Source organism: Haematobia irritans, chromosome 2 (assembly GCF_050003625.1).
Source record: "Haematobia irritans isolate KBUSLIRL chromosome 2, ASM5000362v1, whole genome shotgun sequence".
NCBI lineage: Eukaryota > Metazoa > Arthropoda > Insecta > Diptera > Muscidae > Haematobia > Haematobia irritans.
Genome location: NC_134398.1, coordinates 108,064,179 through 108,136,267, shown reverse-complemented (window position 1 = coordinate 108,136,267; position 72,089 = coordinate 108,064,179).

The following is a 72,089-nucleotide window of genomic DNA, read 5'->3' as shown; positions in this document are numbered from 1 at the left end:
TAATTTGCGCCTATTCATACGTTTCTCGGCTTAGTTATTCTTCTTAGGTCATAGGCCAACACAAACAGTGTTGGCCTATTCAATCAGAAATTGGTGATAATGGCATCTTATGGCGGTTTTTGATAATAACTAAAATGTGCGTGGATATAATAGAATAGCATTGTTTGAGAATCAGATGACCACAAAGCCCTCGATCCCAAATCGTCAATATGGATCGATTCAGAATCACCCTTTGAATCGATCTAGCCTTGACTGTCCGTCCGATCTTCATGAATTTAGCTGGATAGGGTGTTCTTTTAGAATAGAAGAACGTAGAGAAGTTACTCATATCGTAACTTCGGATTTGTTATACTTCGTTGGCCATATTCTTTGTGTTTTAACAAACAGTGTTGATGCCTCCAATCAGAAATTGGTGAAAATGACATTTTATGACGGTTATTGATAATAAGTTATATATGTGTTATGTAATAATAGAACATCGTTGTTTGAGAATGTGATGACCATAACTAAGACCTCGATCCCAAATTGTTAATATGCATCGATTCAGAATCATCCTTTGAATCGATCTAGCCCTTGTTGTCCGTCCGTCGCTCTTTTATACTCAAAGTCCATATTCAAATGACATAAGTCGCAACTTTTAACGGATCTTCTTGACTTGGACTGGATAGGATGTTCTTTTAGCATAGATTTTCTTATCAGATAATTTTATAATTGGTGGCCCCGAACCTTTTCAATTGTCACGAAGAACAACAAGATCATCATCTGGACCAGCGGTACCAAACGAATCAATACCCAACGTTGAATTCCTCACAACAACCCCAACAGTTAGCGCTGTAAAACTACCAACATTTTGGAAACTTAATGTTCCTCTTTGGTTTGTTCTCGACGAGACCCAATTTACACAACATGGCATCACAACAGAATCAGCCAAAATGTTCAACGCTATCGCTGATATGGACCAATAGATCTTAACAATAATTAGTGACATTGCTTTAAATCAACCGGAAAATGGATACCGACAGATTAAAAAGTTCTGATTGATTATTTTCCCAGAATAACAAAGAATCCAAGAACTTTTAACGAGTATAGAATTTGGCGACAAAAACCCACACAAATTCTACGCGAAATGCGTAACCTTGCTAAAAATGTACATCACATCGGCAGTTTAATTCATATGCTATTAACAGTTTAAAATTGATATTTTGTGAATTCCCTCTGTTGGAAATCAATTCTAACACGCGGTCCAGTACGTTCCTAATTTCAAATTGCCCGCATGTTAATAAATGTTAATGTTGTTTTATGTCACCAAAAGGAACGAAATAGAATTATTAATGCAAAAGTCTAATAATGTTTCAGATATTTAAGTTTTGTTGTTTGTTTTTTGTTCTTATTTGTTGATATGTTTAATAAGATTATTATTTATCAATTGGTATTGTAGTATATTATGTATGTAGGGTATTATTATATATTTGATTTTTATGAAAATGAATAAATTATAAGAAATTCATAGAATTTTCAATTTGATGTGGATATATCATTCATACAAATTTAGGTTGAAAAGTATTGTTTGACAAATTATTAAGTGGCGATGCATTTCAATTTGAGGATAACACTTGAGATATTATTGCTAATGTGTTGAATTTCACTGTTGAGGGTAATGTCTGTTTTTTTTGTTGAGAACGCGATTTTTTCTACAATTTCTCAAATTGAATATTACACTAATCCTTTGAAAAAATGTTTGAAAAATTGTTGAAAAATAGCATTTTCAAACGTTTGTGTTTATTGGATGGATCGTTTTAGAATCACCAGATAAATCGATCTAGCCCGGGTTGTCCGTCCGACATTGTTATCTTCTCATATTTGATGTTCATACGGCATAGGTCGCAATTTTTATTCGATCTTCATTAATTTGGTTGGATATGATGTTCTTTCATACTACCATACTATCGAGTAGGTTTTGAAATAAGAATTGTGACAACTAAAAAATAAATTTTCATTCTGTACATTTTTCAACTTCAGAAGTTTAATAAAATAAAAAATAAAATTTTCTTATCAGATAATTTTATAATTGCGACCCCGAACATTCTCAATTGTCACGAAGAACAACAAGATCATCATCTGGACCTGCGGTACCAAACGGATCAATACCCAACGTTCAATTCCTCACAACAACCCCAACGATGAGCGCTGTAAAACTACCAACATTTTGGAAACTTAATGGTCCTCTTTGGTTTGTTCTCGCCGAGGCCCACTTTACGCAACATGACATCACAACTGAATCAAACAAAATATTCAACGCTATCGCTGAAATGGACCAAGAGATCTTAGCATTAATTAGTGACATTGCTTTAAATCAACCGGAAAATGGATACCGACAGATTAAAAACGTCTGATTGGTTAGTTATTTCGCCAGAATAACAAAGAATCCAAGAACTTTTAACTAGTATATAATTTGGCGGCAAAAACCCACACAAATTCTACGCGAAATACGTAACCTTGCTAAAAATGACGTATCGGACAAATTTTAAAAAACGCTTTGGTTAAATCGGCTCCCATCACACTTACAGACTCACTCATCGCATCACCGGCTTCACTCGAAGAAGCCGACAGAATCGCCGAAACCCCTTTTCCGAGTCAATCGTTTCTAGACAAACATCTAGTCGTATAGAAACTCTGAAAAGACAAATATCGGAATTAACTACTATGGTAAGAGAACTGAAATCCATTCAAATTTCAACGAGTAAAAACACATCACGAGTAGAGGGTAGAGAATCATCACGATACTGCTATTATCACCAAAGATTCGGTATTAATGCTCGTAAATACAAACAGCCTTGCAGTTTTCAAAATAATACGGGAAACGCAGAAGCCGGTCAGTAATCGGCGACCTTCAACAAGCCGCCTTTTCGTTTTTGATAAAACACTGAAACAAAGTTTATAATTGATACTGGAGCCAACATTTTAGTAGTACCAACGTAATTTTTAAAAATACCAAATCATCAAAATTCAAACTTTTCGCAGCAAATGGAACAACAATTACAACGTATGGAGATATTGTTTTGTTCGGTCTGAAAAAGAATTTTACGTGGAAATTCATTGTTGCTGACGTTAGTCATCCCATTATCGGCCCAGATTTTTAAAATATTTTGGTCTGACCATTGATCTAAAAAGAAAAAAAAAAAATGCTAATAAGGAACAACAATTTGAAATTATTGGAAGTTGCTAAATTTATCCTCGTATTCCGAAGGTAGGGCGCTTATAAACTCATCGTCATATCACGAAATCATGCCAAAATTCCCTGAACTAACAAAACCAACTTCTACAAACATGTTATTGTAACTAAAGGTTGTCCAGTTGCAAGTAAACCACATCGCATACCACCATATAAACTTGGCATCGCAATAAAGAGTTCAAGTTTACGATGGAACAAGGTCTTTGTCGTCCTTCAAAAAGTTGTTGATCTAGTCCACTACGAATGGTTCCCAAGAAAAATGGAGACTGGAGACCATTACCGCACATACAAGACTTTGGTCATGGTCTAACCGGAAAAACAATATTTTCCAAAATAAACCTAATTCGGGCGTATAATCAAATACCAATGGTACCAGAGGATATTCCAAAAACAGCAATAATAACACCCCAATAAACACAGGATGAGCGTTTTTCAAACACAGGATGAGCGTTTTTCAATTTTCAACATGAATTCAACTTGACTTGAAACAGCTCATCTTCAATATATCTTCAAATTGATTGCGAATTATTCCAATTTGCCAAAATGTTGGAAAATTTTAGACAAATAACTGAATTTACTCCAAATAGTTTATAATAACAGGCAAGTGAAAATAAAAAACATTAAGGAACTAACTAAATGTATATCTCTTTGCAGAAAACTAAAATTATGGATTCTACCTTCTTGAAAACATTAAAAAGCTGACCGATGAAAAAATGTCGGACACTTGGCTGTGACTGCTTCAAATAGTTTATAATAATTGGTAAGTCAAGATGAAACATTAAATCAAAATTTTAGAGAAGTCACTAAATTTAAATCTTTTTGCAGAAAACTAAAATCTTTGGATGCTACATTCTTGCAAACATTAAGAAAGCTGACCAATGAAAAATGAGTGGCTTATCGACAAGAAAAAGTTTCCAGAAACCTTTCAAAGTGCAACCAATTAAATTTGTTAAAAACAACCAATTGTTAATATCAACAACGTCTGGATGAAAATGTGCATCACATCGTCACATTAATTTACATCCTATTATCAGTTTAAAATGTATATTTTGGAAATTCCTTCTGCACGGAATCTATTCTAACACGCGGTCCAACACGTTCTAACTTAAAATTTTAATGCTATTTGACATGACACCAACAGGAAGGAAATCGAATTATCAATGCAAAAGTGTTTACTAATAATGTTTAAGATATTTAAAGTCTTGTTGATATTATTTATCAATTGGTATTGTAGTGTAGTGTATTATTATATATTTTATTTTGATGAAAATGAATGAATTATACAAAATTCATAGAATTTTGGCTTTGAATTTCAATTTGAAGTGGGGATATCATTCCTACAAATTTAGGTTGAAAAGTATTTGCAACGATGTTAGTTTCGAATTTGACTCGCATCGAAAATTGGTTGACAAATTATTGAGTAGCGATGTATTTCAATTTGAGGATAACACTTGAGATATTATTGCTAATGTGTTGAATTTCACTGTTGAGGGTAATGTCTATTTTTTGTTGAGAACGCGATTTTCTCAAGAACTTCTCAACTTGAATATTACCCTAATCCTTTGAAAAAATGTTTGAAAAATTGTTGAAATTTAGCATTTTTCAAACGTTTGTGTTTATTGGGTTAAAATTAAATTTAGTTTGAAAGTTGTCGCTACTATGTTGAGAAATTGTTGCTTGTAAAATCGTTGTGTTGAATTCTACTGTTGAGGGTAATGTCTGTTTTTAGTTGAGAACGCGATTTTCTCAACAATTTCTCTAATTCTTTGAACAAATGTTTGAAAGCGTATTGAATATAAGCATTTTTCCAATGCTTATGTTTATTGGGGGTTTTTGATAATAATATGTATATTATGAAATAATAGAAAAGCCTTGGAGTTGGATCAATTCAGAATCCTCCTTTGAATCGAACTAGCCCGGGTTAGCTAGCATACAATAACGCTATGCAGATTTCCGGTAAATCGGATAAAATTGATTAGCATGAACGATTATGTTATCGGAATTTATTAATCGATTTTATTGTATTCTGCGCATATTCATATCGTTTCTCGACATTGTTATTCTTCTTAGGTCATATTATTTGTGTTTTTAACAAACAGTGTTGACCTATTCAATCAGAAATTGGTGATAGTTGCATTTTATGGCTGTTTTTGGTAATAACTAAAATGTGTGTGGGTATAATAGAATAGCATTGTTTGAGAATCAGATGGCCACAACTAGCCCTCGATCCCAAATCGTCAATATGGATCGAATCAGAATCACCCTTTGAATCGATCTAGCCTTGGCTGTCCGTCCGATCTTCATGAATTTAGCTGGATAGGGTGTTCTTTTAGAATAGAAGAACGTAGAGAAGTTACTCATATCGTAACTTCGGATTTGTTATACTTCGTTGGCCATATTCTTTGTGTTTTTAACAAAAAGTGTATAGTCTCCAATCAGAAATTGGTAAAAATGACATTTTATGACGGTTATTGATAATAAGTAATATATGTGTTATGTAATAATGCGCTTTACAGACTATCAGTTATTCCGGACGGAATGTCGGTGTTTGTAAAGAATCTTACAGTGTGTCGGATCGATACGACTTGTCGGCGATGACTAAATAATCGGTAAATGTGTTATCGATCCCATAAACATGCAGCAGTATCGATTATGCCTTCGGACTTAACTTATAATGTGCACAATATATGGGATATGTTCGACACGAGCACTGTCGTCCGGAATAACTGATAGTCTGAAAAGCGCATAATAGAACATCGTTGTTTGAGAATGTGATGACCATAACTAAGAACTCGATCCCAAATTGTTAATATGCATCGATTCAGAATCATCCTTTGAATCGATCTAGCCCTTGTTGTCCGTCCGTCGCTCTTTTATACTCAAAGTCCATATTAAAATGACATAAGTCGCAACTTTTAACGGATCTTCTTGACTTGGGCTGGATAGGATGTTCTTTTAGCATAGATTTTCTTATCACATAATTTTACGGTACTAAACGAATCAATACCCAACGTTGAATTCCTCACAACAACCCCAACAATGAGCGCTGTAAAACTACCAACATTTTAGAAACTTAATGTTCTCGACGAGACCCAATTTACACAACATGGCATCACAACAGAATCAGCCAAAATGTTCAACGCTATCGCTGATATGGACCAATAGATCTTAACAATAATTAGTGACATTGCCTTAAATAAACCTGAAAATGGATACCGACAGATTAAAAATGTTCTGATTGATTATTTTACCAGAATAACAAAGAATCCAAGAACTTTTAACGACTATAGAATTTGGCGACAAAAATCCACACAAATTCTACGCGAAATGCGTAACCTTGCTAAAAATGTACATCACATCGGCAGTTTAATTCATATGCTATTAACAGTTTAAAATTGATATTTTGTGAATTCCCTCTGTTGGAAATCAATTCTAACACGCGATCCAGTACGTTCCTAATTTCAAATTGCCCGCATGTTAATAAATGTTAATGCTGTTTTATGTCACCAAAAGGAACGAAATAGAATTATTAATGCAAAAGTGTTTACTAATAATGTTTAAGATATTTAAGTTTTGTTGTTTGTTTTTTGTTCTTATTTGTTGATATGTTTAATAAGATTATTATTTATCAATTGGTATTGTAGTATATGATGTAGTGTATTATTATACATTTGATTTTTATGAAAATGAATAAATTATACGAAATTCATAGAATTTTCGATTTGGCTTTCAATTTGATGTGGATATATCATTCATACAAATTTAGGTTGAAAATTATTGTTTGACAAATTATTAAGTAGCGATGCATTTCAATTTGAGGATAACACTGGGATATTATTGCTAATGTGTTGAATTTCACTGTTGATTTTTTTCTACAATTTCTCAAATTGAATATTACACTAATCCTTTGAAAAAATGTTTGAAAAATTGTTGAAAATTGGCATTTTCAAACGTTTGTGTTTATTGGGATGGATCGTTTCAGAATCACCAGATAAATCGATCTAGCCCAATGGCACCAGAGGATATTCCAAAAACAGCAATAATAACACCCCAATAAATACAGGATGAGCGTTTTTCAAACACAGGATGAGCGTTTTTCAATTTTCAACATAAATTCAACTTGACTTGAAACAGCTCATCTTCAATATATCTTCAAATTGATTGCGAATTATTCTAATTTGCCAAAATGTTGGAAAATTTTAGACAAATAACTGAATTTACTCCAAATAGTTTATAATAACAGGCAAGTGAAAATAAAAAACATTAAGGAACTAACTAAATGTATATCTCTTTGCAGAAAACTAAAATTATGGATTCTACCTTCTTGAAAACATTAAAAAGCTGACCGATGAAAAAATGTCGGACACTTGGCTGTGACTGCTTCAAATAGTTTATAATAATTGGTAAGTCAAGATGAAACATTAAATCAAAATTTTAGAGAAGTCGCTAAATTTAAATCTTTTTGCAGAAAACTAAAATCTTTGGATGCTACATTCTTGCAAACATTAAGAAAGCTGACCAATGAAAAATGAGTGGCTTATCGACAAGAAAAAGTTTCCAGAAACCTTTCAAAGTGCAACCAATTAAATTTGTTAAAAGCAACCAATTGTTAAAATCAACAACTTCTGGATGAAAATGTGCATCACATCGTCACATTAATTTACATCCTATTATCAGTTTAAAATGTATATTTTGGAAATTCCTTCTGCACGGAATCTATTCTAACACGCGGTCCAACACGTTCTAACTTAAAATTTTAATGCTGTTTGACATGACACCAACAGGAAGGAAATCGAATTATCAATGAAAAGTGTTTACTAATAATGTTTAAGATATTTAAAGTCTTGTTGATATTATTTATCAATTGGTATTGTAGTGTAGTGTATTATTATATATTTTATTTTGATGAAAATGAATGAATTATACAAAATTCATAGAATTTTGGCTTTGAATTTCAATTTGAAGTGGGGATATCATTCCTACAAATTTAGGTTGAAAAGTATTTGCAACGATGTTAGTTTCGAATTTGACTCGCATCGAAAATTGGTTGACAAATTATTGAGTAGCGATGCATTTCAATTTGAGGATAACACTTGAGATATTATTGCTAATGTGTTGAATTTCACTGTTGAGGGTAATGTCTATTTTTTGTTGAGAACACGATTTTCTCAAGAACTTCTCAACTTGAATATTACCCTAATCCTTTGAAAAATTGTTGAAATTTAGCATTTTTCAAACGTTTGTGTTTATTGGGTTAAAATTAAATTTAGTTTGAAAGTTGTCGCTACTATGTTGAGAAATTGTTGCTTGTAAAATCGTTGTGTTGAATTCTACTGTTGAGGGTAATGTCTGTTTTTAGTTGAGAACGCGATTTTCTCAACAATTTCTCTAATTCTTTGAACAAATGTTTGAAAGCGTATTGAATATAAGCATTTTTCCAATGCTTATGTTTATTGGGGGTTTTTGATAATAATATGTATATTATGAAATAATAGAAAAGCCTTGGAGTTGGATCAATTCAGAATCCTCCTTTGAATCGAACTAGCCCGGGTTAGCTAGCATACAATAACGCTATGCAGATTTCCGGTAAATCGGATAACATTGATTAGCATGAACGATTATGTTATCGGAATTTATTAATCGATTTTATTGTATTCTGCGCATATTCATATCGTTTCTCGACATTGTTATTCTTCTTAGGTCATATTATTTGTGTTTTTAACAAACAGTGTTGACCTATTCAATCAGAAATTGGTGATAGTGGCATTTTATGGCTGTTTTTGATAATAACTAAAATGTGTGTGGGTATAATAGAATAGCATTGTTTGAGAATCAGATGACCACAACTAGCCCTCGATCCCAAATCGTCAATATGGATCGAATCAGAATCACCCTTTGAATCGATCTAGCCTTGACTGTCCGTCCGATCTTCATGAATTTAGCTGGATAGGGTGTTCTTTTAGAATAGAAGAACGTAGAGAAGTTACTCATATCGTAACTTCGGATTTGTTATACTTCGTTGGCCATATTCTTTGTGTTTTAACAAACAGTGTTGATGCCTCCAATCAGAAATTGGTGAAAATGACATTTTATGACGGTTATTGATAATAAGTTATATATGTGTTATGTAATAATAGAACATCGTTGTTTGAGAATGTGATGACCATAACTAAGACCTCGATCCCAAATTGTTAATATGCATCGATTCAGAATCATCCTTTGAATCGATCTAGCCCTTGTTGTCCGTCCGTCGCTCTTTTATACTCAAAGTCCATATTCAAATGACATAAGTCGCAACTTTTAACGGATCTTCTTGACTTGGACTGGATAGGATGTTCTTTTAGCATAGATTTTCTTATCAGATAATTTTACGGTACTAAACGAATCAATACCCAACGTTGAATTCCTCACAACAACCCCAACAATGAGCGCTGTAAAACTACCAACATTTTGGAAACTTAATGTTCTCGACGAGACCCAATTTACACAACATGGCATCACAACAGAATCAGCCAAAATGTTCAACGCTATCGCTGATATGGACCAATAGATCTTAACAATAATTAGTGACATTGCTTTAAATCAACCGGAAAATGGATACCGACAGATTAAAAAGTTCTGATTGATTATTTTCCCAGAATAACAAAGAATCCAAGAACTTTTAACGAGTATAGAATTTGGCGACAAAAACCCACACAAATTCTACGCGAAATGCGTAACCTTGCTAAAAATGTACATCACATCGGCAGTTTAATTCATATGCTATTAACAGTTTAAAATTGATATTTTGTGAATTCCCTCTGTTGGAAATCAATTCTAACACGCGATCCAGTACGTTCCTAATTTCAAATTGCCCGCATGTTAATAAATGTTAATGCTGTTTTATGTCACCAAAAGGAACGAAATAGAATTATTAATGCAAAAGTGTTTACTAATAACGTTTAAGATATTTAAGTTTTGTTGTTTGTTTTTTGTTCTTATTTGTTGATATGTTTAATAAGATTATTATTTATCAATTGGTATTGTAGTATATGATGTAGTGTATTATTATATATTTGATTTTTATGAAAATGAATAAATTATACGAAATTCATAGAATTTTCGATTTGACTTTCAATTTGATGTGGATATATCATTCATACAAATTTAGGTTGAAAATTATTGTTTGACAAATTATTAAGTAGCGATGCATTTCAATTTGAGTATAACACTTGAGATATTATTGCTAATGTGTTGAATTTCACTGTTGAGGGCAATGTCTGTTTTTTGTTGAGAACGCGATTTTTTTCTACAATTTCTCAAATTGAATATTACACTAATCCTTTGAAAAAATGTTTGAAAAATTGTTGAAAATTGGCATTTTCAAACGTTTGTGTTTATTGGGATGGATCGTTTCAGAATCACCAGATAAATCGATCTAGCCCAGGTTGCCCGTCCGTCATTGTTATCTTCTCATCTTTGATGTTCAAACGGCATAGGTCGCAATTTTTATTCGATCTTCATTAATTTGGTTGGATAGGATGTTCTTTCATACTACTTGGTTAAAAATCGAGTAGGTTTTGAAATAAGAATTGTGACAACTAAAAAAATAAATTTTCATTCTGTACATTTTTCAACTTCAGACGTTTAATAAAATAAAAAATAAAATTTTCTTATCAGATAATTTTATAATTGTGACCCCGAACGTTCTCAATTGTCACGAAGAACAACAAGATCATCATCTGGACCAGCGGTACCAAACGGATCAATACCCAACGTTCAATTCCTCACAACAACCCCAACGAAGAATCCAAGAACTTTTAACTAGTATATAATTTGGCGGCAAAAACCCACACAAATTCTACGCGAAATGTGTAACCTTGCTAAAAATGACGTATCGGACAAATTTAAAAAAAACGCTTTGGTTAAATCGGCTCACATCACACTTACAGACTACACTCATCGCATCACCGGCTTCACTCGAAGAAGCCGACAGAATCGCCGAAACCCCTTTTCCGAGTCAATCGTTTCTAGACAAACATCTAGTCGTATAGAAACTCTGAAAAGACAAATATCGGAATTAACTACGATTGTAAGAGAGCTGAAATCCATTCAAATTTCAACGAGTAAAAACACATCACGAGTAGAGAATAGAGAATCATCACGATACTGCTATTATCACCAAAGATTCGGTATTAATGCTCGTAAATACAAACAGCCTTGCAGTTTTCAAAATAATACGGGAAACGCAGAAGCCGGTCAGTAATCGGCGACCTTCAACAAGCCGACTTTTCGTTTTTGATAAAACACTGAAACAAAGTTTATAATTGATACTGGAGCCAACATTTTAGTAGTACCAACGTAATTTTTAAAAATACCAAATCATCAATATTCAAACTTTTCGCAGCAAATGGAACAACAATTACAACGTATGGAGATATTGTTTTGAGCCCTACCTTCGGTCTGAAAAAGAATTTTACGTGGAAATTCATTGTTGCTGACGTTAGTCATCCCATTATCGGCCCAGATTTTTAAAATATTTTGGTCTGACCATTGATCTAAAAAGAAAAAAAATACTAATAAGGAACAACAATTTGAAATTATTGGAAGTTGCTAAATTTATCCTCGTATTCCGAAGTTAGGGCGCTTATAAACTCATCGTCATATCACGAAATCATGCCAAAATTCCCTGAACTAAAAAAACCAACTTCTACAAACATGTTATTGTAAGTAAAGTTTGTCCAGTTGCAAGTAAACCACATCGCATACCACCATTTAAACTTGGCATCGCAATAAAGAGTTCAAGTTTACGATGGAACAAGGACATTGTCGTCCTTCAAAAAGTTGTTGATCTAGTCCACTACGAATGGTTCCCAAGAAAAATGGAGACTGGAGACCATTACCGCACATACAAGACTTTGGTCATGGTCTAACCGGAAAAAAAATATTTTCCAAAATAAACCTAATTCGGGCGTATAATCAAATACCAATGGCACCAGAGGATATTCCAAAAACAGCAATAATAACACCCCAATAAACACAGGATGAGCGATTTTCAAATTCAACAACTTTCCAGTTTGAGGGTTCTACGCGAAATGTGTAACCTTGCTAAAAATGACGTATCGGACAAATTTAAAAAAAACGCTTTGGTTAAATCGGCTCACATCACACTTACAGACTACACTCATCGCATCACCGGCTTCACTCGAAGAAGCCGACAGAATCGCCGAAACCCCTTTTCCGAGTCAATCGTTTCTAGACAAACATCTAGTCGTATAGAAACTCTGAAAAGACAAATATCGGAATTAACTACGATTGTAAGAGAGCTGAAATCCATTCAAATTTCAACGAGTAAAAACACATCACGAGTAGAGAATAGAGAATCATCACGATACTGCTATTATCACCAAAGATTCGGTATTAATGCTCGTAAATACAAACAGCCTTGCAGTTTTCAAAATAATACGGGAAACGCAGAAGCCGGTCAGTAATCGGCGACCTTCAACAAGCCGACTTTTCGTTTTTGATAAAACACTGAAACAAAGTTTATAATTGATACTGGAGCCAACATTTTAGTAGTACCAACGTAATTTTTAAAAATACCAAATCATCAATATTCAAACTTTTCGCAGCAAATGGAACAACAATTACAACGTATGGAGATATTGTTTTGAGCCCTACCTTCGGTCTGAAAAAGAATTTTACGTGGAAATTCATTGTTGCTGACGTTAGTCATCCCATTATCGGCCCAGATTTTTAAAATATTTTGGTCTGACCATTGATCTAAAAAGAAAAAAAATACTAATAAGGAACAACAATTTGAAATTATTGGAAGTTGCTAAATTTATCCTCGTATTCCGAAGTTAGGGCGCTTATAAACTCATCGTCATATCACGAAATCATGCCAAAATTCCCTGAACTAAAAAAACCAACTTCTACAAACATGTTATTGTAAGTAAAGTTTGTCCAGTTGCAAGTAAACCACATCGCATACCACCATTTAAACTTGGCATCGCAATAAAGAGTTCAAGTTTACGATGGAACAAGGACATTGTCGTCCTTCAAAAAGTTGTTGATCTAGTCCACTACGAATGGTTCCCAAGAAAAATGGAGACTGGAGACCATTACCGCACATACAAGACTTTGGTCATGGTCTAACCGGAAAAAAAATATTTTCCAAAATAAACCTAATTCGGGCGTATAATCAAATACCAATGGCACCAGAGGATATTCCAAAAACAGCAATAATAACACCCCAATAAACACAGGATGAGCGATTTTCAAATTCAACAACTTTCCAGTTTGAGGGTATATATAATTTTCAAAATAAATTCAACTTGACTTGAAACAGCTCATCTTCAATATATCTTCAAATTGATTGCGAATTATTCCAATTTGCCAAAATGTTGGAAAATTTTAGACAAATAACTGTATTTACTCCAAATAGTTTATAATAATAGGCAAGTGAAAATAAAAACATTAAGGAACTAACTAAATGTATATCTCTTTGCAGAAACTAAAATTATGGATTCTACGTTCTTGAAAACATTAAAAAGCTGACCGATGAAAAAATGTCGGACACTTGGCTGTGACTGCTTCAAATAGTTTATAATAATTGGTAAGTCAAGATGAAACATTAAATCAAAATTTTAGAGAAGTCACTAAATTTAAATCTTTTTGCAGAAAACTAAAATCTTTGGATGCTACATTCTTGCAAGCATTAAGAAAGCTGACCAATGAAAAATGAGTGGCTTATCGACAAGAAAAAGTTTCCAGAAACCTTTCAAAGTGCAACCAATTAAATTTGTTAAAAACAACCAATTGTTAAAATCAACAACTTCTGGATGAAAATGTGCATCACATCGTCACTTTAATTTACATCCTATTATCAGTTTAAAATGTATATTTTGGAAATTCCTTCTGCACGGAATCTATTCTAACACGCGGTCCAACACGTTCTAACTTAAAATTTTAATGCTGTTTGACATGACACCAACAGGAAGGAAATCGAATTATCAATGCAAAAGTGTTTGCTAATAATGTTTAAGATATTTAAAGTCTTGTTGATATTATTTATCAATTGGTATTGTAGTGTAGTGTATTATATATTTTATTTTGATGAAAATGAATGAATTATACAAAATTCATAGAATTTTGGCTTTGAATTTCAATTTGAAGTGGGGATATCATTCCTACAAATTTAGGTTGAAAAGTATTTGCAACGATGTTAGTTTCGAATTTGACTCGCATCGAAAATTGGTTGACAAATTATTGAGTAGCGATACATTTCAATTTGAGGATAACACTTGAGATATTATTGCTAATGTGTTGAATTCCACTGTTGAGGGTAATGTCTATTTTTTGTTGAGAACGCGATTTTCTCAAGAACTTCTCAACTTTAATATTACCCTAATCCTTTGAAAAATTGTTTGAAAAATTGTTGAAATTTAGCATTTTTCAAACGTTTGTGTTTATTGGGTTAAAATTAAATTTAGTTTGAAAGTTGTCGCTACTATGTTGAGAAATTGTTGCTTGTAAAAATCGTTGAGTTGAATTCTACTGTTGAGGGTAATGTCTGTTTTTTGTTGAGAACGCGATTTTCTCAACAATTTCGCTAATTGAATTCTAAGCTAATTCTTTGAACAAATGTTTGAAAAATTGTTGAAAATTGGCATTGTTTTTTGTTCTTATTTGTTGATATGTTTAATAAGATATTTATCAATTGGTATTGTAGTGTAGTGTATTATATATTTTATTTTGATGAAAATTAATGAATTATACAATATTCATAGAATTTTGGCTTTGAATTTCAATTTGAAGTGGGGATATCATTCCTACAAATTTAGGTTGAAAAGTATTTGCAACGATGTTAGTTTCGAATTTGACTCGCATTTCAATTTGAGGATAACACTTGAGATATTATTGCTAATGTGTTGAATTCTACTGTTGAGGGTAATGTCTGTTTTTGTTGAGAACGCGATTTTCTCAACAATTTCGCTAATTGAATTCTAAGCTAATTCTTTGAACAAATGTTTGAAAGCGTATTGAATATAAGCATTTTTCCAATGCTTGTGTTTATTGGGGGTTTTTGATAATAATATGTATATTATGAAATAATAGAAAATCCTTGGAGTTGGATAAATTCAGAATCCTCCTTTGAATCGAACTAGCCCGGGTTAGCTAGCATACAATAACGCTATGCAGATTTCCGGTAAATCGGATAACATTGATTAGCATGAACGATTATGTTATAGGAATTTATTAATCGATTTTATTGTAATCTGCGCCTATTCATATCGTTTCTCGACATTGTTATTCTTCTTAGGTCATATTATTTGTGTTTTTAACAAACAGTGTTGACCTATTCAATCAGAAATTGGTGATAATGGCATTTTATGGCGGTTTTTGATAATAACTAAAATGTATGTGGGTATAATAGAATAGCATTGTTTGAGAATCAGATGGCCACAACTAGCCCTCGATCCCAAATCGTCAATATGGATCGAATCAGAATCACCCTTTGAATCGATCTAGCCTTGGCTGTCCGTCCGATCTTCATGAATTTAGCTGGATAGGGTGCTCTTTTAGAATAGAAGAACGTAGAGAAGTTACTCATATCGTAACATCGGATTTGTTATACTTCGTTGGCCATATTCTTTGTGTTTTTAACAAACAGTGTATAGTCTCCAATCAGAAATTGGTAAAAATGACATTTTATGACGGTTATTGATAATAAGTAATATATGTGTTATGTAATAATAGAACATCGTTGTTTGAGAATGTGATGACCATAACTAAGAACTCGATCCCAAATTGTTAATATGCATCGATTCAGAATCATCCTTTGAATCGATCTAGCCCTTGTTGTCCGTCCGTCGCTCTTTTATACTCAAAGTCCATATTAAAATGACATAAGTCGCAACTTTTAACGGATCTTCTTGACTTGGGCTGGATAGGATGTTCTTTTAGCATAGATTTTCTTATCAGATAATTTTACGGTACTAAACGAATCAATACCCAACGTTGAATTCCTCACAACAACCCCAACAATGAGCGCTGTGAAACTACCAACATTTTGGAAACTTAATGTTCCTCTTTGGTTTGTTCTCGACGAGACCCAATTTACACAGCATGGCATCACAACAGAATCAGCCAAAATGTTCAACGCTATCGCTGATATGGACCAATAGATCTTAACAATAATTAGTGACATTGCCTTAAATCAACCTGAAAATGGATACCGACAGATTAAAAATGTTCTGATTGATTATTTTGCCAGAATAACAAAGAATCCAAGAACTTTTAACGACTATAGAATTTGGCGACAAAAACCCACACAAACTCTACGCGAAATGCGTAACCTTGCTAAAAATGTACAGCACATCGGCAGTTTAATTCATATGCTATTAACAGTTTAAAATTGATATTTTGTGAATTCCCTCTGTTGGAAATCAATTCTATCACGCGATCCAGTACGTTCCTAATTTCAAATTGCCCGCATGTTAATAAATGTTAATGCTGTTTTATGTCACCAAAAGGAACGAAATAGAATTATTAATACAAAAGTGTTTACTAATAATGTTTAAGATATTTAAGTTTTGTTGTTTGTTTTTTGTTCTTATTTGTTGATATGTTTAATAAGATTATTATTTATCAATTGGTATTGTAGTATATTATGTAGTGTATTATTATATATTTGATTTTTATGAAAATGAATAAATTATACGAAATTCATAGAATTTTCGATTTGACATTCAATTTGATGTGTATATATCATTCATACAAATTTAGGTTGAAAATTATTGTTTGACAAATTATTAAGTAGCGATGCATTTCAATTTGAGGATAACACTTGAGATATTATTGCTAATGTGTTGAATTTCACTGTTGAGGGTAATGTCTGTTTTTTGTTGAGAACGCGATTTTTTTCTACAATTTCTCAAATTGAATATTACACTAATCCTTTGAAAAAATGTTTGAAAAATTGTTGAAAATTGGCATTTCCAAACGTTTGTGTTTATTGGGATGGATCGTTTCAGAATCACCAGATAAATCGATCTAGCCCGGGTTGTCCGTCCGTCATTGTTATCTTCTCATATTTGATGTTCAAACGGCATAGGTCGCAATTTTTATTCGATCTTCATTAATTTGGTTGGATAGGATGTTAATACTTGGTTAAAAATCGAGTAGGTTTTGAAATAAGAATTGTGACAACTAAAAAATAAATTTTCATTCTGTACATTTTTCAACTTCAGAAGTTTAATAAAATAAAAAATAAAATTTTCTTATCAGATAATTTTATAATTGTGACCCCGAACATTCTCAATTGTCACGAAGAACAACAAGATCATAATCTGGACCAGCGGTACCAAACGGATCAATACCCAACGTTCAATTCCTCACAACAACCCCAACGATGAGCGCTGTAAAACTACCAACATTTTGGAAACTTAATGGTCCTCTTTGGTTTGTTCTCGCCGAGGCCCAATTTACGCAACATGACATCACAAATGAATCAAACAAAATATTCAACGCTATCGCTGAAATGGACCAAGAGATCATAGAATTAATTAGTGACATTGCTTTAAATCAACCGGAAAATGGATACCGACAGATTAAAAACGTCTGATTGGTTATTTCGCCAGAATAACGCCGAGATTACGATATGAATAGGCGCAAATAACAATAAAATCTATAAAAAATAGCCGATAATAACGGATTCTGTATGCTAATTATGCGATAAAAATGTATCCGATTTTTTCAAAATCCCTATAGCGTATAGAACATGCTATCCAGCCAAATTAATGAAGATCGGATAAAAATGCGACTTATGTCATATAATATATAACAGCAACGGACAGACAGCCAGGGCTAGATCGATTCAAACGCTTATTTTGAATCTATCCATATTAACAATTTGGGATATAGGGCTAGTTGTGAACATCAGACAACGACACAATTTAATATCCCCTGACACATATATTATTTATTATCGAACACAGCAATAAAAATTACACTTACACCAATTTTGTTAAAAACAATAAAAAATTTGAGCTAAGAAGAAGAACAAAGCAGACATTACGATATGAATCTCTATAGCGTTTTATGTGCTAATATACCATCCTACCCAGCCAAATTCATGAAGATCCGGTAAAATTTGCGTTTATGTCTCTTGAATATGATCTTTGAGAAGATAGCAATGACGGACGGACATCAAGGGCTACATCGATTCATCGGGTGATTCTGAATCGATCATGTTAACAATTTGGACTCTATGGCAAATAGTTGTCGTTATGATATTATCAAACAACGCTATTTTATTATACCCTAACATGCATATAATTTATTATCAAAAACCGCCATAAAATGTCAATTTCTGATTGGTGGCGTCAAACTGCTTGTTTAAAACACAAAGACTATGTCAAAAGAATTAAAAAAACAGAATTACGACATGAATAGGAGCAAATTATTACAAATTCGGTTAACAAATGCGCCGATAATAACGTGTTATATATGCTAAACAAGCGATACGTATGGACAACAAGGGCTAGATCGATTCAAAGGATTATTCTGAATCGATCCATATTAACAATTTGGAATCGATGGTTCATTATGGTCACCAGATTCTCAAACAACGCTGTTCTATTTTCCCATAACGCACATATTATTTATTATCAAAAAACCTCCATAAAATGCCATTTTCACCAATTTCACATTATTTATTATTGAAAACCTCCATAAAATATCTTTTCCCCATTTCTGAGAAGTCAATACCGTTTGTTAAAAACACAAAGAGTATGACCAAAGAAGTATAACAAAGCAGAAATTACGATATGAATATGTGCCAATTACAAAAATGTCTGATTTTCCCAAAATCCATATAACGTTCTTCTATGCTAAATGAACATCCTATACATCCAAATTCATGAAGATCGGACGGTCAGGACTAGATCGATTTAAAGGGTGATTCTGAATAGATTATTCATTTAACTAGTTGTGGTCATCAGATTCTCAAACAACAGAATTTTATTAGACCCTAACACACATATGGCTTTATTATGTGTGTAGCGCACATTTTCACACATTTCTGATAAAAGGCGTCAACACTGTTTGTTATAACGAATATGGCCAAAGAAGAATAACAAAGTAGATATTACGATAAGAATATCATGAATTTGGACGTTAATTTTATTTTTCAATATCATACTAACATGAAAAATAATAAGAACGGATGAACACAGTTACTCTACCTTGTACACTACCTTAGAGTGACATGATTTCACAATTTTTAGTTCAATTTAATATCTTAGCAATACTTCTGCTACGCTATGTAGAAATGCGAACATATTCATTACAAAATGTCCAGATTTTGCCAACCATGTTATTATACCCACACACATATTATTTATTATCAAAAACCACAATAAAATGTCATTTTCACCAATTTCTGATTGGATACGTCAACGCTGTTTGTTGCCGAGATTACGGTATGAATAGGCGCAAATTACAATAAAATCTATAAAAATAGCCGATAATGAAGTATTTCCATGCCAGTCATGCCATAAAAACGTTATCCGATTTTTTTCAAAATCCCTATAGTGTATAGAACATTCTATCCGGCCAAATTAATGAAGATCGGATAAAAATAGCGACATGTCGTTTGAACATCAACTATGTCGCTTGAACATCAACTCTGAGAAGATAACAATGACGTACGGACAACAAGTGCTAGATCGATACCAAAGACCAAAGAATTATGCAAAACCGAAATTACTATGAATAGTCGCAAACTATAATAAAATTTTTAATATAAATGGCGATAATAACGTAATATGTATGCTAATCATGCGATACAAAAATGTTGTCCGATTTTCCCAAAATCCAAACGTTCTTCTGTGCTAAATGAACATCCTAAAATCGGACGGTCAGGGTTAGATCGATTTAAAGGGTGATTCTGAATCGATTCTTTTAACTAGTTGTGGTCATCAGATTCTCAAACAACAGAATTTGATTAGACCCCAAGACACATATGACTTTATTATGTGTGTAACGCACATTTTCACATATTTCTGATAAAAGGCGTCAGCACAGTTACTCTACCATGATCACTGCCTCAACGTGATATGATTTCACAATTTTTAGTTCAATTTAATCTCTTAGCAATACTTCTGTTATGCGCTTTACAGACTATCAGTTATTCCGGACGACAGTGCTCGTGTCGAACATATCCATATATTGTGCACATTATAAGTTATGTCCGAAGACATAATCGGTACTGCTGCATGTTTATGGAATCGATAACACATTTACCGATTATTTAGTCATCGCCGACAAGTCGTATCGATCCGACACACGGTAAGATTCTTTACAAAAACCGACATTCCCAGCCAACCTGTTCTATTATACCCACATACAAAGTATTTATTATCAAAAACAACCATAAAATGTGATTTTCACCAATTTCTGATTGGATACGCCACAGAGATAAATACCAAAGCAACGCCGAGATTGCTATATGAATAGGAGCAGATTACAATAAAATCGATAAAAAATAGCCGATAACAACGTATTTGGCATGCTAATCATGCGATAAAAACGTTATCCGATTTTTTTCCCTATAGCGTATAGGGATTTTCCTGCCAAATTAATGAAGATCGGATAAAAATAGCTACTTATGTCGTTTGAAAATCAACATTGAGTAGATAACAAAGATGGGCGCACATCCAGGGATAGATCGATTTAAAGGGTGTTTCTGAATCGATCCATATTAACAAATAGTTGTGAAAACCTCCATAAAAATATTATTTCCCCCATTTCTGAGGCGTCAATCCTGTTTGTTAAAAATGCAAAGAGTATGGCCAAAGAAGTATAACAAAGCCGAAATTACAATATGAATAGTTGCAAATTACTATAAAATAGATTAATAATACCGATAACATAATTTTTCATGTTAATTAATCAATACAAAAATGTTACCTCATTTACCTAAAATCTACATGACGTTTTTCTATGGTAAAATAAATCTCATTTAACCAATTTCATTAAGATCGGATAAAAATGGTACTTATGTTATTTGAAGATCGACTTTGAATATATAACAGCAACGGACGGACAGCCAGGGCTAGATCGATTCAAAGGATTATTTTGAATATATCCATATTAACAATTTCTAGGGCTAGGTGTGAACATCAGATTCTCAAACAACACAATCATATCCCCTGACACATATATTAATTATTATCGAAAACAGCAATAAAAATTACATTTAAACCAATTTCGGATTGGGGACGTCAACACTGTGTGTTAAAAACAATAAAAAATATGAGCAAAGAAGAATAATAAATCAGAAATTACCATATGTATCTCTAGCGTTACCTGTGCTAAAATAACATCCTATCCAGCCAAATTCATGAAGATCGGATAAAATTTGCGTCTTATGTCGCTTGAACATGAATTTTGAGAAGATAACAATGACGGGGGGACAGCAAGAGCCAGATCGATTCATCGGGTGATTCTGAATCGATACATGCTAACAATTTGGACTATATGGCAAATAGTTGTTGTTATTATATTATCAAACAACACTATTTTATTATATCTTAACACACATATAATTTATTATCAAAAAACCGCCACTGTTTGTTATAAAGAATATGTTCAAAGAAGAATAACAAAGCAGATATTACGATAAGAATATCATGAATTTGAACGTTAATAGTCTTTTTCAGTTCATACTAACATGAAAAACAATAAGAACGGATGATCACAGTTACTCTACCTTGATCACTACCTTAGAGTGATATGATTTCACAATTTTTGTTCAATTTAATCTCTTAGCAATACTTCTGCTACGCTATGTAGAAATGCGAACATATTCATTACAAAATGTCCACATTTTGTCAACACTGTTCTATTATACCCACGCATATCAAAAACAACAATAAAATATCATTTTCAGATTACGGTATGAATAGGCGCAAATTACAATAAAATCTATAAAAAATAGCCGATAATAACGGATTCTGTATGGTAATTATGCGATAAAAACGTATCCGATTTTTTTCAAAATCCCTATAGCGTATAGAACATGCTATCCAGCCAAATTAATGAAGATCGGATAAAAATGCGACTTATGTCATATAATATATAACAGCAACGGACAGACAGCCAGGGTTAGATCGATTCAAAGGCTTAATTTGAATATATCCATATTAACAATTTGGGATATAGGGCTAGTTGTGAACATCATACAACGACATCATACACAATTTAATATCCCCTGACACATATATTATTTATTATCGAAAACAGCAATAAAAATTACACTTACACCAATTTCGGACCAATCCGTCTCCAAAGACGTCAACACTGTTTGTTAAAAAACAATAAAAAATTTGAGCAAAGAAGAAGAACAAAGCAGACCTTACGATATGAATCTCTATAGCGTTTTATGTGCTAATATACCATCCTACCCAGCCAAATTCATGAAGATCCGGTAAAATTTGCGTTTATGTCTCTTGAACATGATCTTTGAGAAGGTAACAATGACGGACGGACATCAAGGGCTACATCGATTCATCGGGTGATTCTGAATCGATCATGTTAACAATTTGGACCCTATGGCAAATAGTTGTCGTTATGATATTATCAAACAACGCTATTTTATTATACCCTAACAGGCATATAATTTATTATCAAAAACCGCCATAAAATGTCAATTTCTGATTGGTGGCGTCAAACTGCTTGTTTAAAACACAAAGACTATGTCAAAAGAATTAAAAAAAAACAGAATTACGACATGAATAGGAGCAAATTATTATAAATTCGGTTAACAAATGCGCCGATAATAACGTGCTATATATGCTAATCAAGCGATACGTATGGACAACAAGGGCTAGATCGATTCAAAGGATTATTCTGAATCGATCCATATTAACAATTTGGAATCGATGGTTCATTATGGTCACCAGATTCTCAAACAACGCTGTTCTATTTTCCCATAACGCACATATTATTTATTATCAAAAAAACCTCCATAAAATGCCATTTTCACCAATTTCACATTATTTATTATTGAAAACCTCCATAAAATATCTTTTCCCCATTTCTGAGAAGTCAATACCGTTTGTTAAAAACACAAAGAGTATGACCAAAGAAGTATAACAAAGCAGAAATTACGATATGAATATGTGCCAATTACAAAAATGTCTGATTTTCCCAAAATCCATATAACGTTCTTCTATGCTAAATGAACATCCTATACATCCAAATTCATGAAGATCGGACGGTCAGGACTAGATCGATTTAAAGGGTGATTCTGAATAGATTATTTATTTAACTAGTTGTGGTCATCAGATTCTCAAACAACAGAATTTTATTAGACCCTAACACACATATGGCTTTATTATGTGTGTAGCGCACATTTTCACACATTTCTGATAAAAGGCGTCAACACTGTTTGTTATAACGAATATGGCCAAAGAAGAATAACAAAGTAGATATTACGATAAGAATATCATGAATTTGGACGTTAATTTTATTTTTCAATATCATACTAACATGAAAAATAATAAGAACGGATGAACACAGTTACTCTACCTTGATCACTACCTTAGAGTGACATGATTTCACAATTTTTAGTTCAATTTAATATCTTAGCAATACTTCTGCTACGCTATGTAGAAATGCGAACATATTCATTACAAAATGTCCAGATTTTGCCAACCATGTTATATTATACCCACACACATATTATTTATTATCAAAAACCACAATAAAATGTCATTTTCACCAATTTCTGATTGGATACGTCAACGCTGTTTGTTGCCGAGATTACGGTATGAATAGGCGCAAATTACAATAAAATCGATAAAAATAGCCGATAATGAAGTATTTCCATGCCAGTCATGTCATAAAAACGTTATCCGATTTTTTTCAAAATCCCTATAGTGTATAGAACATTCTATCCGGCCAAATTAATGAAGATCGGATAAAAATAGCGACATGTCGTTTGAACATCAACTATGTCGCTTGAACATCAACTCTGAGAAGATAACAATGACGTACGGACAGCAAGTGCTAGATCGATACCAAAGACCAAAGAATTATAGCAAAACCGAAATTACTATGAATAGTCGCAAACTATAATAAAATTTTTAATATAAATGGCGATAATAACGTAATATGTATGCTAATCATGCGATACAAAAATGTTGTCCGATTTTCCCAAAATACAAACGTTCTTCTGTGCTAAATGAACATCCTAAAATCGGACGGTCAGGGTTTTAACTAGTTGTGGTCATCAGATTCTCAAACAACAGAATTTGATTAGACCCCAAGACACATATGACTTTATTATGTGTGTAACGCACATTTTCACATATTTCCGATAAAAGGCGTCAGCACAGTTACTCTACCATGATCACTACCTCAACGTGATATGATTTCACAATTTTTAGTTCAATTTAATCTCTTAGCAATACTTCTGTTATGCGCTTTACAGACTATCAGTTATTCCGGACGACAGTGCTCGTGTCGAACATATCCATATATTGTGCACATTATAAGTTATGTCCGAAGACATAATCGGTACTGCTGCATGTTTATGTGATCGATAACACATTTACCTATTATTTAGTCATCGCCGACAAGCCGTATCGATCCGACACACGGTAAGATTCTTTACAAAAACCGACATTCCCGGCCAACCTGTTCTATTATACCCACATACATAGTATTTATTATCAAAAACAACCATAAAATGTGATTTTCACCAATTTCTGATTGGATACGCCACAGAGATAAATACCAAAGCAACGCCGAGATTGCTATATGAATAGGAGCAGATTACAATAAAATCGATAAAAAAAATAGCCGATAACAACGTATTTTGCATGCTAATCATGCGATAAAAACGTTATCCGATTTTTTTTCAAACTCCCTATAGCGTATAGGGATTTTCCTGCCAAATTAATGAAGATTGGATAAAAATAGCTACTTATGTCGTTTGAAAATCAACATTGAGTAGATAACAAAGATGGACGCACATCCAGGGATAGATCGATTTAAAGGGTGTTTCTGAATCGATCCATATTAACAAATAGTAGTGAAAACCACCATAAAAATATCATTTCCACCATTTCTGAGGCGTCAATCCTGTTTGTTAAAAACGCAAAGAGTATGGCCAAAGAAGTATAACAAAGCCGAAATTACAATATGAATAGTTGCAAATTACTATAAAATAGATTAATAATACCGATAACATAATTTTTCATGTTAATTAATCAATACAAAAATGTTATCTCATTTACCGAAAATCTACATAACGTTTTTCTATGGTAAAATAAATCTCATTTAACCAATTTCATTAAGATCGGATAAAAATGGTACTTATGTTATTTGAAGATCGACTTTGAATATATAACAGCAACGGACGGACAGCCAGGGCTAGATCGATTCAAAGGATTATTTTGAATATATCCATATTAACAATTTGTAGGGCTAGTTGTGAACATCAGATTCTCAAACAACACAATCATATCCCCTAACACATATATTATTTATTATCGAAAACAGCAATAAAAATTACATTTAAACCAATTTCGGATTGGGGACGTCAACACTGTGTGTTAAAAACAATAAAAAATATGAGCAAAGAAGAATAATAAATCAGAAATTACCATATGCATCTCTAGCGTTACCTGTGCTAAAATAACATCCTATCCAGCCAAATTCATGAAGATCGGATAAAATTTGCGTCTTATGTCGCTTGAACATGAATTTTGAGAAGATAACAATGACGGGGGGACAGCAAGAGCCAGATCGATTCATCGGGTGATTCTGAATCGATACATGTTAACAATTTGGACTATATGGCAAATAGTTGTTGTTATTATATTATCAAACAACACTATTTTATTATATCTTAACACACATATAATTTATTATCAAAAAACCGCCACTGTTTGTTATAAAGAATATGTTCAAAGAAGAATAACAAAACAGATATTACGATAAGAATATCATGAATTTGAACGTTAATAGTCTCTTTCAGTATCATACTAACATGAAAAATAATAAGAACTCTACGTTGATCACTGCCTTAGAGTGATATGATTTCACAATTTTTGTTCAATTTAATCTCTTAGCAATACTTCTGCTACGCTATGTAGAAATGCGAACATATTCATTACAAAATGTCCACATTTTGTCAACACTGTTCTATTATACCCACGCATATCAAAAACAACAATAAAATATCATTTTCAGATTACGGTATGAATAGGCGCAAATTACAATAAAATCTATAAAAAAATAGCCGATATTTTTCAAAATCCCTATAGCGTATAGAACATGCTATCCAGCCAAATTAATGAAGATCGGATAAAAATGCGACTTATGTCATATAATATATAACAGCAACGGACAGACAGCCAGGGCTAGATCGATTCAAAGGCTTAATTTGAATCTATCCATATTAACAATTTGGGATATAGGGCTAGTTGTGAACATCAGACAACAACACAATTTAATATCCCCTGACACATATATTATTTATTATCGAAAACAGCAATAAAAATTACACTTACACCAATTTCGGACCAATCCGTCTCCAAAGACGTCAACACTGTTTGTTAAAAAACAATAAAAAAATTGAGCAAAGAAGAAGAACAAAGCAGACCTTACGATATGAATCTCTATAGCGTTTTATGTGCTAATATACCATCCTACCCAGCCAAGTTCATGAAGATCCGGTAAAATTTGCGTTTATGTCTCTTGAACATGATCTTTGAGAAGGTAACAATGACGGACGGACATCAAGGGCTACATCGATTCATCGGGTGATTCTGAATCGATCATGTTAACAATTTGGACTCTATGGCAAATAGTTGTCGTTATGATATTAACAAACAACGCTTTTATTATACCCTAACAGGCATATAATTTATTATCAAAAACCGCCATAAAATGTCAATTTCTGATTGGTAGCGTCAAACTGCTTGTTTAAAACACAAAGAATATGCCAAAAGAGTTAAAAAAAAAACAGAATTACGGCATGAATAGGAGCAAATTATTATAAATTCGGTTAACAAATGCGCCGATAATAACGTGTTATATATGCTAATCAAGCGATACGTATGGACAACAAGGGCTAGATCGATTCAAAGGATTATTCTGAATCGATCCATATTAACAATTTGGAATCGATGGTTCATTATGGTCACCAGATTCTCAAACAACGCTGTTCTATTTTCCCATAACACACATATTATTTATTATCAAAAAACCTCCATAAAATGTCATTTTCACCTATTTCACATCATTTATTATTGAAAACCTCCATAAAATATCTTTTCCCCATTTCTGAGAAGTCAATACCGTTTGTTAAAAACACAAAGAGTACGACCAAAGAAGTATAACAAAGCAGAAATTACGATATGAATATGTGCCAATTACAAAAATGTCTGATTTTCCCAAAATCCATATAACGTTCTTCTATGCTAAATGAACATCCTATACAGCCAAATTCATGAAGATCGGACGGTCAGGACTAGATCGATTTAAAGGGTGATTCTGAATAGATTATTCATTTAACTAGTTGTGGTCATCAGATTCTCAAACAACAGAATTTTATTAGACCCTAACACACATATGGCTTTATTATGTAGGTTAGGTTAGGTTAGGTTAAAGTGGCAGCCCGATTAAATTTCAGGCTCACTTAGACTATTCAGTCCATTGTGGTACCACATTTAACTAAAAGTACCTATTACATATGGGCACTTCTAGTCTTAACCACTGAACCTTCTCTATTATTTACTTTTGTGGAACCAACCAGATTGATCCGTTTTCCATGTCAGCCAGTAATCTAAAGCTATATGCTCCTAAAATTCGCTTACGCCTTACACAAAAAGCAGGACACTCACACAAGAGGTGTTTAATTTAATTTATTTTTCAATATCATACTAACATGAAAAATAATAAGAACGGATGAACACAGTTACTCTACCTTGATCACTACCTTAGAGTGACATGATTTCACAATTTTTAGTTCAATTTAATATCTTAGCAATACTTCTGCTACGCTATGTAGAAATGCGAACATATTCATTACAAAATGTCCAGATTTTGCCAACCATGTTATATTATACCCACACAAATATTATTTATTATCAAAAACCACAATAAAATGTCATTTTCACCAATTTCTGATTGGATAGGTCAACGCTGTTTGTTTTCTATTTTCCCATAGCACACATATTATTTATTATCAAAAACCTCCATAAAATGCCGTTTTCAAAAATTTCTGATTGGAGACGTCAAAACACAAAGAATATGACCAAAGAAATATATCAATACCGAAATTACGATATGAGTAGTCGCAGATTATAATAAAATTATTAATATAAATGCCGATAATAATGTAATATGTATGTTAATCAAGCGATACAAAAATATTGTCTGATTTTCCCAAAATCCATATAACGTTCTTCTATGCTAAATGAACATCCTATACAGCCAAATTCGTGAAGATCGGACGGTCAGGGCTAGATCGATTTAAAGGGTGATTCTGAATCGATTCATTCAACTAGTTGTGGTCATCAGATTCTCAAACAACAGAATTTTATTAGACCCTAACGAACATATGGCTCTATTATGTGTGTAGCGCACATTTTCACACATTTCTGATAAAAGGCGTCAACACTGTTTGTTATAACGAATATGGCCAAAGAAGAATAACAAAGTAGATATTACGATAAGAATATCATGAATTTGGACGTTAATTTTATTTTTCAATATCATACTAACATGAAAAATAATAAGAACCGATGAACACAGTTACTCTACATTGATCACTACCTTAGAGTGACATGATTTCACAATTTTTAGTTCAATTTAATATCCTAGCAATACTTCTGCTACGCTATGTAGAAATGCGAACATATTCATTACAAAATGTCCAGATTTTGCCAACCCTGTTCTATTATACCCACACACATATTATTTATTATCAAAAACCAAAATGACATTGTCACCAATTTCTGATTGGGTACGTCAACGCTGTTTGTTGAAACCACAAAAATTATGACCAAAGAAATATAGCAACGCCGAGAATACGATATGAATAAGCGCAAATTACAATAAAATCGATAAAAATAGCCGATAATAAAGTATTTTCATGCTAATCATGCCATAAAACGTTATCCGATTTTTTCAAAATCCCTATATCGCATAGAACATTCTATCCGGCCAAATTAATGAAGATCGGATAAAAATAGCGACATGTCGTTTGAACATCAACTCTGAGAAGATAACAATGACGTACAGACAGCAAGTGCTAGATCGATACAACGCTATTTTATTATACCCTAACACACATATTTTTTTATCAAAAACAGCCATAAAATCTAATTTTCACCAATTTCTGATTGGAGGCGTCAAACTGTTTGTTAAAACCCCAGAGAATATGAGCAAAGAAGTACACAATACTGCAATTACGACATTAGGCGCAAATTATTATAAATTTGATAAATAAATGCAGATATTTATGTATTATATATGCTAATCAAGCGATACAAAAATGTTATTCGATTTTCCCAAAATCTCTATTGCGTCTTCTATGCTAAAAGAACATCCTATCCAGCCAAATTCATGAAGATCCTTTAAGATATATTATAACTCTGAGTCAGTATCATGACTTTCAGATAATTTTTCGAAGTCTATAAGCGATGGAAGGCTACTCTATAAAGTGTGTCCGCTACTATGTTTTCTTTTCCTTTTATATTTTATATTTTTATTATTATATTTTACAACGGTGTACGCAGCCAAAAATTATATATCATATGTTGAATACTTTTTTGAGTTTTGAACATGAACTTTGAGAAGATAACAACGACGGACGGACAGCAATTGCTACATCGATTCATCGGGTGATTCTGAATCGATCATGTTAACAATTTGGACTCTATGACAAATAGTCGTTGTTATGGTATTATCAAACACCGCTATTTTATTATGCCCTAACAGACATATAATTTATTATCAAAAACCGCCATAAAATTTCAATATCTGATTGTAGCGTCAAACTGTTTGTTTAAAACACAAAGAATATGCCAAAAGAATTAAAAAAACACAATTACGACATGGAGCAAATTATTATAAATTCGGTTAACAAATGTGTCGATAATAACGTGTTATATATGCTAATCAAGCGATACGTATGGACAACAAGGGCTATATCGATTCAAAGATTGATTCTGAATCGATCCATATTAACAATTTGGAATCGAGGGTTCATTATGGTCACCAGATTCTCAAACAACGCTGTTCTATTTTCCCATAGCACACATATTATTTATTATCAAAAACATCCATAAAATGCAGTTTTCAAAAATTTTATGATTGGAGGCGTCAAAACACAAAGAATATGACCAAAGAAATATATCAATACCGAAATTACGATATGAGTAGTCGCAGATTATAATAAAATTATTAATATAAATGCCGATAATAATGCAATATGTATGTTAATCAAGCGATACAAAAATATTGTCTGATTTTCCCAAAATCCATATAACGTTCTTCTATGCTAAATGAACATCCTATACAGCCAAATTCGTGAAGATCGGACGGTCAGGGCTAGATCGATTTAAAGGGTGATTCTGAATCGATTCATTCAACTAGTTGTGGTCATCAGATTCTCAAACAACAGAATTTTATTAGACCCTAACGAACATATGGCTGTATTATGTGTGTAGCGCACATTTTCACACATTTCTGATAAAAGGCGTCAACACTGTTTGTTATAACGAATATGGCCAAAGAAGAATAACAAAGTAGATATTACGATAAGAATATCATGAATTTGGACGTTAATTGTATTTTTCAATATCATACTAACATGAAAAATAATAAGAACGGATGATCGCAGTTACTCTACCTTGATCAATACCTTAGAGTGACATGATTCCACAATTTTTTAGTTCAATTTAATCCCTTAGCATATTCATTACAAAATGTCCAGATTTTGCCAACCCTGTTCTATTATACCCACACACATATTATTTATTATCAAAAACCAAAATGTCATTGTCACCAATTTCTGATTGGGTACGTCAACGCTGTTTGTTGAAGCCACAAAAATTATGACCAAAGAAATATAGCAACGCCGAGAATACGATATGAATAAGCACAAATTACAATAAAATCGATAAAAATAGCCGATAATAAAGTATTTTCATGCTAATCATGCCATAAAACGTTATCCGATTTTTTTTAAATCCCTATATCGCATAGAACATTCTATCCGGCCAAATTAATGAAGATCGGATAAAAATAGAGACATGTCGTTTGAACATCAACTCTGAGAAGATAACAATGACGTACAATTGACGTACGGACAGCAAGTGCTAGATCTATACAACGCTATTTTATTATACCCTAACACACACATAATTTTTTATCAAAAACAGCCATAAAATCTAATTTTCACCAATTTCTGATTGGAGGCGTCAAACTGTTTGTTAAAACCCCAGAGAATATGAGCAAAGAGTACACAATACTGCAATTACGACATAAGGCGCAAATTATTATAAATTTTATAAATAAATGCAGATATTTATGTATCATATATGCTAATCAAGCGATACAAAAATGTTATCCGATTTTCCCAAAATCTCTATTGCGTCTTCTATGCAAAAAGAACATCCTATCCAGCCAAATTCATGAAGATCGGACGGTCAGGACTGGATCGATTTAAAGGGTAATTCAGAATCAACTCATTTTAACAATTCGGGGCCGAGGGCTAGTTGTATTCATCAGATTCCCATACAACACTATTATATTATACCCACATACTTATTATTTATTATAAAAATAATAAATAATAAGTGTGTGTATATATATGTATAAAATATTTATATAATAAAGTATTTTATTATATATTAATAAAATACCACTTTCACAAATTTGTTATTGGATACGTCAACACTGTTTGTTAAAAACGCAAAGAGTATGACCAAAAAGTATAGCAATGTCGATATTACGATACGAATATGCTCAAATTACAATAAAAGCGATTAATAAATTCCTATAACATAATTTTTCGTGCTAATCAATGTTATCCGATTTACCGGATATCTACATAGCGTTCTTCTATGCTAAAAGAAAATCCTATCCAGCCAAATTTATGAAGATTGGTTAAAAGTTGCGACTATGTCATTTGAACATGGGCTTTGGGTTTATAACAGCGACGGACGGACAGCCCGTGCTAGATCGTTTCAAAGGGTGATTCTGAATCGATCCATATTAACAATTTCGGATCGAGGTTTAGTTATGGTCATCAGATTCTCAGTCAAGGCTGTTCTATTATTCCATAACATAAACCGCCATAAAATGCCATTTTCACCAATTTCTGATTGGAGATGTTAAAACACAAAGAATACCACCAAAGAAGTATAGCAAAGCCGAGATTACGATATGAATCTTCTTCTATCCTATCCAGCCAAATTCATGAAGATCGGATAAAAATTGCGACTTATGTCATTTGAACATCAGCTTTGGGTAATATAGCGACGGGCGGATATAAAGGGCTATATCGATGCAATGGGTGATTCTGAAACGGTCCATATGAACAATTTGGGATCGAGGGCTAGTGTCATCATATTTAAAAAAATTATTAGACCCTAAAGTGTCATTTGTGCGTTTATTATCTAAAAACGTTATAAAATTGTAATTTTCACATATTTCTGATTGGAGACGTTTGTTAAATACACAAAAAAATATGGCCAAAGAAGAATAACAAAGCAGTCATCACTATTTGAATATATTGCATTTGGACGTAATTGTCTGTTTCAGTATCAGACTAATGCGCTTTACAGATTATCAGTTATTCCGGACGACAGTGCTCGTGTCGAATATATCCCATATAATATGCACAATATAAGTTAAGTCTGAAGGCATAATCGATACTGTTGTATGTTTATGGGATCGATAACACATTTACCGATTATTTAGTCATCGCCGACATGTCGTATCGATCCGACACACTGTAAGATTCTCTATAAACACCGACATTCCGTCAGGAATAACTGATAATCTGTAAAGCACATAACATGGAAAATTAATAGAACGGATGCTCACGTTACTCCATCTTGATCCCAGCTTAGAGTGATATGATTCCAGAAATTTTAGTTCAATTTAATAAATACACTCTCTTTATACCAATATTTCTGCAACACTATTTAGAAATGCGAACATATTCATTACAAAATGACCATATTTTGCAAACCCTTTCATACCATTTTCACCAATTTCTGAATGGATACGTCAAACTGTTTGTTAAAAACGCAAAGAATATGACCAAAGAATTTAACAAAACCGAAATTACGGCTTGATTAGGCGCAAATTACTATCAATTCGATTAATAAATAACGTAATAGTTCATGGTAATTAAGCGATACCAAAATGTTATCCGATTTTCCCAAAATCTCTATAGCGTTCTTCTATGCTAAAAGAAACCCCTATCCAGTTAAATTCAAGAAGATGGGGCATACAGTCAAAAACCGCCATAAAATGCAATGTTCCCCAATTTCTGATTGGAGACGTCAAAACTGTTTGTTAATAACACAAAGAAAAGGACCAAATAAGTATATAATTATCTGATAAGAAAATTTTAATTATTATTTTATTAAACTGCTGAAGTTGAAAAATGTACAGAATGAACATTTATTTTTTAGTTGTCACAATTCTTATTTCAATACCTACTCGATATTTAACCATGTAGTATGTGGGTCCCCCATCCAATGAAGTTGAAAGTGGTTAACCTATTTGGACTGACGCACAACTATTTGGGATATATACATCCTATACAGCCAAATTCGTGAAGATCGGACGGTCAGGGCTAGATCGATTTAAAGGGTGATTCTGAATCGATTCATTCAACTAGTTGTGGTCATCAGATTCTCAAACAACAGAATTTTATTAGACCCTAACGAACATATGGCTGTATTATGTGTGTAGCGCACATTTTCACACATTTCTGATAAAAGGCGTCAACACTGTTTGTTATAACGAATATGGCCAAAGAAGAATAACAAAGTAGATATTACGATAAGAATATCATGAATTTGGACGTTAATTGTATTTTTCAATATCATACTAACATGAAAAATAATAAGAACGGACGATCGCAGTTACTCTACCTTGATCAATACCTTAGAGTGACATGATTTCACAATTTTTAGTTCAATTTAATCCCTTAGCATATTCATTACAAAATGTCCAGATTTTGCCAACACTGTTCTATTATACCCACACACATATTATTTATTATCAAAATGTCATTGTCACCAATTTCTGATTGGGTACGTCAACGCTGTTTGTTGAAGCCACAAAAATTATGACCAAAGAAATATAGCAACGCCGAGAATACGATATGAATAAGCGCAAATTACAATAAAATCGATAAAAATAGCCGATAATAAAGTATTTTCATGCTAATCATGCCATAAAACGTTATCCGATTTTTTTTTAAATCCCTATATCGCATAGAACATTCTATCCGGCCAAATTAATGAAGATCGGATAAAAATAGAGACATGTCGTTTGAACATCAACTCTGAGAAGATAACAATGACGTACAATTGACGTACGGACAGCAAGTGCTAGATCTATACAACGCTATTTTATTATACCCTAACACACACATAATTTTTTATCAAATACAGCCATAAAATCTAATTTTCACCAATTTCTGATTGGAGGCGTCAAACTGTTTGTTAAAACCCCAGAGAATATGAGCAAAGAGTACACAATACTGCAATTACGACATAAGGCGCAAATTATTATAAATTTGATAAATAAATGCAGATATTTATGTATCATATATGCTAATCAAGCGATACAAAAATGTTATCCGATTTTCCCAAAATCTCTATTGCGTCTTCTATGCAAAAAGAACATCCTATACAGCCAAATTCATGAAGATCGGACGGTCAGGACTGGATCGATTTAAAGGGTAATTCAGAATCAACTCATTTTAACAATTCGGGGTCGAGGGCTAGTTGTATTCATCAGATTCCCATACAACACTATTATATTATACCCACATACTTATTATTTATTATAAAAATAATAAATAATAAGTATGTGTATATATATGTATAAAATATTTATATAATAAAGTATTTTATTATATATTAATAAAATACCACTTTCACAAATTTGTTATTGGATACGTCAACACTGTTTGTTAAAAACGCAAAGAGTATGACCAAAGAAGTATAGCAATGTCGATATTACGATACGAATATGCTCAAATTACAATAAAAGCGATTAATAAATTCCTATAACATAATTTTTCGTGCTAATCAATGTTATCCGATTTACCGGATATCTACATAGCGTTCTTCTATGCTAAAAGAAAATCCTATCCAGCCAAATTTATGAAGATTGGTTAAAAGTTGCGACTTATGTCATTTGAACATGGTCTTTGGGTTTATAACAGCGACGGACGGACAGCCCGTGCTAGATCGTTTCAAAGGGTGATTCTGAATCGATCCATATTAACAATTTCGGATCGAGGTTTAGTTATGGTCATCAGATTCTCAGTCAAGGCTGTTCTATTATTCCATAACATAAACCGCCATAAAATGCCATTTTCACCAATTTCTGATTGGAGATGTTAAAACACAAAGAATACCACCAAAGAAGTATAGCAAAGCCGAGATTACGATATGAATCTTCTTCTATCCTATCCAGCCAAATTCATGAAGATCGGATAAAAATTGCGACTTATGTCATTTGAACATCAGCTTTGGGTAATATAGCGACGGGCGGATATCAAGGGCTATATCGATGCAATGGGTGATTCTGAAACGGTCCATATGAACAATTTGGGATCGAGGGCTAGTGTCATCATATTTAAAAAAATTATTAGACCCTAAAGTGTCATTTGTGCGTTTATTATCTAAAAACGTTATAAAATTGTAATTTTCACATATTTCTGATTGGAGACGTTTGTTAAATACACAAAAAAATATGACCAAAGAAGAATAACAAAGCAGTCATCACTATTTGAATATATTGCATTTGGACGTAATTGTCTGTTTCAGTATCAGACTAATGCGCTTTACAGATTATCAGTTATTCCGGACGACAGTGCTCGTGTCGAATATATCCCATATAATATGCACAATATAAGTTAAGTCTGAAGGCATAATCGATACTGTTGTATGTTTATGGGATCGATAACACATTTACCGATTATTTAGTCATCGCCGACATGTCGTATCGATCCGACACACTGTAAGATTCTCTATAAACACCGACATTCCGTCAGGAATAACTGATAATCTGTAAAGCACATAACATGAAAAATTAATAGAACGGATGCTCACGTTACTCCATCTTGATCCCAGCTTAGAGTGATATGATTCCAGAAATTTTAGTTCAATTTAATAACTACACTCTCTTTATACCAATATTTCTGCAGCACTATTTAGAAATGCGAACATATTCATTACAAAATGACCATATTTTGCAAACCCTTTCATACCATTTTCACCAATTTCTGAATGGATACGTCAAACTCTTTGTTAAAAACGCAAAGAATATGACCAAAGAATTTAACAAAACCGAAATTACGGCTTGATTAGGCGCAAATTACTATCAATTCGATTAATAAATAACGTAATAGTTCATGGTAATTAAGCGATACCAAAATGTTATCCGATTTTCCCAAAATCTCTATAGCGCTCTTCTATGCTAAAAGAAACCCCTATCCAGTTAAATTCAAGAAGATGGGGCATACAGTCAAAACCGCCATAAAATGCAATGTTCCCCAATTTCTGATTGGAGACGTCAAAACTGTTTTTTAATAACACAAAGAAAAGGACCAAATAAGTATATAATTATCTGATAAGAACATTTTAATTATTATTTTATTAAACTGCTGAAGTTGAAAAATGTACAGAATGAACATTTATTTTTTAGTTGTCACAATTCTTATTTCAATACCTACTCGATATTTAACCATGTAGTATGTGGGTCCCCCATCCAATGAAGTTGAAAGTGGTTAACCTATTTGGACTGACGCACAACTATTTGGGATATATACAGGCTTGACTCGATCGATTGAAATTGTTTTTTCTTTACCGCTTATACTGGCTGTATGGTGTTTGTGAGTTTTGCTTGCATGTCTGTTTTTAATTGTAATATGAATTCATTCGTTGGCCTCGTGCCCCAACGTTGGTACCAACAAATCTCCTGGGATTCTCACAGTTCCTCCGTAAACAAAAGATCTGATGGCGTACAGTTGTCTTAACTTCCTAAACAAGTTCGCAACCCAAGTGAAATCACACATTCTTCCAAGTGGTTGTATTATGACAAATTATTGCGGCTTTTAAAATCCTGTGGAATCGTTCTACCATTCCATTAGCGCAATGATGATATGGGGTGGTACGAATTCTTTCGCAACCTATTAGATTCATTAGTTCATTAAAGATACTAGATTCGAATTGTCGTCCTTGGTCCGTAGTAATACGTTGTGGTATTCCAAATATAGCAATCCAGGCTGTGTAAAAAGTTCTGACAACGGTTTCTGCTTGTATGTCTGGTATTGGCAAACCTTCTGGCCATCTTGAAAAACAATCTATACATGTAAGTATATATGACATTCCACATGATGAAGGAAATGGAACAACGATGTCAATATGAATATGAGTGAAACGAGAAGTGGTTACCTGGTTGACTTCATGTATGCCAATGTACTTTGGAACGTTGACATGTCAAACATTGTTGAACGAATCGTTTCTTTATCATAGCAATTGTCGATTTAGCACCTGTGTGTAACAATTTGTGAATTGAATAGAAAATTGCACGGCGTAGTTCCTTTTGGACATATGGTCTGGCGATGTCGCAAGAAAAATCACAGTAAATGTTCTTTTTATCTGAAAGATTTGGAACCGGGTTCAGGACTAAGGAGGTTGACTGGCTATCATTTAGGAGTTGTTATAACTCACAGCCAGTATCTTGACTTTCAGTTATTTTTTCTAAATCTATAAGCGATGGAAGGTTGATTGTAGCTACTCTATATAGTGTGTCCGCTACTATGTTTTCTTTTCCTTTTATGTGCCTTATATCAGAAGTGAATTGGGTTAGAAAATCCAATTGACGGACCCGTCGAGGGGGGGCATTTTCTGAAGATTTCGTGAAGGCGAAAGTGAGTGGTTTGTGGTCGGTATATATTATGAATTCACGGCTTTCTAGCATGTAGCGATAATATTTTACAACGATGTATGCGGCCAAAAATTCTATATCATATGTTGAATACTTTTTTGAGTTTTGATTAACTTACGTGAAAAAAGCTAATGGCTTCAAGCCATTTGATGTAAATTGTTGTCGCGACCTTAAGGGTGATGCGGTCAAAATTTGGTCAAGTCAAATCGTGTAAATCGGTGAAATCGTTTATTTAAAAAATCAAATTAAATTTCTTTTTCAAGTTCAATTAGTATAAAATTCAGGAAAAATATTCAGTTAGGGTTTCGCTTTTCCAAATCCGGACCTCACGCTTGACACTTGCCACCAGATTTTGTACAGCCACCTACTTCGCCGCAGAAAGTCTTGAACTGCTGCTCGTCCTTAGCAGTTTTTGGTCTTCTTTAGGTTCCGCTTGACAATAGCCCAGTATTTCTCAATTAGGCGGAGCTCTGGCATGTTGGGAGGTTTCTTGTCCTTGGGAACCAACTGCACGTTGTTGGCGGCGTACCACTCCATGGCATTTTTACAGAAATGGCAAGATGCCAAATCCCGCCAAAATAGTAGGGAACAACCGTCGTTCTTCAGGAAAGGCAGCAGACGTTTATGTAAACACTCGTTCACGTAAATTTCTTGGTTGACAGTCCCGGAAGCTATGAAAATGATGGCTTGCAAACCAGATATTTCTTTGCGAACTTTACAAGTTTTATGTGCTTGAAAATATCTGCTAATCACCCTTATTCCTGAAGTCGCCCTCGCTCTCGCCGTCGCTTTTTGTCGTCTGTCGCTTTTAAGTCACCTCGTCATTCATTTGGTATTCCTGCGAAGTGGCGACGGCGACGATTATTTTTTGTAACAATTACAATACTCGGTAATAAAAGGCTTATATCACTAGAAAACAATCAGCTGATGTGCAAAAAAAGTATTTTAATTTTTTCGGTTTAAAATATTTTTATTTCGACGCAATCTAAGTCGGAAAATCAAGAAAAAATGTTTAATTTGACGCGGAAAAAGTGTGGATATATATTCCAAAACTACAAAAATGGCGACGACACTGAGATCACTGGATCATCATAAAAGAAAACATTCAGCTGATGTGCAAAAATGACTGAAAAATGGCAAAGTTCGACACAATTGTTACCTAAGTTTGATGCTAAATAAAATATATTGGTCTTGAAGGATTTCTATTAAAAATAAATGTAATTGAAAATCAACACGTTTACTTTAATTGTACAGTGTTCTTTTCTATGACAAAAAGCGACACCAGTAATACCGATTTTCTTCGATAGCAGAATATATCGACGAACGGAATACCAATTAGTGGCGACTGACGAAAAGCGACGGCGAGGGCGACTTCAGGAATAAGGGTGAATAATTTGTCAAACAATTTTCGATGCGAGTCAAATTCAAAATTAACATCGTTGCAAATACTTTTCAACCTAAATTTGTATGAATGATATATCCACATCAAATTGAAAGTCATATCGAAAATTCTATGAATTTCGTATAATTTATTCATTTTCATAAAAATCAAATATATAATAATACACTACATAATACAATACAATACCAATTGATAAATAATAATCTTATTAAACATATCAACAAATAAGACCAAAAAACAAACAACAAAACTTAAATATCTTAAACATTATTAGTAAACCCTGTTGCATTAATAATTATATTTCGTTTCTTTTGGTGACATAAAACAGCATTAACATTTATTAACATGCGGGCAATTTGAAATTAGGAACGTACTGGACCGCGTGTTAGAATTGATTTCCAACAGAGGGAATTCACAAAATATCCATTTTAAACTATTAATAGCATATGAATTAAATTGCCGATGTGATGCACATTTTTAGCAAGGTTACGCATTTCGCGTAGAATTTGTGTGGCTTTTGTCGCCAAATTCTATACTCGTTAAAAGTTCTTGGATTCTTTGTTATTCTGCAAAATAATCAAACAGAACTTTTTTAATCTGTCGGTATCCATTTTCCGGTTGATTTAAAGCAATGTCACTAATTATTGTTAAGATCTATTGGTCCATATCAGCGATAGCGTTGAACATTTTGGCTGATTCTGTTGTGATGCCATGTTGTGTAAATTGGGTCTCGTCGAGAACACACCAAAGAGGAACATTAAGTTTTCGTAGTTTTACAGCGCTCATTGTTGGGGTTGTTGTGAGGAATTCAACGTTGGGTATTGATTCGTTTGGTACCGCTGGTCCAGATGATGATCTTGTTGTTCTTCGTGACAATTGAGGTTCGGGGCCACCAATTATAAAATTATCTGACAAGAAAATCTATGCTAAAAGAACATCCTATCCAGCCCAAGTCAAGAAGATCCGTTAAAAGTAGCGTCAAAGTCCATATTCAAATGACATGAATATGGACTTTGAGTATAAAAGAGCGACGGACGGACAACAAGTGCTAGATCGATTCAAAGGATGATTCTGAATCGATGCATATTAACAATTTGGGATCCAGGTCTTAGTTATGGTCATCACATTCTCAAACAACGATGTTCTGTTATTACATAACACATATATTACTTATTATCAATAACGTCATAAAATGTAATTTTCACCAATTTCTGATTGGAGGCATCAACACTGTTTGTTAAAACACAAAGAATATGACCAACGAAGTATAACAAATCCAAAGTTACGATATGAGTAACTTCTCTACGTTCTTCTACTGTAAAAGAACAACCTATCCAGCTAAATTCATGAAGATCGGACGTACAGTCATGGCTAGATCGATTCAAAGGGTGATTCTGATTCCATCCATATTGACGATTTGGGATCGAGGGCTAGTTGTGGTCATCTGATTCTCAAACAATGCTATTCTATTATACCCACACACATTTTAGTTATTATCAAAAACCGCCATAAAATGCCATTATCACCAATTTCTGATTGAATAGGTCAACACTGTTTGTTAAAAACACAAATAATATGACCTAAGAAGAATAACAAAGTCGAGAAACAATATGAATAGGCGCAAATTACAATAAAATCGATTAATAAATTCCGATAACATAATCGTTCATGCTAATCAATGTTATCCGATTTACCGGAAATCTGCATATCGTTATTATATGTTATCTAGACCGGGCTAGTTCGATTCAAAGGATGATTCTGACTCGATCCAAATCCAAGGCTTTTCTATTATTTCATAATATACATATTATTTATTATCAAAAAACCCCAATAAACACAAGCATTGGAAAAATGCTTATATTCAATACGCTTTCAAACATTTGTTCAAAGAATTATCTTAGAATTCAATTAGGAAAATTTTTGTGAAAATCGCGTTCTCAACAAAAAACAGACATTACCCTCAACAGTAGAATTCAACACAACAATTTTTACAAGCAACAATTTCTCAACATAGTAGCAACAACTTTCAAACTAAATTTAATTTTAACCCAATAAACACAAACGTTTGAAAAATGCTAAATTTCAACAATTGTTCAAACATTTTTTCAAAGGATTAGGGTAATATTCAAGTTGAGAAGTTCTTGAGAAAATCGCGTTCTCAACAAAAAATAGACATTACCCTCAACAGTGAAATTCAACACATTAGCAATAATATCTCAAGTGTTATCCTCAAATTGAAATGCATCGCTACTCAATAATTTGTCAAACAATTTTCGATGCGAGTCAAATTCGAAACTAACATCGTTGCAAATACTTTTCAACCTAAATTTGTAGGAATGATATCCCCACTTCAAATTGAAATTCAAAGCCAAAATTCTATGAATTTTGTATAATTCATTCATTTTCATCAAAATAAAATATATAATAATACACTACACTACAATACCAGTTGATAAATAATATCAACAAGACTTTAAATATCTTAAACATTATTAGTAAACACTTTTGCATTGATAATTCGATTTCCTTCCTGTTGGTGTCATGTCAAACAGCATTAAAATTTTAAGTTAGAACGTGTTTGACCGCGTGTTAGAATAGATTCCTTGCAGAAGGAATTTCCAAAATATACATTTTAAACTGATAATAGGATGTAAATTAAAGTGACGATGTGATGCACATTTTCATCCAGAAGTTGTTGATTTTAACAATTGGTTGTTTTTAACAAATTTAATTGGTTGCACTTTGAAAGGTTTCTGGAAACTTTTTCTTGTCGATAAGCCACTCATTTTTCATTGGTCAGCTTTCTTAATGTTTGCAAGAATGTAGCATCCAAAGATTTTAGTTTTCTGCAAAAAGATTTAAATTTAGTGACTTCTCTAAAATTTTGATTTAATGTTTCATCTTGACTTACCAATTATTATAAACTAAACAGTCACAGCCAAGTGTCCAACATTTATTCATCGGTCAGCTTTTTAATGTTTTCAAGAACGTAGAATCCATAATTTTAGTTTTCTGCAAAGAGATATATATTTAGTTAGTTCCTTAATGTTTTTATTTTCACTTGCCTATTATTATAAACTATTTGGAGTAAATTCAGTTATTTGTCTAAAATTTTACAACATTTTGGCAAATTGGAATAATTCGCAATATATTGAAGATGAACTGTTTCAAGTCAAGTTGAATTTATGTTGAAAATTATATACCCTCAAACTGGAAAGTTGTTGAATTTGAAAAACGCTCATCCTGTGTTTATTGGGGTGTTATTATTGCTGTTTTTGGAATATCCTCTGGTGCCATTGGTATTGATTATACGCCCGAATCAGGTTTATTTTGGAAAATATTGTTTTTCCGGTTAGACCATGACCAAAGTATTGTATGTGCGGTACTGGGTATCGGTCAGGAAATGTTTGTGCGTTGAGGCGTCTGTAGTCCCCACATGGTCTCCAGTCTCCATTTTTCTTGGGAACCATTGGTAGTGGACTAGATCAACAACTTTTTGAAGGACGACAAAGTCCTTGAACCGCTGCTCGTCCTTATCAGTTTTTTGGTCTTCTTTAGGTTCCGCTTAACAATAGCCCAGTATTTCTCAATTGGGCGGAGCTCTGGCGTGTTGGGAGGGTTCTTGTCCTTGGGAACCAACTGCACGTTGTTGGCGGCGTACCACTCCATGGCATTTTTACCGTAATGGCGAGATGCCAAATCCTGCCAAAACAGTAAGAACAAACGTGGTTCTTCAGGAAAGGCAGCAGACGTTTATTTAAACACTCGTTCACGTAAATTTCTTGGTTGACAGTTCCGGAAGCTATGAAAATGCTGCTTTTCAAGCCACAGGAACATATGGCTTGCAAACCAGATATTTCTTTGCGAACTTTACAAGTTTTTTGTGTTTGAAAATATCTGCTAATCACCCTTATTCCTGAAGTCGCCGTCGCTTTTTGTCATCTGTCGCTTTTAAGTCGCCTCGTCATTCATTTGGTATTCCTGCGAAGTAGCGACGGCGACGACGACGATTATTCTTTGTACCAATTACAATACTCGGTAATAAAAGGCCGATATCACTAGAAAACAATCAGCTGATGGCAAAAAATAATTTTACTTTTTTCGGTTTAAAATATTTTTATTTCTGGCGCAATTCTAAGTCGGAAAATCAAGAAAAAATATTTAATTTGACGCGGAAAAAGTGTGGATATATATTCGAGGACAGTTAAAGCTTCCAAAACTTCAAAAATGGCGACGACGCTGAGATCAATGGTACAGGATCATCATGAAAGAAAACAATCAGCTGATGTGCAAAAATGACTTTTAATTATTTGCGTTTAATGCTGTTTGTTGGTAATCCAATGTTGACTCGGGAAATGATTTAGATATGTGACCAAGGATCATTCAAAGTTCGACACAATTGTTACCTAAGTTTGATGCTAAATAAAATATATTGGTCTTGAAGGATTTCTATTAAAAATAAATGGAATTGAAAATCAACACGTTTACTTTAATTGTACATTGTTCTTTTCTATGACAAAAAGCGACACCAGGAATACCGATTTTCTTCGATAGCAGAATATATCGACGAACGGAATACCAATTAGTGGCGACTGACGAAAAGCGACAAAAAGCGACGGCGAGGGTGACTTCAGGAATAAGGGTGAATAATTTGTCAAACAATTTTCGATGCGAGTCAAATTCAAAATGAACATCGTTGCAAATACTTTTCAACCAAAATTTGTATGAATGATATATCCACATCAAATTGAAAGTCAAATCGAAAATTCTATGAATTTCGTATAATTTATTCATTTTCATAAAAATCAAATATATAATAATACACTACATAATATACTACAATACCAATTGATAAATAATAATCTTATTAAACATATCAACAAATAAGAACAAAAAACAAACAACAAAACTTAAATATCTTAAACATTATTAGTAAACACTTTTGCATTGATAATTCTATTCCGTTCCTTTTGGTGACATAAAACAGCATTAACATTTATCAACATGCGGGCAATTTGAAATTAGGAACGTACTGGAAATTTTGGTAGTTTTACAGCGCTCATTGTTGGGGTTGTTGTGAGGAATTCAACGTTGGGTATTGATTCGTTTGGTACCGCTGGTCCAGATGATGATCTTGTTGTTCTTCGTGACAATTGAAAAGGTACGGGACCACCAATTATAAAATTATCTGATAAGAAAATCTATGCTAAAAGAATATCCTATCCAGCCCAAGTCAAGAAGACCCGTTAAAAGTTGCGACTTATGTCATTTGAATATGGACTTTGAGTATAAAAGAGCGACGGACGGACAACAAGTGCTAGATCGATTCAAAGGATGATTCTGAATCGATGCATATTAACAATTTGGGATCGAGTTCTTAGTTATGGTCATCACATTCTCAAACAACGATGTTCTATTATTACATAACACATATATTACTTATTATCAATAACCGTCATAAAATGACATTTTCACCAATTTCTGATTGGAGACATCAACACTGTTTGTTAAAAACACAAAGAATATGGCCAACGAAGTATAACAAATCCAAAGTTACGATATGAGTAACTTCTCTACGTTCTTCTATTCTAAAAGAACACCCTATCCAGCTAAATTCATGAAGATCGGACGGACAGCCAAGGCTAGATCGATTCAAAGGGCGATTCTGATTCGATCCATATTGACGATTTGGGATCGAGGGCTAGTTGTGGTCATCTGATTCTCAAACAATGCTATTCTATTATACCCACACACATTTTAGTTATTATCAAAAACCGCCATAAAATGCCATTATCACCAATTTCTGATTGAATAGGTCAACACTGTTTGTTAAAAACACAAATAATATGACCTAAGAAGAATAACAATGTCGAGAAACGATATGAATAGGCGCAGATTACAATAAAATCGATTAATAAATTCCTATAACATAATCGTTCATGCTAATCAATGGTATAATAGAATAGCATTGTTTGAGAATCAGATGACCACAACTAGCCCTCGATCCCAAATCGTCAATATGGATCGAATCAGAATCGCCCTTTTAATCGATCTAGCTAACCCGGGCTAGTTCGATTCAAAGGAGGATTCTGAATTTATCCAACTCCAAGGATTTTCTATTATTTCATAATATACATATTATTATCAAAAACCCCCAATAAACACAAGCATTGGAAAAATGCTTATATTCAATACGCTTTCAAACATTTGTTCAAAGAATTAGCTTAGAATTCAATTAGCGAAATTGTTGAGAAAATCGCGTTCTCAACAAAAAACAGACATTACCCTCAACAGTAGAATTCAACACAACGATTTTTACAAGCAACAATTTCTCAACATAGTAGCGACAACTTTCAAACTAAATTTAATTTTAACCCAATAAACACAAACGTTTGAAAAATGCTAAATTTCAACAATTTTTCAAACAATTTTTCAAAGGATTAGGGTAATATTAAAGTTGAGAAGTTCTTGAGAAAATCGCGTTCTCAACAAAAAATAGACATTACCCTCAACAGTGAATTCAACACATTAGCAATAATATCTCAAGTGTTATCCTCAACGTCAAAACTGTTTTTTAATAACACAAAGAAAAGGACCAAATAAGTATATAATTATCTGATAAGAAAATTTTAATTATTATTTTATTAAACTGCTGAAGTTGAAAAATGTACAGAATGAACATTTATTTTTTAGTTGTCACAATTCTTATTTCAATACCTACTCGATATTTAACCATGTAGTATGTGGGTCCCCCATCCAATGAAGTTGAAAGTGGTTAACCTATTTGGACTGACGCACAACTATTTGGGATATATACAGGCTTGACTCGATCGATTGAAATTGTTTTTTCTTTACCGCTTATACTGGCTGTATGGTGTTTGTGAGTTTTGCTTGCATGTCTGTTTTTAATTGTAATATGAATTCATTCGTTGGCCTCGTGCCCCAACGTTGGTACCAACAAATCTCCTGGGATTCTCACAGTTCCTCCGTAAACAAAAGATCTGATGGCGTACAGTTGTCTTAACTTCCTAAACAAGTTCGCAACCCAAGTAAAATCACACATTCTTCCAAGTGGTTGTATTATGACAAATTATTGCGGCTTTTAAAATCCTGTGGAATCGTTCTACCATTCCATTAGCGCAATGATGATATGGGGTGGTACGAATTCTTTCGCAACCTATTAGATTCATTAGTTCATTAAAGATACTAGATTCGAATTGTCGTCCTTGGTCCGTAGTAATACGTTGTGGTATTCCAAATATAGCAATCCAGGCTGTGTAAAAAGTTCTGACAACGGTTTCTGCTTGTATGTCTGGTATTGGCAAACCTTCTGGCCATCTTGAAAAACAATCTATACATGTAAGTATATATGACATTCCACATGATGAAGGAAATGGAACAACGATGTCAATATGAATATGAGTGAAACGAGAAGTGGTTACCTGGTTGACTTCATGTATGCCAATGTACTTTGGAACGTTGACATGTCAAACATTGTTGAACGAATCGTTTCTTTATCATAGCAATTGTCGATTTAGCACCTGTGTGTAACAATTTGTGAATTGAATAGAAAATTGCACGGCGTAGTTCCTTTTGGACATATGGTCTGGCGATGTCGCAAGAAAAATCACAGTAAATGTTCTTTTTATCTGAAAGATTTGGAACCGGGTTCAGGACTAAGGAGGTTGACTGGCTATCATTTAGGAGTTGTTATAACTCACAGCCAGTATCTTGACTTTCAGTTATTTTTTCTAAATCTATAAGCGATGGAAGGTTGATTGTAGCTACTCTATATAGTGTGTCCGCTACTATGTTTTCTTTTCCTTTTATGTGCCTTATATCAGAAGTGAATTGGGTTAGAAAATCCAATTGACGGATCCGTCGAGGGGGGGCATTTTCTGAAGATTTCGTGAAGGCGAAAGTGAGTGGTTTGTGGTCGGTATATATTATGAATTCACGGCTTTCTAGCATGTAGCGATAATATTTTACAACGATGTATGCGGCCAAAAATTCTATATCATATGTTGAATACTTTTTTGAGTTTTGATTAACTTACGTGAAAAAAGCTAATGGCTTCAAGCCATTTGATGTAAATTGTTGTCGCGACCTTAAGGGTGATGCGGTCAAAATTTGGTCAAGTCAAATCGTGTTAATCGGTGAAATCGTTTATTTAAAAAATCAAATTAAATTTCTTTTTCAAGTTCAATTAGTATAAAATTCAGGAAAAATATTCAGTTAGGGTTTCGCTTTTCCAAATCCGGACCTCACGCTTGACACTTGCCACCAGATTTTGTACAGCCACCTACTTCGCCGCAGAAAGTCTTGAACTGCTGCTCGTCCTTAGCAGTTTTTGGTCTTCTTTAGGTTCCGCTTGACAATAGCCCAGTATTTCTCAATTAGGCGGAGCTCTGGCATGTTGGGAGGTTTCTTGTCCTTGGGAACCAACTGCACGTTGTTGGCGGCGTACCACTCCATGGCATTTTTACAGAAATGGCAAGATGCCAAATCCCGCCAAAATAGTAGGGAACAACCGTCGTTCTTCAGGAAAGGCAGCAGACGTTTATTTAAACACTCGTTCACGTAAATTTCTTGGTTGACAGTCCCGGAAGCTATGAAAATGATGGCTTGCAAACCAGATATTTCTTTGCGAACTTTACAAGTTTTATGTGCTTGAAAATATCTGCTAATCACCCTTATTCCTGAAGTCGCCCTCGCTCTCGCCGTCGCTTTTTGTCGTCTGTCGCTTTTAAGTCACCTCGTCATTCATTTGGTATTCCTGCGAAGTGGCGACGGCGACGATTATTTTTTTTAACTCGGTAATAAAAGGCTTATATCACTAGAAAACAATCAGCTGATGTGCAAAAAAAGTATTTTAATTTTTTCGGTTTAAAATATTTTTATTTCGACGCAATCTAAGTCGGAAAATCAAGAAAAAATGTTTAATTTGACGCGGAAAAAGTGTGGATATATATTCCAAAACTACAAAAATGGCGACGACACTGAGATCACTGGATCATCATAAAAGAAAACAATCAGCTGATGTGCAAAAATGACTGAAAAATGGCAAAGTTCGACACAATTGTTACCTAAGTTTGATGCTAAATAAAATATATTGGTCTTGAAGGATTTCTATTAAAAATAAATGTAATTGAAAATCAACACGTTTACTTTAATTGTACAGTGTTCTTTTCTATGACAAAAAGCGACACCAGGAATACCGATTTTCTTCGATAGCAGAATATATCGACGAACGGAATACCAATTAGTGGCGACTGACGAAAAGCGACAAAAAGCGACGGCGAGGGCGACTTCAGGAATAAGGGTGAATAATTTGTCAAACAATTTTCGATGCGAGTCAAATTCAAAATTAACATCGTTGCAAATACTTTTCAACCAAAATTTGTATGAATGATATATCCACATCAAATTGAAAGTCATATCGAAAATTCTATGAATTTCGTATAATTTATTCATTTTCATAAAAATCAAATATATAATAATACACTACATAATACAATACAATACCAATTGATAAATAATAATCTTATTAAACATATCAACAAATAAGAACAAAAAAACAAACAACAAAACTTAAATATCTTAAACATTATTAGTAAACACTTTTGCATTGATAATTCTATTCCGTTCCTTTTGGTGACATAAAACAGCATTAACATTTATCAACATGCGGGCAATTTGAAATTAGGAACGTACTGGAAATTTTGGTAGTTTTACAGCGCTCATTGTTGGGGTTGTTGTGAGGAATTCAACGTTGGGTATTGATTCGTTTGGTACCGCTGGTCCAGATGATGATCTTGTTGTTCTTCGTGACAATTGAAAAGGTACGGGGCCACCAATTATAAAATTATCTGATAAGAAAATCTATGCTAAAAGAATATCCTATCCAGCCCAAGTCAAGAAGACCCGTTAAAAGTTGCGACTTATGTCATTTGAATATGGACTTTGAGTATAAAAGAGCGACGGACGGACAACAAGTGCTAGATCGATTCAAAGGATGATCTGAATCGATGCATATTAACAATTTGGGATCGAGTTCTTAGTTATGGTCATCACATTCTCAAACAACGATGTTCTATTATTACATAACACATATATTACTTATTATCAATAACCGTCATAAAATGACATTTTCACCAATTTCTGATTGGAGACATCAACACTGTTTGTTAAAAACACAAAGAATATGGCCAACGAAGTATAACAAATCCAAAGTTACGATATGAGTAACTTCTCTACGTTCTTCTATTCTAAAAGAACACCCTATCCAGCTAAATTCATGAAGATCGGACGGACAGCCAAGGCTAGATCGATTCAAAGGGCGATTCTGATTCGATCCATATTGACGATTTGGGATCGAGGGCTAGTTGTGGTCATCTGATTCTCAAACAATGCTATTCTATTATACCCACACACATTTTAGTTATTATCAAAAACCGCCATAAAATGCCATTATCACCAATTTCTGATTGAATAGGTCAACACTGTTTGTTAAAAACACAAATAATATGACCTAAGAAGAATAACAATGTCGAGAAACGATATGAATAGGCGCAGATTACAATAAAATCGATTAATAAATTCCTATAACATAATCGTTCATGCTAATCAATGGTATAATAGAATAACATTGTTTGAGAATCAGATGACCACAACTAGCCCTCGATCCCAAATCGTCAATATGGATCGAATCAGAATCGCCCTTTGAATCGATCTAGCCTTGGCTGTCCGTCCGATCTTCATGAATTTAGCTGGATAGGGTGTTCTTTTAGAATAGAAGAACGTAGAGAAGTTACTCATACCGTAACTTTAGATTTGTTATACTTCGTTGGCCATATTCTTTGTGTTTTTAACAAACAGTGTTGATGTCTCCAATCAGAAATTGGTGAAAATGTCATTTTATGACGGTTATTGATAATAAGTAATATATGTGTTATGTAATAATAGAACATCGTTGTTTGAGAATGTGATGACCATAACTAAGAACTCGATCCCAAATTGTTAATATGCATCGATTCAGAATATGCATCGATTCAAATAATATGACCTAAGAAGAATAACAATGTCGAGAAACGATATGAATAGGCGCAGATTACAATAAAATCGATTAATAAATTCCTATAACATAATCGTTCATGCTAATCAATGTTATCCGATTTACCGGAAATCTGCATAGCGTTATTGTATGCTAGCTAACCCGGGCTAGTTCGATTCAAAGGAGGATTCTGAATTTATCCAACTCCAAGGATTTTCTATTATTTCATAATATACATATTATTATCAAAAACCCCCAATAAACACAAGCATTGGAAAAATGCTTATATTCAATACGCTTTCAAACATTTGTTCAAAGAATTAGCTTAGAATTCAATTAGCGAAATTGTTGAGAAAATCGCGTTCTCAACAAAAAACAGACATTACCCTCAACAGTAGAATTCAACACAACGATTTTTACAAGCAACAATTTCTCAACATAGTAGCGACAACTTTCAAACTAAATTTAATTTTAACCCAATAAACACAAACGTTTGAAAAATGCTAAATTTCAACAATTTTTCAAACAATTTTTCAAAGGATTAGGGTAATATTAAAGTTGAGAAGTTCTTGAGAAAATCGCGTTCTCAACAAAAAATAGACATTACCCTCAACAGTGAATTCAACACATTAGCAATAATATCTCAAGTGTTATCCTCAACGTCAAAACTGTTTTTTAATAACACAAAGAAAAGGACCAAATAAGTATATAATTATCTGATAAGAAAATTTTAATTATTATTTTATTAAACTGCTGAAGTTGAAAAATGTACAGAATGAACATTTATTTTTTAGTTGTCACAATTCTTATTTCAATACCTACTCGATATTTAACCATGTAGTATGTGGGTCCCCCATCCAATGAAGTTGAAAGTGGTTAACCTATTTGGACTGACGCACAACTATTTGGGATATATACAGGCTTGACTCGATCGATTGAAATTGTTTTTTCTTTACCGCTTATACTGGCTGTATGGTGTTTGTGAGTTTTGCTTGCATGTCTGTTTTTAATTGTAATATGAATTCATTCGTTGGCCTCGTGCCCCAACGTTGGTACCAACAAATCTCCTGGGATTCTCACAGTTCCTCCGTAAACAAAAGATCTGATGGCGTACAGTTGTCTTAACTTCCTAAACAAGTTCGCAACCCAAGTAAAATCACACATTCTTCCAAGTGGTTGTATTATGACAAATTATTGCGGCTTTTAAAATCCTGTGGAATCGTTCTACCATTCCATTAGCGCAATGATGATATGGGGTGGTACGAATTCTTTCGCAACCTATTAGATTCATTAGTTCATTAAAGATACTAGATTCGAATTGTCGTCCTTGGTCCGTAGTAATACGTTGTGGTATTCCAAATATAGCAATCCAGGCTGTGTAAAAAGTTCTGACAACGGTTTCTGCTTGTATGTCTGATATTGGCAAACCTTCTGGCCATCTTGAAAAACAATCTATACATGTAAGTATATATGACATTCCACATGATGAAGGAAATGGAACAACGATGTCAATATGAATATGAGTGAAACGAGAAGTGGTTACCTGGTTGACTTCATGTATGCCAATGTACTTTGGAACGTTGACATGTCAAACATTGTTGAACGAATCGTTTCTTTATCATAGCAATTGTCGATTTAGCACCTGTGTGTAACAATTTGTGAATTGAATAGAAAATTGCACGGCGTAGTTCCTTTTGGACATATGGTCTGGCGATGTCGCAAGAAAAATCACAGTAAATGTTCTTTTTATCTGAAAGATTTGGAACCGGGTTCAGGACTAAGGAGGTTGACTGGCTATCATTTAGGAGTTGTTATAACTCACAGCCAGTATCTTGACTTTCAGTTATTTTTTCTAAATCTATAAGCGATGGAAGGTTGATTGTAGCTACTCTATATAGTGTGTCCGCTACTATGTTTTCTTTTCCTTTTATGTGCCTTATATCAGAAGTGAATTGGGTTAGAAAATCCAATTGACGGATCCGTCGAGGGGGGGCATTTTCTGAAGATTTCGTGAAGGCGAAAGTGAGTGGTTTGTGGTCGGTATATATTATGAATTCACGGCTTTCTAGCATGTAGCGATAATATTTTACAACGATGTATGCGGCCAAAAATTCTATATCATATGTTGAATACTTTTTTGAGTTTTGATTAACTTACGTGAAAAAAGCTAATGGCTTCAAGCCATTTGATGTAAATTGTTGTCGCGACCTTAAGGGTGATGCGGTCAAAATTTGGTCAAGTCAAATCGTGTTAATCGGTGAAATCGTTTATTTAAAAAATCAAATTAAATTTCTTTTTCAAGTTCAATTAGTATAAAATTCAGGAAAAATATTCAGTTAGGGTTTCGCTTTTCCAAATCCGGACCTCACGCTTGACACTTGCCACCAGATTTTGTACAGCCACCTACTTCGCCGCAGAAAGTCTTGAACTGCTGCTCGTCCTTAGCAGTTTTTGGTCTTCTTTAGGTTCCGCTTGACAATAGCCCAGTATTTCTCAATTAGGCGGAGCTCTGGCATGTTGGGAGGTTTCTTGTCCTTGGGAACCAACTGCACGTTGTTGGCGGCGTACCACTCCATGGCATTTTTACAGAAATGGCAAGATGCCAAATCCCGCCAAAATAGTAGGGAACAACCGTCGTTCTTCAGGAAAGGCAGCAGACGTTTATTTAAACACTCGTTCACGTAAATTTCTTGGTTGACAGTCCCGGAAGCTATGAAAATGATGGCTTGCAAACCAGATATTTCTTTGCGAACTTTACAAGTTTTATGTGCTTGAAAATATCTGCTAATCACCCTTATTCCTGAAGTCGCCCTCGCTCTCGCCGTCGCTTTTTGTCGTCTGTCGCTTTTAAGTCACCTCGTCATTCATTTGGTATTCCTGCGAAGTGGCGACGGCGACGATTATTTTTTGTAACTCGGTAATAAAAGGCTTATATCACTAGAAAACAATCAGCTGATGTGCAAAAAAAGTATTTTAATTTTTTCGGTTTAAAATATTTTTATTTCGACGCAATCTAAGTCGGAAAATCAAGAAAAAATGTTTAATTTGACGCGGAAAAAGTGTGGATATATATTCCAAAACTACAAAAATGGCGACGACACTGAGATCACTGGATCATCATAAAAGAAAACAATCAGCTGATGTGCAAAAATGACTGAAAAATGGCAAAGTTCGACACAATTGTTACCTAAGTTTGATGCTAAATAAAATATATTGGTCTTGAAGGATTTCTATTAAAAATAAATGTAATTGAAAATCAACACGTTTACTTTAATTGTACAGTGTTCTTTTCTATGACAAAAAGCGACACCAGGAATACCGATTTTCTTCGATAGCAGAATATATCGACGAACGGAATACCAATTAGTGGCGACTGACGAAAAGCGACAAAAAGCGACGGCGAGGGCGACTTCAGGAATAAGGGTGAATAATTTGTCAAACAATTTTCGATGCGAGTCAAATTCAAAATTAACATCGTTGCAAATACTTTTCAACCTAAATTTGTATGAATGATATATCCACATCAAATTGAAAGTCATATCGAAAATTCTATGAATTTCGTATAATTTATTCATTTTCATAAAAATCAAATATATAATAATACACTACATAATACAATACAATACCAATTGATAAATAATAATCTTATTAAACATATCAACAAATAAGAACAAAAAACAAACAACAAAACTTAAATATCTTAAACATTATTAGTAAACCCTGTTGCATTAATAATTATATTTCGTTTCTTTTGGTGACATAAAACAGCATTAACATTTATTAACATGCGGGCAATTTGAAATTAGGAACGTACTGGACCGCGTGTTAGAATTGATTTCCAACAGAGGGAATTCACAAAATATCCATTTTAAACTATTAATAGCATATGAATTAAATTGCCGATGTGATGCACATTATTAGCAAGGTTACGCATTTCGCGTAGAATTTGTGTGGCTTTTGTCGCCAAATTCTATACTCGTTAAAAGTTCTTGGATTCTTTGTTATTCTGGCAAAATAATCAAACAGAACTTTTTTAATCTGTCGGTATCCATTTTCCGGTTGATTTAAAGTAATGTCACTAATTATTGTTAAGATCTATTGGTCCATATCAGCGATAGCGTTGAACATTTTGGCTGATTCTGTTGTGATGCCATGTTGTGTAAATTGGGTCTCGTCGAGAGCACACCAAAGAGGAACATTAAGTTTTCGTAGTTTTACAGCGCTCATTGTTGGGGTTGTTGTGAGGAATTCAACGTTGGGTATTGATTCGTTTGGTACCGCTGGTCCAGATGATGATCTTGTTGTTCTTCGTGACAATTGAGGTTCGGGGCCACCAATTATAAAATTATCTGACAAGAAAATCTATGCTAAAAGAACATACTATCCAGCCCAAGTCAAGAAGATCCGTTAAAAGTAGCGTCAAAGTCCATATTCAAATGACATGAATATGGACTTTGAGTATAAAAGAGCGACGGACGGACAACAAGTGCTAGATCGATTCAAAGGATGATTCTGAATCGATGCATATTAACAATTTGGGATCCAGGTCTTAGTTATGGTCATCACATTCTCAAACAACGATGTTCTGTTATTACATAACACATATATTACTTATTATCAATAACGTCATAAAATGTCATTTTCACCAATTTCTGATTGGAGGCATCAACACTGTTTGTTAAAACACAAAGAATATGACCAACGAAGTATAACAAATCCGAAGTTACGATATGAGTAACTTCTCTACGTTCTTCTACTGTAAAAGAACAACCTATCCAGCTAAATTCATGAAGATCGGACGTACAGTCATGGCTAGATCGATTCAAAGGGTGATTCTGATTCCATCCATATTGACGATTTGGGATCGAGGGCTAGTTGTGGTCATCTGATTCTCAAACAATGCTATTCTATTATACCCACACACATTTTAGTTATTATCAAAAACCGCCATAAAATGCCATTATCACCAATTTCTGATTGAATAGGTCAACACTGTTTGTTAAAAACACAAATAATATGACCTAAGAAGAATAACAAAGTCGAGAAACGATATGAATAGGCGCAAATTACAATAAAATCGATTAATAAATTCCGATAACATAATCGTTCATGCTAATCAATGTTATCCGATTTACCGGAAATCTGCATAGCGTTATTGTATGCTAGCTAACCCGGGCTAGTTCGATTCAAAGGATGATTCTGACTCGATCCAAATCCAAGGCTTTTCTATTATTTCATAATATACATATTATTTATTATCAAAAAACCCCAATAAACACAAGCATTGGAAAAATGCTTATATTCAATACGCTTTCAAACATTTGTTCAAAGAATTATCTTAGAATTCAATTAGGAAAATTGTTGTGAAAATCGCGTTCTCAACAAAAAACAGACATTACCCTCAACAGTAGAATTCAACACAACAATTTTTACAAGCAACAATTTCTCAATATAGTAGCAACAACTTTCAAACTAAATTTAATTTTAACCCAATAAACACAAACGTTTGAAAAATGCTAAATTTCAACAATTGTTCAAACATTTTTTTCAAGGATTAGGGTAATATTCAAGTTGAGAAGTTCTTGAGAAAATCGCGTTCTCAACAAAAAATAGACATTACCCTCAACAGTGAAATTCAACACATTAGCAATAATATCTCAAGTGTTATCCTCAAATTGAAATGCATCGCTACTCAATAATTTGTCAACCAATTTTCGATGCGAGTCAAATTCGAAACTAACATCGTTGCAAATACTTTTCAACCTAAATTTGTAGGAATGATATCCCCACTTCAAATTGAAATTCAAAGCCAAAATTCTATGAATTTTGTATAATTCATTCATTTTCATCAAAATAAAATATATAATAATACACTACACTACAATACCAGTTGATAAATAATATCAACAAGACTTTAAATATCTTAAACATTATTAGTAAACACTTTTGCATTGATAATTCGATTTCCTTCCTGTTGGTGTCATGTCAAACAGCATTAAAATTTTAAGTTAGAACGTGTTTGACCGCGTGTTAGAATAGATTCCTTGCAGAAGGAATTTCCAAAATATACATTTTAAACTGATAATAGGATGTAAATTAAAGTGACGATGTGATGCACATTTTCATCCAGAAGTTGTTGATTTTAACAATTGGTTGTTTTTAACAAATTTAATTGGTTGCACTTTGAAAGGTTTCTGGAAACTTTTTCTTGTCGATAAGCCACTCATTTTTCATTGGTCAGCTTTCTTAATGTTTGCAAGAATGTAGCATCCAAAGATTTTAGTTTTCTGCAAAAAGATTTAAATTTAGTGACTTCTCTAAAATTTTGATTTAATGTTTCATCTTGACTTACCAATTATTATAAACTAAACAGTCACAGCCAAGTGTCCAACATTTATTCATCGGTGGATATATATTCGAGGACAGTTAAAGCTTCCAAAACTTCAAAAATGGCGACGACAGACAGCCAGGGCTAGATCGATTCAAAGGCTTAATTTGAATCTATCCATATTAACAATTTGGGATATAGGGCTAGTTGTGAACATCAGACAACAACACAATTTAATATCCCCTGACACATATATTATTTATTATCGAAAACAGCAATAAAAATTACACTTACACCAATTTCGGACCAATCCGTCTCCAAAGACGTCAACACTGTTTGTTAAAAAACAATAAAAAAATTGAGCAAAGAAGAAGAACAAAGCAGACCTTACGATATGAATCTCTATAGCGTTTTATGTGCTAATATACCATCCTACCCAGCCAAGTTCATGAAGATCCGGTAAAATTTGCGTTTATGTCTCTTGAACATGATCTTTGAGAAGGTAACAATGACGGACGGACATCAAGGGCTACATCGATTCATCGGGTGATTCTGAATCGATCATGTTAACAATTTGGACTCTATGGCAAATAGTTGTCGTTATGATATTAACAAACAACGCTTTTATTATACCCTAACAGGCATATAATTTATTATCAAAAACCGCCATAAAATGTCAATTTCTGATTGGTAGCGTCAAACTGCTTGTTTAAAACACAAAGAATATGCCAAAAGAGTTAAAAAAAAAACAGAATTACGGCATGAATAGGAGCAAATTATTATAAATTCGGTTAACAAATGCGCCGATAATAACGTGTTATATATGCTAATCAAGCGATACGTATGGACAACAAGGGCTAGATCGATTCAAAGGATTATTCTGAATCGATCCATATTAACAATTTGGAATCGATGGTTCATTATGGTCACCAGATTCTCAAACAACGCTGTTCTATTTTCCCATAACACACATATTATTTATTATCAAAAAACCTCCATAAAATGTCATTTTCACCTATTTCACATCATTTATTATTGAAAACCTCCATAAAATATCTTTTCCCCATTTCTGAGAAGTCAATACCGTTTGTTAAAAACACAAAGAGTACGACCAAAGAAGTATAACAAAGCAGAAATTACGATATGAATATGTGCCAATTACAAAAATGTCTGATTTTCCCAAAATCCATATAACGTTCTTCTATGCTAAATGAACATCCTATACAGCCAAATTCATGAAGATCGGACGGTCAGGACTAGATCGATTTAAAGGGTGATTCTGAATAGATTATTCATTTAACTAGTTGTGGTCATCAGATTCTCAAACAACAGAATTTTATTAGACCCTAACACACATATGGCTTTATTATGTAGGTTAGGTTAGGTTAGGTTAAAGTGGCAGCCCGATTAAATTTCAGGCTCACTTAGACTATTCAGTCCATTGTGGTACCACATTTAACTAAAAGTACCTATTACATATGGGCACTTCTAGTCTTAACCACTGAACCTTCTCTATTATTTACTTTTGTGGAACCAACCAGATTGATCCGTTTTCCATGTCAGCCAGTAATCTAAAGCTATATGCTCCTAAAATTCGCTTACGCCTTACACAAAAAGCAGGACACTCACACAAGAGGTGTTTAATTTAATTTATTTTTCAATATCATACTAACATGAAAAATAATAAGAACGGATGAACACAGTTACTCTACCTTGATCACTACCTTAGAGTGACATGATTTCACAATTTTTAGTTCAATTTAATATCTTAGCAATACTTCTGCTACGCTATGTAGAAATGCGAACATATTCATTACAAAATGTCCAGATTTTGCCAACCATGTTATATTATACCCACACAAATATTATTTATTATCAAAAACCACAATAAAATGTCATTTTCACCAATTTCTGATTGGATAGGTCAACGCTGTTTGTTTTCTATTTTCCCATAGCACACATATTATTTATTATCAAAAACCTCCATAAAATGCCGTTTTCAAAAATTTCTGATTGGAGACGTCAAAACACAAAGAATATGACCAAAGAAATATATCAATACCGAAATTACGATATGAGTAGTCGCAGATTATAATAAAATTATTAATATAAATGCCGATAATAATGTAATATGTATGTTAATCAAGCGATACAAAAATATTGTCTGATTTTCCCAAAATCCATATAACGTTCTTCTATGCTAAATGAACATCCTATACAGCCAAATTCGTGAAGATCGGACGGTCAGGGCTAGATCGATTTAAAGGGTGATTCTGAATCGATTCATTCAACTAGTTGTGGTCATCAGATTCTCAAACAACAGAATTTTATTAGACCCTAACGAACATATGGCTCTATTATGTGTGTAGCGCACATTTTCACACATTTCTGATAAAAGGCGTCAACACTGTTTGTTATAACGAATATGGCCAAAGAAGAATAACAAAGTAGATATTACGATAAGAATATCATGAATTTGGACGTTAATTTTATTTTTCAATATCATACTAACATGAAAAATAATAAGAACCGATGAACACAGTTACTCTACATTGATCACTACCTTAGAGTGACATGATTTCACAATTTTTAGTTCAATTTAATATCCTAGCAATACTTCTGCTACGCTATGTAGAAATGCGAACATATTCATTACAAAATGTCCAGATTTTGCCAACCCTGTTCTATTATACCCACACACATATTATTTATTATCAAAAACCAAAATGACATTGTCACCAATTTCTGATTGGGTACGTCAACGCTGTTTGTTGAAACCACAAAAATTATGACCAAAGAAATATAGCAACGCCGAGAATACGATATGAATAAGCGCAAATTACAATAAAATCGATAAAAATAGCCGATAATAAAGTATTTTCATGCTAATCATGCCATAAAACGTTATCCGATTTTTTCAAAATCCCTATATCGCATAGAACATTCTATCCGGCCAAATTAATGAAGATCGGATAAAAATAGCGACATGTCGTTTGAACATCAACTCTGAGAAGATAACAATGACGTACAGACAGCAAGTGCTAGATCGATACAACGCTATTTTATTATACCCTAACACACATATTTTTTTATCAAAAACAGCCATAAAATCTAATTTTCACCAATTTCTGATTGGAGGCGTCAAACTGTTTGTTAAAACCCCAGAGAATATGAGCAAAGAAGTACACAATACTGCAATTACGACATTAGGCGCAAATTATTATAAATTTGATAAATAAATGCAGATATTTATGTATTATATATGCTAATCAAGCGATACAAAAATGTTATTCGATTTTCCCAAAATCTCTATTGCGTCTTCTATGCTAAAAGAACATCCTATCCAGCCAAATTCATGAAGATCCTTTAAGATATATTATAACTCTGAGTCAGTATCATGACTTTCAGATAATTTTTCGAAGTCTATAAGCGATGGAAGGCTACTCTATAAAGTGTGTCCGCTACTATGTTTTCTTTTCCTTTTATATTTTATATTTTTATTATTATATTTTACAACGGTGTACGCAGCCAAAAATTATATATCATATGTTGAATACTTTTTTGAGTTTTGAACATGAACTTTGAGAAGATAACAACGACGGACGGACAGCAATTGCTACATCGATTCATCGGGTGATTCTGAATCGATCATGTTAACAATTTGGACTCTATGACAAATAGTCGTTGTTATGGTATTATCAAACACCGCTATTTTATTATGCCCTAACAGACATATAATTTATTATCAAAAACCGCCATAAAATTTCAATATCTGATTGTAGCGTCAAACTGTTTGTTTAAAACACAAAGAATATGCCAAAAGAATTAAAAAAACACAATTACGACATGGAGCAAATTATTATAAATTCGGTTAACAAATGTGTCGATAATAACGTGTTATATATGCTAATCAAGCGATACGTATGGACAACAAGGGCTATATCGATTCAAAGATTGATTCTGAATCGATCCATATTAACAATTTGGAATCGAGGGTTCATTATGGTCACCAGATTCTCAAACAACGCTGTTCTATTTTCCCATAGCACACATATTATTTATTATCAAAAACATCCATAAAATGCAGTTTTCAAAAATTTTATGATTGGAGGCGTCAAAACACAAAGAATATGACCAAAGAAATATATCAATACCGAAATTACGATATGAGTAGTCGCAGATTATAATAAAATTATTAATATAAATGCCGATAATAATGCAATATGTATGTTAATCAAGCGATACAAAAATATTGTCTGATTTTCCCAAAATCCATATAACGTTCTTCTATGCTAAATGAACATCCTATACAGCCAAATTCGTGAAGATCGGACGGTCAGGGCTAGATCGATTTAAAGGGTGATTCTGAATCGATTCATTCAACTAGTTGTGGTCATCAGATTCTCAAACAACAGAATTTTATTAGACCCTAACGAACATATGGCTGTATTATGTGTGTAGCGCACATTTTCACACATTTCTGATAAAAGGCGTCAACACTGTTTGTTATAACGAATATGGCCAAAGAAGAATAACAAAGTAGATATTACGATAAGAATATCATGAATTTGGACGTTAATTGTATTTTTCAATATCATACTAACATGAAAAATAATAAGAACGGATGATCGCAGTTACTCTACCTTGATCAATACCTTAGAGTGACATGATTCCACAATTTTTTAGTTCAATTTAATCCCTTAGCATATTCATTACAAAATGTCCAGATTTTGCCAACCCTGTTCTATTATACCCACACACATATTATTTATTATCAAAAACCAAAATGTCATTGTCACCAATTTCTGATTGGGTACGTCAACGCTGTTTGTTGAAGCCACAAAAATTATGACCAAAGAAATATAGCAACGCCGAGAATACGATATGAATAAGCACAAATTACAATAAAATCGATAAAAATAGCCGATAATAAAGTATTTTCATGCTAATCATGCCATAAAACGTTATCCGATTTTTTTTAAATCCCTATATCGCATAGAACATTCTATCCGGCCAAATTAATGAAGATCGGATAAAAATAGAGACATGTCGTTTGAACATCAACTCTGAGAAGATAACAATGACGTACAATTGACGTACGGACAGCAAGTGCTAGATCTATACAACGCTATTTTATTATACCCTAACACACACATAATTTTTTATCAAAAACAGCCATAAAATCTAATTTTCACCAATTTCTGATTGGAGGCGTCAAACTGTTTGTTAAAACCCCAGAGAATATGAGCAAAGAGTACACAATACTGCAATTACGACATAAGGCGCAAATTATTATAAATTTTATAAATAAATGCAGATATTTATGTATCATATATGCTAATCAAGCGATACAAAAATGTTATCCGATTTTCCCAAAATCTCTATTGCGTCTTCTATGCAAAAAGAACATCCTATCCAGCCAAATTCATGAAGATCGGACGGTCAGGACTGGATCGATTTAAAGGGTAATTCAGAATCAACTCATTTTAACAATTCGGGGCCGAGGGCTAGTTGTATTCATCAGATTCCCATACAACACTATTATATTATACCCACATACTTATTATTTATTATAAAAATAATAAATAATAAGTGTGTGTATATATATGTATAAAATATTTATATAATAAAGTATTTTATTATATATTAATAAAATACCACTTTCACAAATTTGTTATTGGATACGTCAACACTGTTTGTTAAAAACGCAAAGAGTATGACCAAAAAGTATAGCAATGTCGATATTACGATACGAATATGCTCAAATTACAATAAAAGCGATTAATAAATTCCTATAACATAATTTTTCGTGCTAATCAATGTTATCCGATTTACCGGATATCTACATAGCGTTCTTCTATGCTAAAAGAAAATCCTATCCAGCCAAATTTATGAAGATTGGTTAAAAGTTGCGACTATGTCATTTGAACATGGGCTTTGGGTTTATAACAGCGACGGACGGACAGCCCGTGCTAGATCGTTTCAAAGGGTGATTCTGAATCGATCCATATTAACAATTTCGGATCGAGGTTTAGTTATGGTCATCAGATTCTCAGTCAAGGCTGTTCTATTATTCCATAACATAAACCGCCATAAAATGCCATTTTCACCAATTTCTGATTGGAGATGTTAAAACACAAAGAATACCACCAAAGAAGTATAGCAAAGCCGAGATTACGATATGAATCTTCTTCTATCCTATCCAGCCAAATTCATGAAGATCGGATAAAAATTGCGACTTATGTCATTTGAACATCAGCTTTGGGTAATATAGCGACGGGCGGATATAAAGGGCTATATCGATGCAATGGGTGATTCTGAAACGGTCCATATGAACAATTTGGGATCGAGGGCTAGTGTCATCATATTTAAAAAAATTATTAGACCCTAAAGTGTCATTTGTGCGTTTATTATCTAAAAACGTTATAAAATTGTAATTTTCACATATTTCTGATTGGAGACGTTTGTTAAATACACAAAAAAATATGGCCAAAGAAGAATAACAAAGCAGTCATCACTATTTGAATATATTGCATTTGGACGTAATTGTCTGTTTCAGTATCAGACTAATGCGCTTTACAGATTATCAGTTATTCCGGACGACAGTGCTCGTGTCGAATATATCCCATATAATATGCACAATATAAGTTAAGTCTGAAGGCATAATCGATACTGTTGTATGTTTATGGGATCGATAACACATTTACCGATTATTTAGTCATCGCCGACATGTCGTATCGATCCGACACACTGTAAGATTCTCTATAAACACCGACATTCCGTCAGGAATAACTGATAATCTGTAAAGCACATAACATGGAAAATTAATAGAACGGATGCTCACGTTACTCCATCTTGATCCCAGCTTAGAGTGATATGATTCCAGAAATTTTAGTTCAATTTAATAAATACACTCTCTTTATACCAATATTTCTGCAACACTATTTAGAAATGCGAACATATTCATTACAAAATGACCATATTTTGCAAACCCTTTCATACCATTTTCACCAATTTCTGAATGGATACGTCAAACTGTTTGTTAAAAACGCAAAGAATATGACCAAAGAATTTAACAAAACCGAAATTACGGCTTGATTAGGCGCAAATTACTATCAATTCGATTAATAAATAACGTAATAGTTCATGGTAATTAAGCGATACCAAAATGTTATCCGATTTTCCCAAAATCTCTATAGCGTTCTTCTATGCTAAAAGAAACCCCTATCCAGTTAAATTCAAGAAGATGGGGCATACAGTCAAAAACCGCCATAAAATGCAATGTTCCCCAATTTCTGATTGGAGACGTCAAAACTGTTTGTTAATAACACAAAGAAAAGGACCAAATAAGTATATAATTATCTGATAAGAAAATTTTAATTATTATTTTATTAAACTGCTGAAGTTGAAAAATGTACAGAATGAACATTTATTTTTTAGTTGTCACAATTCTTATTTCAATACCTACTCGATATTTAACCATGTAGTATGTGGGTCCCCCATCCAATGAAGTTGAAAGTGGTTAACCTATTTGGACTGACGCACAACTATTTGGGATATATACATCCTATACAGCCAAATTCGTGAAGATCGGACGGTCAGGGCTAGATCGATTTAAAGGGTGATTCTGAATCGATTCATTCAACTAGTTGTGGTCATCAGATTCTCAAACAACAGAATTTTATTAGACCCTAACGAACATATGGCTGTATTATGTGTGTAGCGCACATTTTCACACATTTCTGATAAAAGGCGTCAACACTGTTTGTTATAACGAATATGGCCAAAGAAGAATAACAAAGTAGATATTACGATAAGAATATCATGAATTTGGACGTTAATTGTATTTTTCAATATCATACTAACATGAAAAATAATAAGAACGGACGATCGCAGTTACTCTACCTTGATCAATACCTTAGAGTGACATGATTTCACAATTTTTAGTTCAATTTAATCCCTTAGCATATTCATTACAAAATGTCCAGATTTTGCCAACACTGTTCTATTATACCCACACACATATTATTTATTATCAAAATGTCATTGTCACCAATTTCTGATTGGGTACGTCAACGCTGTTTGTTGAAGCCACAAAAATTATGACCAAAGAAATATAGCAACGCCGAGAATACGATATGAATAAGCGCAAATTACAATAAAATCGATAAAAATAGCCGATAATAAAGTATTTTCATGCTAATCATGCCATAAAACGTTATCCGATTTTTTTTTAAATCCCTATATCGCATAGAACATTCTATCCGGCCAAATTAATGAAGATCGGATAAAAATAGAGACATGTCGTTTGAACATCAACTCTGAGAAGATAACAATGACGTACAATTGACGTACGGACAGCAAGTGCTAGATCTATACAACGCTATTTTATTATACCCTAACACACACATAATTTTTTATCAAATACAGCCATAAAATCTAATTTTCACCAATTTCTGATTGGAGGCGTCAAACTGTTTGTTAAAACCCCAGAGAATATGAGCAAAGAGTACACAATACTGCAATTACGACATAAGGCGCAAATTATTATAAATTTGATAAATAAATGCAGATATTTATGTATCATATATGCTAATCAAGCGATACAAAAATGTTATCCGATTTTCCCAAAATCTCTATTGCGTCTTCTATGCAAAAAGAACATCCTATACAGCCAAATTCATGAAGATCGGACGGTCAGGACTGGATCGATTTAAAGGGTAATTCAGAATCAACTCATTTTAACAATTCGGGGTCGAGGGCTAGTTGTATTCATCAGATTCCCATACAACACTATTATATTATACCCACATACTTATTATTTATTATAAAAATAATAAATAATAAGTATGTGTATATATATGTATAAAATATTTATATAATAAAGTATTTTATTATATATTAATAAAATACCACTTTCACAAATTTGTTATTGGATACGTCAACACTGTTTGTTAAAAACGCAAAGAGTATGACCAAAGAAGTATAGCAATGTCGATATTACGATACGAATATGCTCAAATTACAATAAAAGCGATTAATAAATTCCTATAACATAATTTTTCGTGCTAATCAATGTTATCCGATTTACCGGATATCTACATAGCGTTCTTCTATGCTAAAAGAAAATCCTATCCAGCCAAATTTATGAAGATTGGTTAAAAGTTGCGACTTATGTCATTTGAACATGGTCTTTGGGTTTATAACAGCGACGGACGGACAGCCCGTGCTAGATCGTTTCAAAGGGTGATTCTGAATCGATCCATATTAACAATTTCGGATCGAGGTTTAGTTATGGTCATCAGATTCTCAGTCAAGGCTGTTCTATTATTCCATAACATAAACCGCCATAAAATGCCATTTTCACCAATTTCTGATTGGAGATGTTAAAACACAAAGAATACCACCAAAGAAGTATAGCAAAGCCGAGATTACGATATGAATCTTCTTCTATCCTATCCAGCCAAATTCATGAAGATCGGATAAAAATTGCGACTTATGTCATTTGAACATCAGCTTTGGGTAATATAGCGACGGGCGGATATCAAGGGCTATATCGATGCAATGGGTGATTCTGAAACGGTCCATATGAACAATTTGGGATCGAGGGCTAGTGTCATCATATTTAAAAAAATTATTAGACCCTAAAGTGTCATTTGTGCGTTTATTATCTAAAAACGTTATAAAATTGTAATTTTCACATATTTCTGATTGGAGACGTTTGTTAAATACACAAAAAAATATGACCAAAGAAGAATAACAAAGCAGTCATCACTATTTGAATATATTGCATTTGGACGTAATTGTCTGTTTCAGTATCAGACTAATGCGCTTTACAGATTATCAGTTATTCCGGACGACAGTGCTCGTGTCGAATATATCCCATATAATATGCACAATATAAGTTAAGTCTGAAGGCATAATCGATACTGTTGTATGTTTATGGGATCGATAACACATTTACCGATTATTTAGTCATCGCCGACATGTCGTATCGATCCGACACACTGTAAGATTCTCTATAAACACCGACATTCCGTCAGGAATAACTGATAATCTGTAAAGCACATAACATGAAAAATTAATAGAACGGATGCTCACGTTACTCCATCTTGATCCCAGCTTAGAGTGATATGATTCCAGAAATTTTAGTTCAATTTAATAACTACACTCTCTTTATACCAATATTTCTGCAGCACTATTTAGAAATGCGAACATATTCATTACAAAATGACCATATTTTGCAAACCCTTTCATACCATTTTCACCAATTTCTGAATGGATACGTCAAACTCTTTGTTAAAAACGCAAAGAATATGACCAAAGAATTTAACAAAACCGAAATTACGGCTTGATTAGGCGCAAATTACTATCAATTCGATTAATAAATAACGTAATAGTTCATGGTAATTAAGCGATACCAAAATGTTATCCGATTTTCCCAAAATCTCTATAGCGCTCTTCTATGCTAAAAGAAACCCCTATCCAGTTAAATTCAAGAAGATGGGGCATACAGTCAAAACCGCCATAAAATGCAATGTTCCCCAATTTCTGATTGGAGACGTCAAAACTGTTTTTTAATAACACAAAGAAAAGGACCAAATAAGTATATAATTATCTGATAAGAACATTTTAATTATTATTTTATTAAACTGCTGAAGTTGAAAAATGTACAGAATGAACATTTATTTTTTAGTTGTCACAATTCTTATTTCAATACCTACTCGATATTTAACCATGTAGTATGTGGGTCCCCCATCCAATGAAGTTGAAAGTGGTTAACCTATTTGGACTGACGCACAACTATTTGGGATATATACAGGCTTGACTCGATCGATTGAAATTGTTTTTTCTTTACCGCTTATACTGGCTGTATGGTGTTTGTGAGTTTTGCTTGCATGTCTGTTTTTAATTGTAATATGAATTCATTCGTTGGCCTCGTGCCCCAACGTTGGTACCAACAAATCTCCTGGGATTCTCACAGTTCCTCCGTAAACAAAAGATCTGATGGCGTACAGTTGTCTTAACTTCCTAAACAAGTTCGCAACCCAAGTGAAATCACACATTCTTCCAAGTGGTTGTATTATGACAAATTATTGCGGCTTTTAAAATCCTGTGGAATCGTTCTACCATTCCATTAGCGCAATGATGATATGGGGTGGTACGAATTCTTTCGCAACCTATTAGATTCATTAGTTCATTAAAGATACTAGATTCGAATTGTCGTCCTTGGTCCGTAGTAATACGTTGTGGTATTCCAAATATAGCAATCCAGGCTGTGTAAAAAGTTCTGACAACGGTTTCTGCTTGTATGTCTGGTATTGGCAAACCTTCTGGCCATCTTGAAAAACAATCTATACATGTAAGTATATATGACATTCCACATGATGAAGGAAATGGAACAACGATGTCAATATGAATATGAGTGAAACGAGAAGTGGTTACCTGGTTGACTTCATGTATGCCAATGTACTTTGGAACGTTGACATGTCAAACATTGTTGAACGAATCGTTTCTTTATCATAGCAATTGTCGATTTAGCACCTGTGTGTAACAATTTGTGAATTGAATAGAAAATTGCACGGCGTAGTTCCTTTTGGACATATGGTCTGGCGATGTCGCAAGAAAAATCACAGTAAATGTTCTTTTTATCTGAAAGATTTGGAACCGGGTTCAGGACTAAGGAGGTTGACTGGCTATCATTTAGGAGTTGTTATAACTCACAGCCAGTATCTTGACTTTCAGTTATTTTTTCTAAATCTATAAGCGATGGAAGGTTGATTGTAGCTACTCTATATAGTGTGTCCGCTACTATGTTTTCTTTTCCTTTTATGTGCCTTATATCAGAAGTGAATTGGGTTAGAAAATCCAATTGACGGACCCGTCGAGGGGGGGCATTTTCTGAAGATTTCGTGAAGGCGAAAGTGAGTGGTTTGTGGTCGGTATATATTATGAATTCACGGCTTTCTAGCATGTAGCGATAATATTTTACAACGATGTATGCGGCCAAAAATTCTATATCATATGTTGAATACTTTTTTGAGTTTTGATTAACTTACGTGAAAAAAGCTAATGGCTTCAAGCCATTTGATGTAAATTGTTGTCGCGACCTTAAGGGTGATGCGGTCAAAATTTGGTCAAGTCAAATCGTGTAAATCGGTGAAATCGTTTATTTAAAAAATCAAATTAAATTTCTTTTTCAAGTTCAATTAGTATAAAATTCAGGAAAAATATTCAGTTAGGGTTTCGCTTTTCCAAATCCGGACCTCACGCTTGACACTTGCCACCAGATTTTGTACAGCCACCTACTTCGCCGCAGAAAGTCTTGAACTGCTGCTCGTCCTTAGCAGTTTTTGGTCTTCTTTAGGTTCCGCTTGACAATAGCCCAGTATTTCTCAATTAGGCGGAGCTCTGGCATGTTGGGAGGTTTCTTGTCCTTGGGAACCAACTGCACGTTGTTGGCGGCGTACCACTCCATGGCATTTTTACAGAAATGGCAAGATGCCAAATCCCGCCAAAATAGTAGGGAACAACCGTCGTTCTTCAGGAAAGGCAGCAGACGTTTATGTAAACACTCGTTCACGTAAATTTCTTGGTTGACAGTCCCGGAAGCTATGAAAATGATGGCTTGCAAACCAGATATTTCTTTGCGAACTTTACAAGTTTTATGTGCTTGAAAATATCTGCTAATCACCCTTATTCCTGAAGTCGCCCTCGCTCTCGCCGTCGCTTTTTGTCGTCTGTCGCTTTTAAGTCACCTCGTCATTCATTTGGTATTCCTGCGAAGTGGCGACGGCGACGATTATTTTTTGTAACAATTACAATACTCGGTAATAAAAGGCTTATATCACTAGAAAACAATCAGCTGATGTGCAAAAAAAGTATTTTAATTTTTTCGGTTTAAAATATTTTTATTTCGACGCAATCTAAGTCGGAAAATCAAGAAAAAATGTTTAATTTGACGCGGAAAAAGTGTGGATATATATTCCAAAACTACAAAAATGGCGACGACACTGAGATCACTGGATCATCATAAAAGAAAACATTCAGCTGATGTGCAAAAATGACTGAAAAATGGCAAAGTTCGACACAATTGTTACCTAAGTTTGATGCTAAATAAAATATATTGGTCTTGAAGGATTTCTATTAAAAATAAATGTAATTGAAAATCAACACGTTTACTTTAATTGTACAGTGTTCTTTTCTATGACAAAAAGCGACACCAGTAATACCGATTTTCTTCGATAGCAGAATATATCGACGAACGGAATACCAATTAGTGGCGACTGACGAAAAGCGACGGCGAGGGCGACTTCAGGAATAAGGGTGAATAATTTGTCAAACAATTTTCGATGCGAGTCAAATTCAAAATTAACATCGTTGCAAATACTTTTCAACCTAAATTTGTATGAATGATATATCCACATCAAATTGAAAGTCATATCGAAAATTCTATGAATTTCGTATAATTTATTCATTTTCATAAAAATCAAATATATAATAATACACTACATAATACAATACAATACCAATTGATAAATAATAATCTTATTAAACATATCAACAAATAAGACCAAAAAACAAACAACAAAACTTAAATATCTTAAACATTATTAGTAAACCCTGTTGCATTAATAATTATATTTCGTTTCTTTTGGTGACATAAAACAGCATTAACATTTATTAACATGCGGGCAATTTGAAATTAGGAACGTACTGGACCGCGTGTTAGAATTGATTTCCAACAGAGGGAATTCACAAAATATCCATTTTAAACTATTAATAGCATATGAATTAAATTGCCGATGTGATGCACATTTTTAGCAAGGTTACGCATTTCGCGTAGAATTTGTGTGGCTTTTGTCGCCAAATTCTATACTCGTTAAAAGTTCTTGGATTCTTTGTTATTCTGCAAAATAATCAAACAGAACTTTTTTAATCTGTCGGTATCCATTTTCCGGTTGATTTAAAGCAATGTCACTAATTATTGTTAAGATCTATTGGTCCATATCAGCGATAGCGTTGAACATTTTGGCTGATTCTGTTGTGATGCCATGTTGTGTAAATTGGGTCTCGTCGAGAACACACCAAAGAGGAACATTAAGTTTTCGTAGTTTTACAGCGCTCATTGTTGGGGTTGTTGTGAGGAATTCAACGTTGGGTATTGATTCGTTTGGTACCGCTGGTCCAGATGATGATCTTGTTGTTCTTCGTGACAATTGAGGTTCGGGGCCACCAATTATAAAATTATCTGACAAGAAAATCTATGCTAAAAGAACATCCTATCCAGCCCAAGTCAAGAAGATCCGTTAAAAGTAGCGTCAAAGTCCATATTCAAATGACATGAATATGGACTTTGAGTATAAAAGAGCGACGGACGGACAACAAGTGCTAGATCGATTCAAAGGATGATTCTGAATCGATGCATATTAACAATTTGGGATCCAGGTCTTAGTTATGGTCATCACATTCTCAAACAACGATGTTCTGTTATTACATAACACATATATTACTTATTATCAATAACGTCATAAAATGTAATTTTCACCAATTTCTGATTGGAGGCATCAACACTGTTTGTTAAAACACAAAGAATATGACCAACGAAGTATAACAAATCCAAAGTTACGATATGAGTAACTTCTCTACGTTCTTCTACTGTAAAAGAACAACCTATCCAGCTAAATTCATGAAGATCGGACGTACAGTCATGGCTAGATCGATTCAAAGGGTGATTCTGATTCCATCCATATTGACGATTTGGGATCGAGGGCTAGTTGTGGTCATCTGATTCTCAAACAATGCTATTCTATTATACCCACACACATTTTAGTTATTATCAAAAACCGCCATAAAATGC